Source organism: Microtus oregoni, unplaced genomic scaffold (genome assembly GCF_018167655.1).
Source record: "Microtus oregoni isolate MIOR12 unplaced genomic scaffold, Mior012 000086F_ref0000336, whole genome shotgun sequence".
Lineage (NCBI taxonomy): Eukaryota > Metazoa > Chordata > Mammalia > Rodentia > Cricetidae > Microtus > Microtus oregoni.
The window spans coordinates 3,532,844-3,604,932 of NW_024544552.1; the positions used below are offsets into that span (position 1 = coordinate 3,532,844).

At 40.3% G+C, this 72,089-nt stretch overlaps 3 protein-coding genes across 3 annotated transcripts in view; all 3 read left to right on the forward strand.

The window, feature by feature from the left end:
• Positions 1-15,883: 15,883 nt before the first annotated feature.
• Positions 15,884-24,360, forward strand: LOC121442015 (intelectin-1a-like). The gene is made up of 7 exons (XM_041643451.1): positions 15,884-15,941; positions 17,276-17,368; positions 18,500-18,747; positions 19,076-19,234; positions 19,592-19,712; positions 20,518-20,621; positions 24,208-24,360. Exons 1-7 carry the CDS (start codon positions 15,884-15,886, stop codon positions 24,358-24,360), a joined length of 936 nt encoding a protein of 311 aa, XP_041499385.1.
• A 12,944-nt stretch (positions 24,361-37,304) lies between these two features.
• On the forward strand, positions 37,305-48,597 carry LOC121442071 (intelectin-1a-like). Its single transcript, XM_041643536.1, has 7 exons — positions 37,305-37,362; positions 38,691-38,783; positions 40,315-40,562; positions 40,855-41,013; positions 41,569-41,689; positions 42,426-42,529; positions 48,445-48,597. Exons 1-7 carry the CDS (start codon positions 37,305-37,307, stop codon positions 48,595-48,597), a joined length of 936 nt encoding a protein of 311 aa, XP_041499470.1.
• A 17,975-nt stretch (positions 48,598-66,572) lies between these two features.
• LOC121442072 (intelectin-1a-like) overlaps positions 66,573-72,089 on the forward strand; it is a 9,277-nt gene continuing 3,760 nt past the window's right edge. Inside the window, exons 1-7 of the mRNA XM_041643537.1 lie at positions 66,573-66,619; positions 67,245-67,255; positions 68,016-68,114; positions 69,243-69,490; positions 69,820-69,978; positions 70,319-70,439; positions 71,252-71,355. Of these exons, the coding sequence (XP_041499471.1) occupies positions 66,573-66,619; positions 67,245-67,255; positions 68,016-68,114; positions 69,243-69,490; positions 69,820-69,978; positions 70,319-70,439; positions 71,252-71,355 (789 nt within the window). The remainder of the gene's footprint in view (positions 66,620-67,244; positions 67,256-68,015; positions 68,115-69,242; positions 69,491-69,819; positions 69,979-70,318; positions 70,440-71,251; positions 71,356-72,089) is intronic.

The window sequence follows — 72,089 nt, forward strand, 5'->3', positions numbered from 1 at the left end:
TGAACATTCTGAGTCTTATAGGTTATGTTTACTTCATGAGTCTTATCAGCCTTACTCCTCCCTCCAGAAAAAAAATGGTTTCAATTTAGAGAAAATGTCTACAGAACAATGAAAAACACAGATACAATTTAAGATATGGGATGGGGACTGGAGGAATGAATACAGATTGTCTACTACAGGCTTGTGTGTTGAATGCTTGGTCCCCAGATGGTGCAACAGAGGCTAAAGGCATTGGATTCCCTGGAACTAGAGCTATAGGCAGCAGTCAGTCACTTGACAAGAGTGTTAGGAATAAAACTTGAGTCCCCCTGGAAGGGCAATACATGCTTTTAAACACCGATCTTAGACCCTGAAGTAGTTCTGTTTTCTTTTGTTAGAACTTATGGAGCTGTGTAAATTTATAAAGAAAATATTGACTTAACAAATATAGTCTCATAACAGTTTTGAAGGAACTGCCAAAGGAGGCAGGTAAACAATGTAATGGCCTTATTATTACACTAAGATAATACTGTGTACAAAGATGAAGTAACACCTAGGGGGAAGGACTCCATTCCACTGAAGGAAAGTGCAAACAGCAGTGATAGAGAACAGAGAAAGGACACTGGAACAGAAGAGATGGAGCACCAGAGGAAGAGTGTACTGATCATGCATTGAATATGGGTACCACTGTAACAGGCTCTCGGAACATAAGCAAAACAACTATGTTAGATGTACCAAGGCACCATCCTAACTTAAGAGTCCACTATATAGATCCATACACCTGCCAAAATGAGAGCAAAGACCTAAATCAATATAGTTCATAGCTCTGGGAAAGTCTCTAAATGTACTAACCTTGCCTCTTTGCTTTTGTAGTTCTGTTTATTGGTAACTGTTTTTGATAATTGAAGAATATGTCAACCAGGGTATGGTTTTTATACATAAAAAGGCAAGAACAATAAGGTTTGTAGCTATACATTTTGGGATACATGATTCCCTGCGTAGTCTGCCAGGCAGTAAAGAAAGACTGTGTATCGGCTTTAAGAGGCGTGTGTTCTCTGAAGGAGTTACCTCGTAACACCATTGTCATTTGAGGATAAACCACCCCGAACTTTTTGTTTACTTGTGCTGAGACTTCTCTTTCCAAACAATGGCCACACACACACACACACACACACACACACACACACACCTTCCAGGGCTCCACTGAGCTCACTGTCTTTCTCTGATAGAAAGAAAAACAGGCACCATATTTCTTTGGGAGCATTGCTTGTCTCCTCTGCGTGGCGAAGAAGGAGGGGAGGGGCACTATCCACAAACAAGCAGGGTTCTATGATGTTTGCTGGTGCGGATGGGGGGTGGTAGACACTGAGAGGATTGCTCAGCCTCTGCAGTCAGAAGCCTAAGAATCAGGTCCTGTGCAGCACCATAGAAGTAACTCTGAGCAAGGGCTCAGGGTTGATGACACAGCTTGGAGGAGGGGAAGCTGTGGGGCTGAGACTGCAGTAGGAGTGTAGGCTGAGTGGATTGACATGATCCACTTGGACAGAAATTGCTGGTGCAAGGGTTCTTTGGCATCCAAGCCTAAAGGTGATGTTTTATGTGTAACCTGGGGATTCTTACTGTGGGTTTTTGCTGCAGGGGCTGCTATAGGATCACTGGGGTTTGAGGTCTGGGCATAAAAAGGTGGAATTTAAAATAAACTTATGGTAAAATGCAGATAAACACAATATCATCATTTTGATAGATTTAGAAAGTGTGATGTGTACAATCTGATATTCATTTATTGTGGTTATATTTTGTTTGTGATTTAACAAATGAAGCTGGCCTGAAGAACAGAGTGTGGAGCTATCCACACTAGTTAGCCATAGAGGCCAGGCAGTGGCGGCATACACCTTTAATCCCAGTGCTCAGGAGGCGAAAGCAGGAAGATCTCTGTGAGTTCAAGGCCACCCTGGGCTACACAAGATTGATCCAGTTTAAAAGAGAAATAAATAGATCCAGGGAATGGTGGCTCACATCTTAAATCCCAGCACTTGAAAGTCACACATGATTAATCCCAGCACTAGGGAAGTGAAGAAAGAAAGGGATATGACTGGGCAAAGAGAGGAATATAAGGCAAGAGGAGACGGGAGCTCAGCCCATTCAGTCTGAGGATTCATGGAGACAGGACCTACCTACTTTAGTCTGAGAATTTGGAAGAGGTAAAAGTCTCACTAGTGACTGGTTCCTTTACTTCTCTGATCTTTCAACATTTAACCCTGCATCTGACTCTGGGTTTTATTATTAAGACCAATTAGAATTTGTGCTACAACTCACAACAAAGCATTCATTCACAGGGTAAAAGGTAAAGAGTTTTTGGGTATATTAATCAGGGATCTCTAAAGGAACAGAACTGATTGTGTGTGTGTGTGAGAGAGAGAGGGGGGTGTAGATTCATTAGAATAGCTTACAGTCTATAGTTCTAGTAGTCCAACAATGGATGTCTCCCGAGTCTCCAAAGGAAAGGCCAAGGACACAGTGGTTGTTGAGTGCATGAGCCTGGATGTCTCAGCAGTCCCAGTCTGATGCTGGAGTCCCAGAGAAAGCCTGGAGAGCTGCCATTCTTCAGTCTATGTAGGAATCTCAAAGAAGCATGTTATAACACCAGCAGAGAAATGTCTCAGCAACAGAATCTACAAACTCACCAGCAAGAGTGAAGACAAGCAGGCAAAAAGCAAAAGCTTTCTTCTTCCATAACACTTTATTGGGCTGCAAGCAGAGGTGTGGTCTAGGTAATAGAGTGTGTCTTCTCGCCTCAAATGATCCAGTCAAGAAAATCTATCACTAGCATGCCCAGTTGCTTCAATTTTAGCTGATTTCAGATGTAGTCAAGTTGACAGCCAAGATTAGTTGTTACACTTCTCAAGCATCAGTTTGGATCCCCACCACATACATAAAAACATAAAAATTGGGTAGAGCAACATGTACCTGACTCACAGCTCTGAGAAAACAGAGATGGGGAATCTCTGGGCCCTGCCAGACATCTAGTCTAGCTATATGGGCAAGCTCCAGGCTTAGGAAGATTCCCTGTCTCAATTACAAAGATGGACAGAGCCAATGAGATGACTCACTCACAACCAGGCCTAAAAACTTGAGTTTAATTCCCAGAACCCACATGGAGGAAAGATAAAACTAATTCCTCAAAATGTCCTCTGACTTCCATATACCCTTACACACACACACACACACACACACACACACACACACACACACACCATGAAAACAATGAATAAAAGTTGTAGCACAAATAATAAAACCCCAGAGACAGCTATTGGGGTTCAAGCTGAAGACAGAAAAGCAAAGCAGACAGCCATTAGAGAGCTCTTACCTCTACAAAATCTTCAGACTAAAAAGAGAGTGAATTCTTGTCTCATTCCAACTTATATTCCTCCCTAGTGCTGGAATTAAAGTTGTACATCTCCTCCGTCTCTATGACTAACTAGTGTGGCTGCTGGGATTAAAAGGTGTGTGCCATCACTTTTGGCTTGTATGGCTGACTAGTGCAACTAGCTTTGCACTCTGATCTTCAGGCAAGCTTTAGTTATTAAAACACAAATAAAATATCATGATATTTCTCTTTCTATATAAAATAAAAAATAAGGCTATAACTAATATAAGAAAAACTATAATCAATAAGTACAATAACTATATACATATATAATATATACATATATAAATATATCAGCAATGTCTAGTCCATGTGTATTTGACAAATTCAAAGAAAATACTTCATTATCTGCCTTATCTTAGTGAGTCCAAATTCTTGTTCCTAATTTACTTTCTCTTATAACTTTCATTACCATCCAAAACTATCTTTTACTCTCTCAACCTTATACACATTACACTTCTCTAGTAAATTTCTTTTCTAAGTCTCGTAAACAAGAAAAAACAGTAACTATAACTATCCAGTCTTCAACTACCTCAGAGACGTGAGGGAAATAATATTAACTGAGTAAGTAGGAAGTGCAAACAAGAGACTTACAAAAAATGTAAGAGATGACAGAAAGAGCTGGCTGCCTGGACAGTCACACAGGGTTCCTCTGCAATGTTGTGGCATCCATCTTTGGCCTAAAGGTCTAGGATATTTAACAGACTTTTCTGTGAAGCAGTATTTTTTAAGGACTGTTCCACCTTGTCTTGACAAATTTTGGCAATCACTCTTTTTTGTCTCCTTCTTGTCCAATTATGACAGCATACTACCAGCAGTTGAGGCAAAGGCATTTCTTTTCCAGTGGTTTACATTTGCCACAAAGAAAGTAAACTTCATGTGTAGTTACTTCAATGTGCACCATCTTTTCTAAAATAGATGGGTACTGCCAGGAACAGACATGTCTCATTGTCATAAAAAAAAGAACCTATGCTATTAAAACATCTTAAATGTCATATTCTGCAGATCTCTGAAGTGAATGGAAATGACATGTCAATCTAAAATATATCCCTGTTTGACATTGAAAACATACCTAATATGACTACAAGTTTAATTGTAATAGGTGACAAATTACTAACCTGCATTTCATTATTATTCTAAAAAGTTGGTAATAGTAACTTCCTTTTTAATTTATTTTTTAAAAAGTACCTTTTCTCATTTTATATGTCAATTCTAGTTCCCACTCACTCCCTTCTTCATGCTCCCTCCATCGTCTATTCAATACCACTCCCATCCTCTCCTCAGAGAGGTTAAGGCTTCCCATGGGCATCAACAATATCTAACACATTGCTTTGAAGCAGGACCAAGACCCTACCCACTATATCTAGACTGAGCAAGATATCCCTTCAAAGAGAATGGGTTCCAAAAAGCCAGTACAAACAGTAGGGATAGATCCTGTTTTCACTGCCAGTTAGCCACACAGTCTGCCCAAGTCATATAACTGTCAACCAAATTTAGAGAACCTACTTGATCCTATGTTGGTTCCACTGCTGTCAGGCCAGAGTTAGTGGGCTCCCATTAGCTCAGGCAAGCTGTTTCATGGGTATTCGCATCATGGTCTTGACCCCTTTGCTCATTTTCTTACTCTTCCCACTCTTCGACTGAACTTTGAGAGCTCAGTCCAGTGTTCCCCTGTGGATCTGTGCCTCTGCTTCCATAAATTGCTGTATAAAGGTTCTATGATGACATGTAAGATAGTCATCAATCTGATACATGGCAAGGCCAGTTCTGGCACCTTCTCCACTAGTGCTTAGGGTCTTAGCTGGGGTCATCCTTGTGAATTCCTGGGAATTTCCTTACTGACAAATTTCTTGGTAGACCCATGTTGGCTCCCTCAACCAAGATATCTCTTTCCTTGGTCTCCCTCTCTGTTCTTTCCCCATCTTGATGACCCTGTTTCCTCAACTACCCCTCCCTTCTCCCCTTCTCCTCTCCTCCTCCCCCTTTGCTCTCTCAGCAATGGAGGCATGTTCCTCTGACTCCACATCCTCTCCAGCAAAAGTTATCATTGCTGTGTTTGATCTTAGCCATTCTGATTGGTATAAGATGAAATCTCAGAGTCGTTTTGATTTGCATTTTCCTGATGGCTAAGAATGTTGAACATTTCCTTAAGTATCTTTCAGCCATTTGAGATTCTTCCGTTGAGAATTTTCTGTTTAGTTCCGTACCCAACTTTTTAACTGGATTATTTAGAATTTTGATGTCTAATTTCTTGAGGTCTTTATATATTTCGGAGATCAGTCCTCTGTCTGATGTGGGATTGCTAAAGATTTTTTCCCATTCAGTCGGCTTCTTTTTGTCTTATTTACTGTGTCCTTTGCTTTACAGAAGCCTCTCAGTTTCAGAACGTCCCATTTTTTATTGTTACTCTCAGTGTCTGTGCTACTGGTCTTACATTTAGGAAGTTGTCTCCTGTTCCCATGCATTGAAGACTACTTCCCACTTTCTCATCTATCACATTCAAAGTGGTCGGTGTTATCCTGAGGGCATTAGTCCATTTGGAATTGAGTTTTGTGCATAGGGGTAGATATGGATCTATTTGCATTTTTCTACATGCTGATATTCAGTTACACCAGCACCATTTGTTGAAGATATTTTCTTTTTTCTATTGTATAATTTTAGCTTCTTTACCAAAATTCAGGTGTTCACAGGTGAGGGAATTAATATTGAGGTCTTCGATTCAATTCCATTGATCAACCTGTCTATTTTTATGCCAATACCAAGCTGTTTTCCATTACTGTACACTGAATAGACATGGAGAGAGTGAACAGCCTTGTCTGATTTTAGTGGAATAACTTTGAATTTCTCTCCATTTAATTTGATGTTGGCTATTGGCTTGCTGTATATTGCTTTTATTAAGTTAAGATAAATTCCTGGTATCCCTGATCTCTTCAAGACATTTATCATGAAGAGGTATAGAACTTTGTTGAATGCTTCCTCAGAATCTAATGGGATGATTGTACCATTTTTTCTCTCAGTTTATATGGTGGATTACATGGACAGATTTTCATATGTTGAACCATCCCTGCATCACTGGGATAAAGCCAACTTGATCATGATGGATGATTTTTTAATGTGTCCTTGGATTCAGCTTGCCTGTATTTTATTGAGTATTTTTGCATCAATGTTCATGATGGAGACTGATTTGTAATTCTCTTTCTTGGTTGAGTTTTTGCATGGCTTTGATATCAGGGTAACTGTATCCTCATAAAACAAGTTTGGCAATGTTCCTTCTGTTTTATTATGTAGAGCAATTTGAGGAGTATAGGTATTAACATTTCTTTAAGTTCTGGTAGAATTCTGCACTGAAACAATCTGACTCTAGGCTTTTTTTGGGTGGGTAGGCTTTTGATAACTACTTCTATTTCCTTGTAGGTTATGGATCTATTTAAATTTTTCACCTGGTCTTGATTTAATTTTACTATGTAGCAACTATCCAGAAAATTGTCTATTTCTTTTACATTTTCCAATTTCATGGAGTATGGTTTTTGTAGTATGACCTAATGATTCTCTGGATTTCCTTGGTGTCTGTAGTTATGTCCCCTTTTTCATTTCTGAATTTGTTAATTTGGATGTTCTCTCTATGCCTTTTGGTTAGTTTGGATAAGGGTTTGTTTATCTTGTTGATTTTCTCAAAGATCCAACTCTTTGTTTCACTGACTCTCTGTATTGTTTCCTTGTTTCTATTTTGTTGATTTCAGCCCTCAATTTGTTTATTTTCTGTCATCTACTCCTTCTGGGTCAGTCTGCTTCTTTTTGTTCTAGAGCTTTTAGCTGTGTTGCTAAGTCACTGATGTGAATTTTCTCCACTTTCTTTATGTAGACAGCTAGTGTTATGAGCTTTCCTCTTAGCACTACTTTCATAGTGTACCACAGGTTTGGGTACCTTGTGTTTTCATTTTCACTAGATTCCAGGAAGTCTTATATTTCTTTCTTTATTTCTTCCTTGACCCAGGGTGATTCAGTTGAGCACTGCTCAATTTCCATGAGGTTGAAGACTTTCTGCAATTAATTTTGTTGTTGAATTCTAGCTTTAAACCATCGTGATCTAATAAGATACATGGGGTTATTCCAATTTTTTGTATCTTTTGAGGTTTGTTTTGTTATTGAGTATGTGGTCAATTTTAGAGAAGGTTCCATGAGGTGCTAAGAAGAAGGTATATTCTTTTGTGTTTGGGTGAATTGTTCTATAGATGTCTGTTAAGTTCATATGAGTCATAACATCTGTTAGTTCCCTTATTTCTCTGTTAAGTTTTTGTCTGGTTTACCTGTCCATGGTGAGAGTGGGGTGTTGAAGTCTCCTACTACTGGTGTGTAGAATTTGATGTAGGATTTTAAGTTTTAGTAATATTTCTTTTACATGTGTGGTTGCTCTTGTATTTGGGGCATAGATGTTCAGGATTGAGACTTAATCTTGATGGATTGTCCCTATTATGAATATATAGTGTCCTTCTCAATCTCTTCTGATAGATTTTAGTTTGAAGTCTATTTTCTTAGATATTAGCATAGCTGTACCCACTTGTTTCTAAGGTCCATTTGATTGGAAAATCTTTTCCCAACCGAGGTAATGTCTGTCTTTGAAGTTAAGGTGCATTTCTTGTAAAAAGCAGAAGCACGGATCCTATTTTTATACCCATTCTGCTAGCCTCTGTCTTTTTATAGGTGAATTGAATTCATTGATATTAAGAGGTATTAATGACCAGTGATGGTTAATTCCTCTTATGTTTTGGTGGTAGTGTTTGTGTGTTTCCCTTGTTTGGAGTTTTGCTGGGGGGAGGTTTACTGTTGCCTGTGTTTTTGTGGTTGTAGTTAGCTGCCTTGGATTGGAGTACTTTCTGCGGGGCTGGATTTGTAAATAGGTATTGTTTAAATCTGGTTTTGTCATGGAATATCTTGTTTCCTTCATCGATGGTAACTGAAAGCTTTGCTGGGTATATTAGTCTGGGCTTGCATCTGTGGTTTCTTACTATCTGCAGCACATCTGTCCAGGACCTTCTGACTTTCAGGATTTCCATTGGTAAGTCGTGTATAATTCTGTTTTCTTTCCTTCTTTCTTTTTTCTTTTTTTTATTAGATTTTAAAAAATACCAATCCAAATTCCAACTCTCTCCCTCCTCCCATTCCCTTGACACACCTTCCCATCCAACCCCCCTCTAATCCTAAGAGAGGGTAAGGCAATTGCTTTGTGGAAGGTCCAAGGCCCTCCCTACTACATCTAGGCTAAGCAAGGTAAACATCCGAAGAGAATAGGATCCCAAAAAAAACAGTACATGCAGTAGAGATAAATCCCAGTGCCACTGCTAGTGGTCCCTCAGTCTGCCCCAGCCATACAACAGTCATCCACATTCAAGGGGACTAGTTTGGTCCTATGCTTGTTCCTTCCCAGTCCAGCTGGAGGTGGTGAGCTCCCATTAGCTCAGGCAAACTGCTTCAGTGGATAAACCCCTCATGGTCTTGACCTCTTTGCTCATATTTTCATTCCTTCTACTCTTCAACTGGACCTTGGGAGCTCAGTCCAGTGCTCTGATGTGGGACTCTGCCTCAGTTTCCATCTGTTGTTGGATGAAGGTTCTATAGTGATATTTAAGACAATCATCAGTCTGAATACAGGGCAAAGTTCGAGCACCCTCTCCTCAATTGCTTAGGGTCTTAGCTGGGGTCATCCTTGTGGATTCCTGGGAATTTTTCTAGAGCCAGGTTTCTTGCTAACCCCATAATGGCTCCCTCAATAAAGATATCTCTTTCCTTGCTCTCATATTTGTCCTTTCTCCATCTCAACTATCTCATTCCCTCAAGTTCTTCTTAATCCTCCCTTTCTCCCTTCCTCTTCCCCTTCTTGCCTTCTTTCTATCCCCCGCCCCCATGCTCCCAATTTTGTCAGGCGATTGTGTCTGTTTCCAATTTTCAGGTGGATCTATACATGTTTTTCTTTGGGTTCACCATATTACTTAGCTTCTCTAGGATCATGAACTATAGGCTCAATGTCCTTTGTTTATGGCTAGTATCCACTTATGAGTGGTTCATCCACTGAGACAGTTTGCTTGAGCTAATGGTAGCTCACCAACTCCAACTGGACTGGGAGTGAACAAGCATGGAAACAAACAAGTCCCTCTGAAGGGGGTTGACAATTGGGGCAGACTGAGGGGCCACTGATAATGACCCTGAGATTTGTCTCTACTCCATGTTCTGGCTTCCTTGAGATCCTAGTCTCTTTGAATATATACCTTGCTCAACCTAGATGGAGTAGGGAGGGCCTTGAACTTTCCAAAGGGCAGGATGCATTGCCCTCTCTTAGGATTGGAAAGGGGTGGGGTGGGAGGGTCTGTGGACGGAATGGGAGGAGAGGATGAAATGGGAGGAGGACAAGAAGTGGGAATTTGGATTGATTTTTTTTTAAGTAATAAAAAAGAAAACAATCAAAGAAAACACAATAATATACATAATCCACACTGTGTATATTCCATCTTTATGTGGCTTATTTTTCTTTATTCCTATTACTTTTTCTACAAGTTTGCTCTGTCTCTTTAAAGACTTTGTTTTATTTTTTAAAAAAAACTATTTACTTCTTTTTATAATTCTCTATACTCTTTTTCTTCTCTCTCCCAAGCCTATGTACATTTATCCAATACGTGACCCATTTAGAGGTCTTTTTTTTTTATCTGAATCTGTCTTTATTGTGATCTGTAGTTATTTTCTGGCCAGAAGGTGTCTTTTCCTTTTTTTTTTTTTTTTTTTGCTAAGTGACTTCATTAGGGCCAATAAGGCCCTGTTTCCTCCACCCAGTCCAACATGGAGGAAGCATGTTTACTGTCTCTGAGACTTCCTGGTGGGAGCCATCCTCATTACCTAAACTCTGGAAAGCACCATGCATCATATGAACCCTTTTTATCTGAGTAAAAGCTAAATCTGCCATGCAGCACACTGTATGGCCTGGAAATATCTTTGTATATGGTGCTCAGAATCTGCCATGCTCTCCTGCCTATGCAAGCCTAGCAGACTCAATCCTGCTGCCTGCCCAGGCTGGAAGTGCTAAGCCCTGGTCATGGTCTTAGCTACTTTCCTTCCATCCCCAAGTGGGCACATAAGCATCCGAACCCGAAGTGGATGGTGACATCAACCCAAAAAGGGATCCAACGCTGTTCCTGTAACTAACGTGAATCAGGAAGCCTTCCCTTAAAAAAACTGTGCAGTTCCTGCCACTAAAGCTGAGTCAGGAAACCGCTTAAAAGAGCCATGTCTCTGCTTGTCGCCAGCAAACAGAGCAAGAAACTGCCTTATACTCTGTTTTTTTATATCTAGAATTCCTTCCCAAACTCTCTCAGGTTTTAAGTGGATTTAGTTGGCCAGGTGGGGTGCCAATTTGTAATCCATTTCTTAAGTAAATGGTAAAAAGCAGAATCATCTTAAAAACTCACATGAAATAAATCTCAACTCTTACTTGCAACTATATAGAAAGTACCAGTTGTTTTGTTATCTAGGGAGATAAAAAGGGAAACGTCATCAAATCAGAAAACTGGCTGTTATGTCCTTGTGAGCTGGACTGCTTTTCCTGGGAATAGTTTATCTTAAAAACCATTAGCAAGGCACTTGGTCTATTCTAACGCTACTCTGAAGCTTTATATCACCTAATAGTGTACAACTATCTTGTCAGCTGGGGAAATTAAATAATTTTCCTATGTTAACCTGAGCTGTGATATAAAACAGTTCTCAGGTATTTATAATTACTAACTTGTATAGCATTTCTTTGGATTTATTTTTATTCCTCAGAACTCTGTAGAAGCTAACATTATTGATATCAAATGGACAAGACAGCTTAAGGAGGAGTGATCCTCTAGACAATCCATAGATAGACATCCCCAGTAGATAGGGATGCATTCATGACAAAAAACAGCCTACAAGACAGGCAATGGAGGGACTCCCCATATATAAGTACATCATAGCAGATACCAGAGAAGAACATGTAGCATCAACAGTGTGAAGGCACAGCATAAGTAAAAGATATTCTGAAGTCTGTATTCGCATAAGCCTTGCTTGAACAAGAAATTCCCATGATGGAGTTTTTCTTTTGATAAGTTGATACCTGAACTTCAATTGACACCTGCTATGGCTCTAACAGGGCACTGCCACCGGCAGTGAAGAACCTATGGCCCTGAAGACAAACGAACTAATATGTCAACTAAGCCTGGAGGCTTGTCTCTCTCTAGAGTTCTTACTTCATAGAGTGATATATTTACTTTTTATTTCATTTTTAACTATGTGTGGGTAGTTGTGTGTGCACATGAGGATGGGCATCCATGGAGGTCACTGGTATTGGATACAGGTGACATGGGTGCTGAGAATTTAACTTAGGCTCTTTGGAAAAGTGACATGCTCTCTTAACTGCTGAGCCATCTCTCTAGTCCTGAAAGATATACAATTTTAAATTTTATTGAAAAATCAGTTCTTGTTAGAGGAGGGGAGGCTGCTAGTTAGTTCCTGGCCACTTAGCCCTGAAGTAATCACATAAAAACTGTATTAATTAAATCACTGCTTGCTCCATTAGCTTCTTATTGGCTAACTCTTACATATTTATTTAACCTATTTATATTAATCTGTATATTGCCACATGGCTTGGCTTACTGGCTAAATTTCCAGTGTCTGTCTCCAGCAGGACTACATTGCTTCTCCTTGATTCCACCTCCTTTCTCCCAGCATTCAGTTTAGTTTTCCCTGCCTAACTCTGTTCCCCTGTAGCTCTGCTATAGGCCCAAAGCAGTTCCTTTACTAACCAATGATATTCACAGCATAAGAGGGGAATCCCACATCAAATTCTCTCATTAAAAAAAAAACAGCTTAACCACAGTTTTCCCTACCTCCACTCCTCCCAGATCCCCCCACCTTTCTTCTCCCCCAAATTCACTTCTTCTCCATTTCCTCTTGAAAAAAGAATTGGTCTCCAAGAGAAGAGAGCTAAACATGACAAAACAAGATACAATAAGACAAGTCAAAAGCCTTAATATCTAGGCTGGCCAGGGAAACTCAATAGGAGGGAAAAGGTCCCTATGACCTATGTACCAGTAAGGAAGAGATATATTATGACGTCAAAGATGTCAAAAATAATAATACAAGAGCAAGTCTCCCAGGGGTAACAAACTAAACACAACATAACAAGAAGGGAATGGAGAAGCAGGATCTGGGAGAGGGTGTGGGGAGTGGGACTGAGAGGAGTGGAGGAGGGCAGGCTGCAGTTGGGCTGTATTGTGTGGGAGAAAAATAAATACAAAGAAAAGATACATCTAGTGGTGGCGATGTCAGAGGAGCAGCCGGTGGCAATTGAGTTTCAGGAGTTAGCTCACCACAATGCAAGGCCCTGATGGGTAAATTTCAGAGGAAAAAAGGCCTGGAGGGCTTCAGTTCCAGAATGTTTCCTGCTACAGCTGTGCCTTTACATGTTTTCTGCTCCCATTTTTCACTGGTATTTGGCCTGGTGTGAATGAGTGTGAGGAGATCCCCACTGCCTTTAATGTAGTGTGGCTATTTCATGGAAGTATCCCATTCTACTGGGCATTTTTACCTGTGGATTTTTATGAAGATGTTTCCTCTTAAGCTGTACTGCTTAATTGAAGTAATGATTTTATACAAGAAGAGTGTTAGTTTAAATAGAATTTTTATGATTAAGGGTTTTTAACAAATATAGAAAGGGATTATAATGGAGGCTAGTTTTGTGGAAAAATTAATATGGGTAAATGTAGGATATGATGTTGCCCCTGCCCATCATAATACAAGGCCGGGAAAGGATAGAAAATATGAACAAGGAAGTGTCACCAGGCTAGGACTTAAAAGTTTTACTTTAGGAGACAAATAGATTGTGGTTTAAGTTAATGATTAGGAAAACAACTGAGTCCCAAGAATTAGCTCAAGTGGTTTTTGATACTGGGAAGTGTGTTCACAGGTTGTGGGGTCATCATAGCTAAGACAAAGCTTTAAACCATTGACTTTATGTAAGTAGAACTTTAAAAATTGAATGCTTAGTTAAGATAACTGGGCAGGGTTCTAAATATGAAAAGTGAAGCAAGTAACCTGTTTTCCTGGCAATTATAAGAGTTACTGCCTATTTACACAGTTATGGATGACGGGCTCCTGATCTGTGAGAAGTCTAAAAGGTAAGTGTTTGACTAAGTGTGGATTTCTCAGGAAATGCATAAAGATGTGCTTAAGAAATGTATTGGGGTTGACTTGTTTCAGAAAAATGTTTTGACAGTGATTATGTAGGAACTGTGTGACTTTGGGTAATGCAGAAAATTCTCTCTGTAACAAACATGTTATGGGGATTCTAAAAAGGGTATTAAAAAAGAAAGAGCAGAGAGACAGATGATAGAGAAACCCTGAAGGGGTGATGTGTGTGTGTGTGTGTGTGTGTGTGTGTGTGTGTGCGCACGCATGCGTGCATGCATGTGTATTGTCCCTTTTGGTTGTCCCCAGAATTAAGTTTTACTCACTCAGATAGAAAGGTCAATTGAGTGATTAGTCAGAGACTCCATGCCCCCATTCAATTCCTGAGCTGCTAAAGTCTGATCCTCACAGCAGCAATCTAGGAATCACTAAGATAAAGTCACAGAGAGGGTGACTTCCAACTCACTATGTAAGCAAAAAATGATCTTGAATTTGTTCGCTAGAAGATGTACAGATTTTCTTTGTTTTTTGTTTTTTTTTTTTTTTTTTTTTTTTTGGTTTTTTCGAGACAGGGTTTCTCTGTAGCTTTGGAGCCTGTCCTGGAACCAGATTTTCTTTGGGTGTGAACAGTTTTATTTTTTTGTTTTGCTTTGTTTTTTATGTTTGAGACAGGAATCCTCTGTACCATAGGCTGTCCTCCATTCTGGCTATGTAGTAAGGGATAACCCCAAATTTCTGATCCTCCTACTCCCACTTCCTAAGGGCAGCAATTTCAGGCATGTCCATCCATACCTTGTTTGCATGATCCTAGTGACTGAACCTAGTGCTCACGTACACAAGGTAAATGTTCTACCAGCTGAGCTACATGCCTCTGTTTAACTCTATTCTGTGAATCTATCTGAGTTACAGTGTATAAACCAGTCCTGTGAACACACAAAGATATAAAATATAAGCTTCACCAAAAGGTGACTCCCAGAGGATTGCGATATTCTCAGTATTATAGCAAAGCTTTGTACTGAGGATGTTTTTTGCTGAGGAAAAGGAAATTTATTCCATTATAGACCAAAGTGGTATCTGAGACCTGGAGAAACAAAAGGCGGGGATAGAGGAAGCACGAAGCATCTTCAGGGGCGATTTCTAGTGACTTCATCCCAAGTTCAGTCTATTGTAAAATTTCACAAGTTTGTAGTGATTATGAGAAAATCAAGTACAAATAATGACGGTTATATGGAACTCAATTTATGCAGCCTGAAGTTTTATATTTATTCTTAAATGATTATTTCCTATTTTGTTGTTAAACTTTCCTTTTTTTTTTTTTTTTTTTTTTGGTTTTTCGAGACAGGGTTTCTCTGTGGTTTTGGAGACTGTCCTGGAACTAGCTCTTGTAGACCAGGCTGGTCTCGAACTCACAGAGATCCGCCTGCCTCTGCCTCCCAAGTGCTGGGATTAAAGGCGTGCGCCACCACTGCCCGGCTAAACTTTCCTTTTTTATGGTGAAGATTTGATGGTGTGTCCCTGTCATCGCAACACTTAGGAGGTGGGATGAAGAGAATCAGGAGTTCAAGGACATCTTCACCTACACAGTGAGTTTGAGATCAACCTGGGCTACAGGAAATGTACTCTTTTATATATTGTAAGTGCCTCCAAAAAAATGTTTTCTTCTCTTATGAAATGAGTATAATTATAAACATTTGCCTTTTTTTTTAGTATCGCAAGAAAGACACAAACAAAAAAGCCCAAATGGATATCAAATGTTGCAAGTTTCCTTATCTATTACCTTTTTGGAAAATGCACGATTCATTGAAATTCCCAAACCTGGTAATAGCACTAGAATATGATATTTTAATTGTATCTTTTAGAGACTTGAATCCCATGAGTCATCACGGTACAAAGAACTTTCCTGAAGTAAATAAAAGTTTCCCTTCTAGTGGCATCCTGCCAGAAAAGGGGGAGCCTGGCAAAGTCTGGGCTATTCCCACCAAGTTCATCCCATAAAAGGACAAGAGCCTCACCTGGACCACACTAGAGACTCTGCAGAGAGAGAGGAACTCATCTCCACTCAGCGGGCAACTCTGAGTGTCTGGCCAGGTATGGAGGGGAAGGTAATTGCTGTCAGAGGAAGAAGAAAAGTGGACTCCGGCTCAGGTCTTCTTTAGGACCCAGTGATACGAGGAGTTTAAAGGAAAGAAATGAATCTTTAAGTGGGACTAGATAAGAGCTGAGACAGGGATGGGGGAAAAGATGGTCTGGATAGAGAGTGACCTTCTTACTTTTCTCTAGATGACCATGATGAAACTCGGCTTCCTGCTGTTTATCATCAAGGCCACCAGACTTTGCAGTTCAGGTGAGTATTGATGCAGGACCCCAGTTTCCTCAGGTCACCCCCTAGCTTTAAAGACAGTCGTCATTAGACTGGGTTACTTCCAGGACCTGGGACTCTGCGCCCAGAGATCATAATCTTGTTGTTGTTGTTGTTGTTTTTGAGATTGTGTTTTTCTGTGTAGCCCTGACTGTCCTGGAACTCCATCTGTAGACCAGACTGGCCTCAGACTCAGAGATCTGCCTGGCTCTGCTACCTGGGAGCTGAAATTAAAGATGTGCGTCAACATAGCTTGGCTGATTATGCCTTTTTAAAAAACGGAAATTAAATATAATTGTATTGTTGTACCATTCCTTTTCCTCCTTCCAACCTTCCTAACTTATCTCCCACCGCCACATTCTACAAAATAAAGGCCTCCATTTGTTTAACTGTGGAATATATAAGCATTTCCAATATACATATGTATGTATTATATGTGTGTGTATATATAAATATTCCTGGATATGTAAATACAACCTAGTCTATCCCCATAAAGATGATGCCTTTGAGATTAGTCTGGATGCTGATTGGTTCTTGAAGGAAATGGCCAGTGTCAATGACATCGCTGAGATAGGTCCTGGTCCCAATCCTGTACTCTGCAAGAGATGAGTCCCATCCTAGTGACTCCTTAAGATTAGGACCTTTGCTTTAGGGTTTCAATACCAAGTGAATGGTCTAGTTTGTTCCCAGAGAATATATTTTTTCAGTTCCACTCTCTGCACGAACACAGTGGTATTTTAAAATGCGAAATTCCCCTTCACTGGGTTTATAGATCTTTAAGGAAAGAAACGAGTCCCTAAATGCCATCTTACATGATCTCTACATGATAATCTTTGGCAGAGGGATATGAGGCACTAGGGATCTGAGGCACAGACATGCTGAATACAATCCAAAAATACTTGACTGGTAAACATGGAGCTACATCGACCTGGGTAGCTTTGACCCCAAAGTTTCCATTTGTTTGCACCCCTTCTATGTTCTCAGAGGACTTTACAGAATTGAGGCCAATTTTCAAGGCTTTTACTTCCATGGTCTCTTGGTCATTCTCTGCACTGTCGACCTCACAACCCATGCTCCAGGCACATTAGGCTCCCTGCATTTCCTCTACCTGCAAAGCTGGACTTCACTTTATTCTTCTCTTTCAAGACTTTAGACAAAAAGTTCTCCACACCTTCAAATCTCTTGTCTTTCTTCCTACTTAGAAATCTTGTTGATTCTCAGAGGGAGACTTTGAGAAGTCATGGAATGAGTTTAGGATGAATGACAGGGGAGGCTGGGTGCCCCATGAGTGTGAAACGCTGCATCTTCTCTTGTTAAAGGGAACCTGGACACCAACAGCCGGGCCAATTCTGTGTCTTCCCCTTTGTTCAGAAGCTGCAAGGAAATCAAGCAGGAGGTCACTGGAGCACGAGGTGAGTGATGAACATTTAAGGAGCACACTGTGATCCTAACACTTGGGAACCTATGGCAGAGGACTAAAAGCTCAAAGTCAACCTGGGGAGACCCTGTCTCAGAAATGCAAACACAAATCAGACTTGTCCTCTGCAATCATTTTTCTTTTTTTATATAGAAAATGTGATCAAATGTACGTGGTGGATAAAATTTTTACTTAACCAATTTTAAGGGTTTTCAGAATCAAGAATGACTTTTACAATGGGAGGGATCACCACTATCCATCTCCAGAAGGTTTTCATTCCTTAAATAAAAATTCTGTAGTCACCAAGTAACAAATTCCTGTATTCCCTGTGAGCTGCTGTTTTGTTTCCTACATCTATGAATATATCAATTCTTGTTATCTCATATAAGGTATCCGCCTCATTACATTAGCAAGCTTCAAGGTACTTAAGTGTTGTAGAAGAGTTACCTTACTTTAAAAAGATTAATTATTACTATATTAATGATAATATTCTTGCACAGATGTACGTCTGTGTTTGGGAACGTGTACATATATGTGCAGGTAGGCAGGTACCTGCAGAGTCCAGAAGAGGCCATCTAGTCCTCTGGAGCTGGAGTGATAAGGACTTGTACACTGTCAAATGTGAGTGCTGGGAAGCTATCCCAAATCCTCTGCTAGAGCAGTACTTGCTCTTAACCACTGAGGCATTTCTCCAGTTCACTTCATTCTCTTTGATCTATGGGATATATAGGAATATACACAACATATGATTCTGCTTACTAGACAGCATATATTTTGCTTATTCCTTTTTATGTGGAGAAATACTTGACTTGTTTCTGCCATTCAGGTCTTGTGTCCAGAGCTGTAACAAACATGAATGTCCATATCTGAGTCCCTGTTCTCAGTTCTTTGGTTATCAATCAAGTGGAGTTGCAAAGTCCTTTGATAATACTATGGTTAACTTTAGGAGAAACATCCCTGTCAGTTTGGGTAATTCCGTGTTTTGCCTCAGTCACAGAATCATGGCTTTCTGAACTCAGGCACAATCCCAGGGACACCTGTTTGTGGTCCTTAGAGCCATTCTGTTTCTGAAAAGAGATGGACAATGTAGCCTGCACACAGGACTGTGGACTGCTTCTCTCTACAGATGGCCTCTACTTCCTCTACACGGAGAACGGTGCCATCTACCAGACCTTCTGTGACATGACCACTGATGGTGGTGGATGGACCCTGGTGGCCAGTGTGCACGAGAACAACATGCGTGGGAAGTGCACAGTGGGCGATCGCTGGTCCAGTCAGCAAGGCAACAGAGTAGACTACCCAGAGGGGGATGGCAACTGGGCCAACTACAACACCTTTGGGACTGCAGAGGGGGCCACAAGTGATGACTACAAGGTTGGTACACTCTGTAGTCACTTGGGAAAGCATGAGGATGTGAGTGTAGCTCAAGGATGCCCTGGAGAGGGTAGGAAGGTTGTCCTTCAACACAGGGCTGAAGAAGTGAAAAGTGCTTACCTTGAATCTCAGCATCCTTCCAAGTAGGGTTTTCAGTAAGTAGGTGGTGGTGGTGGGACCATTGTCCTTGGAAATAATGACATCTGAACATGGCTGACCCTCTGTCCACCTGGAGCCCAGAGATACGAGCTGTGCTGGACACTGTGCATGAGGGTCTTCTGCTTAGCGAAATCTTGTCTGGTCAGGCTCAGTGTTGGTTGCTTTCCAGAACCCTGGCTACTTTGACATCCAGGCTGAGAACCTGGGCATCTGGCATGTTCCCAACAATAGCCCCCTGGAAGAATGGAGGAACAGCTCCCTGCTGAGATACCACACCTACAGTGGCTTCCTGAAGCATATGGGCCATAATCTATTTGGTCTGTACCAGGTACTCGAAACTGTTGTCTGAAGCTGTTTTTCATCTGTGTGAAGAGGCAGGTGTTTGAGGTTTGGCAAATTGTGTTCCATGTTTCCCTTATTCTAAAGTGTAATGGGCCAAGGAAGCCAAAGAGTAGGGGTATGTGTAAAAGAGAAGAGAGGAGAAAAGTATGGAGGGGAAAGAAAAGAAAAGGGGGAGGGGTCTATGGTATCAGAGAGACACAGACAAAGGGAAGAATTCTTTCTTATCTGACTGGTTGGGAAACATCTGTTACTGAACACATGCTGTGCTTCTCTGTATAGCTTAGTGTGCCTAAGATTGCCAATGCTGCCATCCTTACCCAGTGACTTCTTTTGTTTCTTGTAGATTTACCCGGTGAAATATGGAATAGGGAAGTGTTGGACTGACAATGGCCCAGCAACACCAGTGCTCTATGACTTTGGTGATGTTCAGAAGTCAGCCTCTTATTATTCCCCCTATGGCCAGAGTGAGTCTCTAATGTGACTGAACCCTCTGCAGGACACGTGATAAACTCAGTTATGATAAGTAGCAGCCATTTATCATCCACCACAGCCTGCTTCTCTCTGTAAGAGTTTGTGTTTTGATTCACTCCATTTAGTTGATTGCCCTTGGGCTCTCAACTCTTACTAACCCACTCTGCAGATTAGGAGACTGGAGCACTGAGTCCAGGAACTTGCCCGAGAGCACAGGGTATAAGCTGGAGAGTTGGCATTTGCATTGAGGAAACATGATTCTGAAATCTACTCTTGGCAACCTCATTATCAGTCAGAGGTTTCTTAGGAACAAACCAGGTCCATGTGCACAGGACAAAACAACAGAAAAAAATGAAGATTTATTTCAGTTGTTAGGATGACAGCCATGTTGCTTAATATGACTAATATGTAGCATGTGCCCTTTGTAAATGCTAATCCTGACCTGTATAATTCAAAGCTCTTCTTATTTATTCTTATTTATTCTTGGGATGTAAGAAAAGTTAGCAAGATAAATGTGAACAGGACCACAATGGATGCACTTGCTAACTGCTGTGACAAGTCCTTGGAGATATTCAGTAGAGACCTTGCCATATCAGAAATTTCTCCACTCAAGCTCTGGCAGATGGGGACCTTTTTTCAAAGACTGGCTCTTGGGGTCTGTGGATGGGAATAGATGAGGCTCCTCTGATGGGGCTGATATTTTAGACTGTTTATCCTGAACCTGGCACCACTAAACTCTGGACTGACAAATATTTCTAGCATTTTCCTTGAATGCTGTTTTCTGTCTCTTGTTTTCAGCTGAATTCACTGCAGGATACGTCCAATTCAGAGTGTTTAATAATGAGGGAGCAGCCAATGCTTTGTGTGCTGGGATGAAGGTCACTGGATGTAACACTGAGTTTGTAAGTCTGTAGTGACCAAAGAGACTCTTGAATAAGACTGTGTTTCTGTGCATATTGAGTATGGGAGACTGTCATATTAGTGTACATGCATATACAGGTGTGTGGCCTTTCTCTATACCTTGCTTTGTCTCAGGGATCAGAACTTCTGTCTAGACACAGATAATACTGTCTTGTTGAAATCTAGTCAACATTACAAACTTCTAATGCACTGTTGCTTTTTGTTTAGATTTTAAGACAAAACACTCAGTTACCTGGAATGAGGGTGACACTTTTATTCAGGAAGTATGTGCAAACCTTTGAAGGCTGAAATTGTTAGAGAGTTAATCTCCACCCAGAATTAAGCTTTCAGAGTGAAACATATCCTTTCCATTCTTTTTTATTGGGGGGGGGAGAGTTGTACAGATTTGTATTGTGTAAAGGGGTGACTAGGAGAGTCTTGGACATCTGGTAAACCTCACCCAGGCCATTCTCCTCCCTATCACAGGGAATTTCTCTTGTTGGATATTGGCATATCAACTAAGTGTCAAGGCAGGTGAACTCAGTTCCACTACAGCAACCTGATGATCCCTGAGCCTGTGATCATTAGACTCATAACATTTTGTTCTGTTTTGTTTTGTTTTTTAAAAATTTGTTCCCAAAAGCACATTGAGGATGGGGCCCTTTTATTGCCACAGTGAAAGCTGTAACAAGTTAGCATGTTCTGGCCAAGCAGGGTGATGTACATCTTTAATCCCAGAACTCTGGTGGTAGAAACATGCAGGTCTCTGTGAATTTGAGGCCATCCTGGTCTACACAGTGAGTTCCAAGTTAAAAAAAAAACAACATATTAAGACCTTATCTTTAAAAAATAAATTAGCATGTTCTTTTAGGGTCCAGCCATCCCTAAAGTAACAGTCTGAGAATGGTGTTGTCAGTTCCTGGCAGGTGGTCCTATAGATTTGTGTCCATTCATTCCTCATTAGCTTGTTCCTTATCTGGTCAAGATGGAGCAGTTTTATTATCAAAGAGGGCATTAGCATTGTGATATGGAATGATAGAATGGGGGAGAGCATATGGTATTGGGGGAGCAGCAAGCTGTTTTCATTTTTGGTATGTAGGATGGATGTGGGATACAGGAAGAGGTCCTTTAGAAATGTTAACATAAAGTAAATCACACAGCACTTTTACATCACAGCAGTGGTTGGGGGCTGTATAAGTCATGAGCAACAATATAAAGTTTTAGTGTGCACATAAGATTGATATGATCATTCTTTTTTTTTCAAAGATGACACAGGTAGACTAGAGGTCACAGATTGTAATGGAAGAAAGACTAAGCATAAGGAAATAAATATTGAAGTGGTCCAATAGTCCATGGTCCAAATAAAAGCCTTATATAATGTGATGAACATTTTGGGGAACAGTGGGCACTAATGAGCTTCAAAGATTTTAAATGTATTAATATTAGAACACAGAGAGTGTAAAGAGAAGTAATTTTTAATAACTTCATGGTTTTTGTTTGAGTAGATGAATATTAAATAGTAAGCCAAGAGGTCTGGGTGATTAATATGTTTGGGATCAATGAGGGATATACAGACATATGATGTTGGATTTTTAAAACCTTTTTTTTACTTTGCTTGTATGTGTGCACATGTATATTCAAGTGATCACAGAGGTCAAAAGGACACATTTGATCCCTGGGAGTTGGAGTTAAAGTCTTATGATTTGGTGCTGGCATCTGATATGGATGGTGGGATCTGAACATTGGTTCTATGGTAGAGTAGTAAGATGTCTTAACCTTTGGGCCATCTTCCAGCCCCCAAGCTACTAGCCTGTTTGGGTGGTATTTTGTTTTGTCTTTTTTCAGATGTATTTATTTTATGAGTATGAGTGTTTTGCCTGCATATATGTATGTGTATTGCTTGAGATCCCGGTGCACTTGAGCTAGAAGAGGACATTCTATATCCAGGAACTGGAGTTACAACAGTTATGAGCCCATATGGGTTCTGGGACCCAAACCTGGTCCTCTGCAAGAGCAGCAAGTGCTCTAAAACACAGAACTATCTCTTCAGCCCCAGTGTTACATGCTTTGGTCATTGATGGCCTTTGAATATGAAGGGGGTCCCAGAGATTATTGCATACAAACAGCGTAGTCGTTCTAGCTTGTGTAAGTACAGCCTATGACATTCACGATGGCAAACTTGCCGATGAACTTCCCCCAAATAAATCCCCATTTTTAAGTTATGCACAGCTGTAAGTAACTGTGTTTTTAATATTTGTTTGTTTTTTGTCATGTGGAGTATGAAGACCCTGAGTAGTGATTATAAATAGCAGTCCAATCTCTAAGCATTAAACTTAAGAAATATCTGGATTGGAGATAGGGATTTTTAAGCAACCAGTGAATTGTTCATAACTAAAGCTAAAGGGGTAACACAAATCATAAGTGAGTTGTAAATGTGTGCCCCCTGAGAAGTAACAATTAAGGAATTCATGAAGGAAAAGACTAACCAAAGAAGCTGAGCACAAAGGCTCAGAGAAGTTGAAGGAAAGGTAGGAAGAAACAGTGATGCCACTAGAGTCTATGGAAGTGGGATTTATGGATCAAATAGAGTGATACTTCCAATGCAGAATCTGATGAAGGACAAAGAATCACACTGAACTTGGCTTTTGAGATGTCTCTGAGCTCATTAGCTATATTAGTGGGTTTTGCCTCTGTGATAAATACCTGAGAGAAACAATACATGGAAAGAAGTGTGCTGGCTAGTTTTATGACAACTTGATACAAACTATAGTCATCTGAGATGAGAAAACCTCCCTTGAGAAAATGCCTCCGTAAGAGCAGGCTGTAGGCAAGCCTGCAGAACATTTTCTTAATTGCTGTTTGATAAATGGTGGCACCACCCTTGGTCTGGTGGCCCTGAGTTTCTAAGCAAACAGACTGAGCAAGCCATGAGAAGCAAGCCATAAAGCTTCACTTCTTCATGACCTCAACATGAGTTCCTGCCTCCAGGTTTTTGTCCTGTTTGAATTCCTGTCCTGAGTTCCTTCAGTGATGAACAATGATGTGAAACTATGAGCCAAATACACTTTTTTCTCCCCCAAGTTGCTGTGTTGATGATGTTTCATCACAGCAAATGTCACCCTAAGATTAAGAACTTTGTTAGCTTGATGGTTTCCAAGATTTTAACCCATAGTCATTTGACTCTATTGCTTTTAAATCTATAGTGGGGCAGAAATATCATGCAAGAAGACATATCAGAGTAATATGACCCATGTCACAGTTTTCAAGGACTCAAGAAAGACCAGGAAAGGCCAGGGAAAGACAACCTTCAAAACATGCCACTCACACCTTCAGTGATCTATTTCCTCTAACCAGATGCCCCCTTCCATATCACCACCACCTCCCAATAATCAGTTCAAAATGGTGACTCTGTTAGTGATTGACTAACTGATGAAAGCAGGGTCCTCATATTTAGTCCCTTCCCCAAAGTGCTGCCTCTGAATATTACTTATCTTGTGGATCAGGTCTTCAATATAACATCTTTCGATAAGGAACTTTATATCCAAAACATAACACCTCTCATTGCTACTTCCTTCCCCTGTTTTTCAGCACTGCATTGGTGGAGGAGGATACTTCCCAGAAGGTAACCCCGTGCAGTGTGGTGACTTCTCTGCATTTGATTGGAATGGATACGGAACTCACAGTGGGTACAGCAGTAGCCGGGAGATAACTGAAGCAGCCGTGTTTCTGTTCTACCGTTGAGAACTTTGGGGTGTGGGACCCAGACTTCTCCAGTCTGTGGACTCACATGCACAGAAAAAATAATACCTAGTAACTAAAATGCTAATGACATAGGAAAGGAGAATAAATCATGTTCATTGCATGTTTGGGTGTCTTCATGACTTCCTTATGTTCAGGGGTGGGAGATTTCAATAGAGTTTCTGCATCCCTATTTGATTCTCCTGGGATATCGTGGATGCAGATTCTGATATAGAAATACTTCTTTTTTATTTATTCATCTCTCACATATTACATCCTGACAGCAGCCTCCCCTCCCTCCTCTCCCAGTTCTTCCCTTACCCACCTCTCCCTTACAGGACAGTTTACTGGGAGTGTGCAGACCATCTGCAGAACATGTCTGTCTTTCACGTGCTCCCCAGCACTGAGTCCAGGAACTAGTTCAGTAAGGACTGCTGCACTGTGAAAAGCCAAACAAACAAGCCATGTTCTAAAACTGCAGGCTTTGCCCGTGCAAAAGGGACAAGTTCTAGGAAAGACTATCTCATGGAGCTGGGGAAGCACAGAGGGGACCCTCTAATCCAGAGAAGGCTGCCAGGAGGACCTCACTGAGAAGGTGATTTGGCTTAACTCCTGGCCTACCCTAGAGAGGCATCTGGCATATGCCATTATTTTCATGGTGTCCTGCTAGAGAAATGACTTAGTGTTTAAGGAAATGAGCGGCTTGTCCAGAGGACTCAAGTTTGATCCCTAGCAATCTTGTCAGGTGACTCATGGCTGCCTAGAACTCTAGTTCCAGGGAATCCACTGCCTCTAGCTTCTGTGGCACCAAACTGGGACCAAGCAATCAATGCACAAGTCTGTAGTAGACATTCCATATTAAATGCATAATCTTTTCTTTCTCCACCTCAAGAATCAGAATTCCACTCTACAGCATTCAATTGGCTGTATCCAAAGCATCTGCCAGTATTATGGGTTGCCAGAAGGGTAAAAGTAAGGATCGTCCCTTTAGTTTTCCAGCACCTAGGTCTCTGCTTTCCTCCCTCTGAGACTCAGAAGTACAGGAGAGATTCTTTCAAAGGAGGAAAGGCATAATACTTCCTTTGTGTCTGCATTCAGTCTCTTTTGGAGCTTTTCCTTTCACTCCTCAGACCACCCCTTGGGGTAGAGTTTGTTATAAATGTTTGGTGGAAATATTGAGGTTCAGAGAGATGAAACAGAAGAAGAAATAAGTTGTTTTCTCCGGGTTAGATAGAAATCTAAACTATAGCTGCTAGACAGAATGGTTAGATAGGAAATCTAAAATCTACACTATAGTGGCAGATCAATTATTATAATGAAAGAAATATTTTTATTGGATATAAAGCTAACATGGAAATCAGTTGTATCTAAGTAGTATCAGACCCTGAATTTCAGCTAAGTCTCAGGCTTCCAGGAAGTTTTTTCCCACTGTAGCAACTTGCTGCTGATGTCAGAATGAGCATTTCTCATGGAATCAAAGACATGTTGATGAACAACTGTACTGTGTAGGATGAATCCGAAACAAAAATATGGCACTGTATGAACACGAACTGTTACCATCATTAGAGACAGAAAGTGCTACGTCTAGTGCTACAGAAAGTATACACTTAATTTAAACACTTGTCTTAGGCCCAGATGTAGTCCTATTCTCTTTTGTTAGAGCTTGTGGAGCTATGTAAATTCACAAAGAAAATATTGGCTTAACAAATACAGTCTGATGAAAGTTTCATAGTAACTGCCGAAGGAGCCATGTAAACAATGCAACAGCCTTGTTATCATACTGAGATAACACTATGTACACCTAGGAGGAAGGACTCCATTCCACTGGGGGAAAGTGCAAACAGCAGTGATACTCGGAGAACAGAGAAATGACGATGGGACAGAAGAGATGGAGCACCAGAGGAAGAGTGTACTGATCATGCATCGAATGTGTGGTCTGGGGACCATTGTAGCACTCTCAGAACTTAGCAGAACTGGTGCCACGTTAGAAGTACCAAGGCACCATTGGAACCTAAGAGCCCATCACATAGACTCCTACACCTGCCAAAATGAGAACAAAGTCGTAATCATTCTAATTCCTAGTTCTGGAATAGTCCCTAAGTGTACTAACCTTGCTCTTTTACATTTTTAGCTTTGCTTACTGCTAACTGTTTTTAATAATTGATGTGCGCCAACCAGGATATGGTTTTGTGTTTAAAAAGCCAAGAACAGTAAGGCTTGTGGCTACACAATTTGGACCACATGATTTCCTGTATAGTCTGCAGTCAGTGAATAAAGACTTTCTGTTGGCTTTAAGAGTCTGTGTGTCCCCTGAAGGTCTTACTTCACAACACCATTGTCATTTGAGGATAAATTAGTCAAACCACCCTAAACTTTTTATTGACTTGTGCTGGGACTTCTCTTTCCAAACAGTGTCCCTCCCTCTCTCAGGGCTCCACTGAGCTCATTGGCCTTCTCTGTTTGAAGAACAAACAGGCACCAAATTCCTTTTTGGGCATTGCTTGTCTTTTCTGCTTGGTTAAGAAGGTGGGAAAGGGCACTGCCCAGAAGCACTTTGGATTCTATGATGTCTCCTGCAGTGGTACTGTAGTAGAGGCTGAGAAGATGACCCAGCCTGTGCAGTAAGCAGCCTAGGAATCAGGTGTCCCATGAAGCACCAGAGAAGTAACTCTGAGCAAGACTCATGAGTGTAGACGGAGCTGGGAGGTGGGGGAATCCGTGGAACTGAGGCTGCAGTAGGCATGACCATTGTAGGCTGAGTGGACAGATAGGATCTGCTTGGACAGAAATTGCTTGTGCAAGGGCTCTTGGGCATCCAAGCCCAAAGTTGGTGGTCTGTGAGCCACCTGGGGCTCCTCAGTGGTGTTTCCTCCAGGGGCTCCTACAAGATCACTGGGGTTTGAGGTCTGTGCATGAAAAGGTGGTATTTAAGATAAGCTTATGGCAAAATGAAGATAAACATAGATGTAGAAAGGGTGGTGTGTACAATATGACATTCATTCACAAAAAAACATCCATTCACAGGGCTAGGGAAGTAACTCATTTGGTAAAGGGCTTATTGGGTGTATTCAGGGTTCTCTAAAGGAACAGTACAGAGCAGGGGAGTTCCCAAAGACATAGACAGCTACTGCAAGGATTGAACCAACAGGCAAAGACACTGTCGGCAACAAATGAAGGAAGAGACAGATAGGATGCAAGCATTCATCGAACAACCTAAAGAGCAGCACAGTAACACCAAAACTCAGTGGTCATACAACAGGAAGACTTGATCATCCTAACTCAGAAGAATCAAAAAAAAATGATTTTAAACATAGCTTATGAGGATGATGGAAATCTTTAAAGAGGAAATGAGAAATTCCCTTTAAAAAACAGAGAAAAAGAAAAACAAAAATTGGAAGAAATCAATAAATCTCTGAAAGAATCCCAAGAAAAAAATCAAGCAGGTGAAGCAAACAGTTCAAGACTTGATGACTGAAACAGAGGCAATAAAGAAAACACAAACCAAGGGAATTCTTGATATGGAAAGTCTGGTTAAAGGAATGGGAACTGCAGAGGCAAGCATCACCAACAGAACAAAAAAGATGGACGAGAGAATCTTGGGTGTTGAAGATACTATAGAAGAAGTAGTATCGGTTAAAGAAAACATTAAATCCAAAAAATTCTTAACACAAAGCGTCCAAGAAATCTGGGACACCATGAAAAGACCAAACCTAAGAAGAATAGGGATAGAAGAAAGAGAAGTACTCCAGCTTAAAGGCACAGAAAATATATTCAATAAAATCATAGAAGAAAACATTCCCAATCTAAAGAAGGATATCCCTACGAAGGTGCAAGAAGCTTACAGAACACTAAATAGATAGACCAAAAAAAGATCCCATCACCACATAATCATCAAAACACTAAACATACAGAATAAAGAGAGACTATTAAGAGCTGAAAAGGAAAAAGACCAAGTAACATATAAGACAGAACTATCAGAATTACACCCAACTTCTCCATGGAAACCATGAAAGCCAGAAGGTCCTGGACAGATGTGCTTCAGACACTAAGAGACCACAGATGCAAGCTCAGACTACTATACCCAGAAAAGCATTAAATTACCATTGATGGAGAAAATAAGATATTCCATGACAAAAAAAACAGATTTTAAAAATACCTATCCATAAATACAACCATATAGAAAGTACTAGAAGGAAAACTTCAACCCAAGGAAGCTAACTGCACCCACAAAAACACAGGCAAATGATAACCTTACACCAACAAACCCCAAAGAAAAGAACACACCAACACTACCACCAAAAAATAACAGGAACTAACAATCACTGTTAATTAATATCTCTTAATATCAGTGCTCTCGATTCACCTATAAAAGGACACAGGCTAAGAGAATGGATACAAAACCAGTATCCATTCTTCCATTGTATACAAGAAACACACCTCAACCACAAAGACAGACATTACCTCAGAGTAGATTTTCTAATCAAATGGACCTAAGAAAAAGTGGGTGTAGCTATCCTAATATGTAACAAAATAGACTTCAAACTAAAAATCAATCAGAAGAGATGAAGAAGGACACTTTATACTCATAATAGGAACAGTTCATCAAGATGAAGACTCAATCCTGAACATCTATGCCTCAAATACAAGAGCACCCGCACATGTAAAAGAAACATTACTAAAGCTTAAATCACACACCAAACCCCACACACTAATTGTAGGAGATTTCAATACCCCACTCTCCACAATGGACAGGCCAACCAGATAGAAACTTAACAGAGAAATAAGACAACTAACATATGTCATGACTCAAATGGACTTAACAGACATCTACAGAACATTCTGCCCAAACATAAAGAACATAACTTCTTCTCATGGAACCCTCTCTAAAATAGACCACATACTCAGTAACAAGCAAAACTCAACAGATACAAAAAAACTGGAGTAACCCTCTCTATTTTATTGGATTACCATAGTTTAAAGTTAGAATTTAACAACAATGCTACTTGAAGAAAGCCTACAAACTCAAGGAAATTGAACGGTGCTCTATTTAACAACCACTGGGTCAAGGAAGAAAGAAAGAAGGAAATTAAAGATTTCTTGGAATTTAAAAAAAATGAAGGCACAACATACCCAAACCTATGGGACACTATGAAAGCAGTGTTAAGAGAAAAGTTCACAGTGTTAAGTGCCTACATAAAGAATCTAGAGAAAGCTCACACTAGGACTTAACAGCACATCTGAAAGCTCTAGAACAATAAAAGCAGACTGACCCAGGAGGAGTAAATGACAGTAAATAATCAAATGGAGGGCTGAAATGAATAGAATAGAAACAAAGAATCAATTAAAGAGCTGTTCTTTAAAAAAAAAAAAAAACAGCAAGACAGACAAACTCTTATCAAAACTGATCAAAAGGCAGAGAGAGAGAACATCCAAATTAACAAAATCAGAAATGAAAAGGTGAATATAACAACAGGCACAGAGGAAATCCACAGAATCATTAGGTCATTTAACCAAAACTCTATTGGAGGGAGGGAGGCTGCTTCTTTGTCCCAGCTGCCCAGAACCAAAATAATCACACAGAAACTGTATTAATTAAATCACTTCTTGACCCATTAGCTCTAGCTTCTTATTGGCTAACTCTTATATATTAATTTAACCCATTTCTATTAATCTGTGTATGGCTAGATGGCTGTGGCTTACTGGCTAAGGTTCTGGAGTCTGTCTCCAGTGGGGCTACATGATGTCTCTCTGACTCTGCCCTTCTTTCTTCCAGTATTCAGTTTAGTTTTCTCTGCCCAGCTAAATTCTGCTTTGCTATAGGTCCAAAGCAGTTTCCCTATTCATTAATGGTAATCACAGCATATAGAGGGAAATCCCACATCATCTCCCCTTTTCTGTTTAAATTAAAAAGGAAGGTTTTAACTTTAACATAGTAAAATTACATATAAAAAACAGGTATCATGCAATAATTACAGTTATAATATTTACATCTATTTTATCTTTTATCATAACTAAGAAAAACTATAACTATAAATTCTTCAACTCCATCAAAGACTCCAGAAGGATATAATATTACCTAAGTAAATAACAGTTCATTGTAAGTAACTTTCAAAATTCTAGAATTGACAGAGATATCTCACTACCTGGACAGTCATCAAAAGTTCTTTGTACCATTGGGGCATCCATATTCAGCCTACAGGCCCATAGTATCTGGCAGACTTTTCCATGAAGCAGGAAATTTCACAGACAGGTCTACTATATTGGCAGTTTGTCAATCACTTTCTTCTGTATCCTGCAGAATGTCTGGTAGACTTTTTCATGAAGCAGGAACCCTGAAGGGCAGTCTTACCTTTAGGCAAGTTCAGCAGTCATTTCTCTGTGGGTCCTGCATTTCCAGTTCATCAAGCAGTCCAGGCAAGAGCAGTTTCTTGCCCAAATGACTAGCCAACTACATAAGGAGCCTCTTCGAATCCCATCTTCCTCTTGAAGTAGTTTGGTGTTGCTGGGAGCAGATATGTCTCATTGTCATAAAAAGTCCTAATTTCTTAAAACATTTAAATGCCAAATTCTGAAGGTCTCTGAAAGATTTGAAGAAGACCTAGCTAACTGAAATATATCTCTATGCATCTAGAAAGTCTAATTAACATAACTATAAGCTTGACTATTAATAGATGATTTGACTATTAATAGATGATTATTTATTAATAAATTATTATCAATTAACCTATATTTTAATTATGCATGACATTTTTTTTTTCGAGACAGGGTTTCTCCGTAGCTTTTTGGTTCCTGTCCTGGAACTAGCTCTTGTAGACCAGGCTGGCCTCGAACTCACAGAGATCCGCCTGCCTCTGCCTCCCGAGTGCTGGGATTAAAGGCGTGCGCCACCACCGCCCGGCTTATGCATGACATTTTTAAAAGAGCTACACAAACCCAATGCCTTAATCAAGAACAGAAATACACACATAACAAAATTTACCTTAAATTTGTTTCAATAAACCATGATCCATACTAATTAAAAGTGCTAATGAGAAAGAAACAACAGCTGCTGAGATACATTGGATAGTAAAAAAAAAAAACTATGGAATTAAATCAGCTGGTATACTTTAAAGATGTTTTGACCTCAGAATGGAAACCAGGACATACACTGGGGGAAAAGTTTTGCTTTGTTTTCACAAAAAAGTAAAGAAAAAAGGAAAAAAATCAAAATTGATAAAGATACAATTTGAACAAGAGACACCTCTTAATTAGAAGACATGATAATTCATCAAGTAGCATAGCCATTTAATCTTAACTAATTTATAAAATTAACAAATGCTTTTCATTTAATCAAGTATCGCTTGCCAAAAGAGAACCTCCCCAAAATTAAGGTTGGTGAAGGGTTTTGTTTCTATCTTTTCAGAAGTATAAAGGCATTCAGATAAGAAATCCAAATATCACTGGAAAAATGAGACATCTGAAGAAAAAGGACAAATCTTCCAGATAAAATGTTCCAAGAAAAAGAGTAATTAACCTATTAGTATATCACATTTCCAATGGCATAAACTTTCATAAATCTTCCCAAATGCTTGTTTCTGCTATTCTCTATAGACACATAATGCAAAAGATCTTTTTGTAGTACCAGTCAAATTAGAGATTAAAGCTGGCTTTGGAGTTAGAGAGTGACTCTTTCCTTCTTTAAACCTAAGCATGGTTGTTAAAGAAAAATCCAAAATCTCTGTCTTATGAGAGAAGAATTACTTGATATGGAACAGAAAAAAATTAAGGGACTATTATGTTACCACTAATCTCATAATCTTTTGGTTTTATTTTGAATCTTTGACAGCTTTTCTTAAGATAGAAATACTCTCTCAAAATTTATAAGATTAACATATATTTAAGCTTTTGTCATGATATTAATATGAGTTATAGAGAATACTAAAAAAAGACTTCATCTACCTTGCTGTATATGGTTTCAGGTTTGAATCTCTATCAGTTTTATTAAGTAAATCATGACCATGCCTAATAGTAATCTTTGAAGTCTCCAAAAGGAAAATGCGGCCCCACAAAGACAATTTCATCAGGACTGTGATAACAACACTAAGCTGAAAACTCCACCTAAAGATCAGCTTTGGACTACAAACTCTCAGAACAATTTCAAGGTGGCTAGCTGAGATGACTACCCTCACCAGACTATTCTCCCCAGGACCTCAGACAAGCTCTGCACTTTCCCATTATGCAGAGACTGGACAACAAATGATACAGCTCCCTCTTGAAAATTAACATATTGCTTTCTTTTCAGGATCCCTTAAAGATGTCTTTGACCCCCATATGGTCAGAAGTAAATTTATGAACAATGACACCTACATTCCCAAGAGGTGGGGTGAGTGGGTTTTTGTCTTTCATTTGTGTTATAAATACCTGTCATTGTTTGAGGGATTGGTTGCAAGCTGTTGTTGGTACCAGGCAGGAAAAAAGCTAAACAAAAGAGATTAGATTCAAGGTTCTTGTATTGAAAAGAAAAAGGAGGAACACCAATATGATAAGATAAAGGAGTAGATTATTGAATCTACTCTGAAAAGAAAAAGGGATATAGATATGATAAGATAAAATGGTAGATTATTTAATCTACTTTTAAAAACAAACTACTAGTTTTAAATATTTTACTTTGGATTGAACTTTAGTATATTGTATACAAATTATGTATATTATACAAAGTTGAGAATAAATTTGTTAGAACATACCATACACACATTTCTAATCTTGCTCAAGATATTGTACCTATACTATTTATTTAACAATACAAAGCAAATTTCTAGTTCTTGAAGGTTATTATTACCAACTGGTAAAGATAATAAGAAAATACAGGTTAGTAATTAATAACCTATTACAATTAAACTTGTAGTCATACTAGGAATGTTTTCAAAGTTAAGCAAACATCTATTTTAGAGACAGGTTGTTGTAATAAGAGTTGCGGGGCTGCATCCCCAGCACCCCGGCCACCCACATGGCTAGCTTATGCCCCAAAATAATTACACGGAAACTGTATTCTTTTAAACACTGCTTGGCCCATTTCTATCTAGCCTCTTCTAGGCTAATTCTCGCACCTGGACTAGCCCATTTCTAATTATCTGTGTAGCCCACGAGGTGGCTTACCGGGGAGATTCTAGCCTACATCCATCCTGGGTAGGAGCTTCATCGCGTGTGCCTCAGAGAGCAGATCTATCCCCATGTCTGCCCAGGAGAGGGGAGCATGGCATCTCTGCTCCAGAGAGCAGAGCTGTCGAGTCTGAGCTCATTTCCTCTTCCTCCCAGCATTCTGTTCTGTTTACTCCTCCCACCTATGTTTTAACCTATGAGCCCAAGCAGTTTCTTTATTACTTAACCAATGACCTTCCTCCATCAACAGGTCATCTTAAAACACTTAAGAGATCTAGAGGGGCTGGAGAGATGGCTCAGAGGTTAAGAGCATTGCCTGCTCTTCCAAAGGTCCTGAGTTCAATTCCCAGCAACCACATGGTGGCTCACAACCATCTGTAATGGGACCCTCTTCTGGCCTGCAGGCATACACACAGACAGAATATTGTATACATAATAAATAAATAAATATTATAAAAAAGAGATCTAGAGAATAAGGTTTTTAAGGTATTTTAATAACATAGGTTCATTTTTATGTCAATGAGACAAGTTTGCTCCTGGCAGCACCAATCTACTCTGGATAAGATGAGCATTTGTTCAACTATGTTTATAGCAGCACTATTTGTAATAGCCAGAACCTGGAAACAACCTAGGTGCCCCTCAATAGAAGAATGGATAAAGAAAGTGTGGAATATATACACAGTAGAGTACTACGCTTTGGTAAAAAACAATGACATCTTGAATTTTGCATGCAAATGCATGGAAATAGGAAACACTTTACTGAATGAGATAACCCAGACCCAAAAAGATGAATATGGTATCTACTCACTCATAAGTGGATTCTAGCCATAAACAAAGGACATTGAGCCTACAATTCGTGATCCTAGAGAAGCTAAATAAGAAGGTGAACACAAAGAAAAACATATAGTTATCCTCCTGGATATTGGAAGTAGACAAGATTGACGGACAAAAGTGGGGAACATGGAGGTGGGGTGAGGGTAAGGGGAGATGGGGAAAGAGAAGGGAGAAGGGGAGGCTGGGGAGAACTTGGGGGAATGCTATGGTTGGGATGGAGGAAGGGTGGATATGGGAGCAGGGAAGTAGATATCTTAATTAAGGAAGGCATTTTAGGGTTGGCAAGAGACTTGAATCTAGAGGGGTTCCCAGGTGTCCAAGGAGATGTCCCCAGCTTGTTCCTTGGGCAGCTGAGGAGAGGGCGCCTGAACTGGCCTTCTCCTATAGCCACACTGATGAATAACTTGCATATAACCATAGAACCTTCATCTGGCGATGGATGGAGATAGAGACAGAGACCAACACTGGAGCACTGGACTGAGCTCCCAAGGTCCAAATGAGAAGCAGAAAGAGGGAGAACATGAGCAAGGAAGTCAGGACCAAAGGATGCACCCACCCACTGAGATGGTGGGGCTGATCAAACGAGAGCTCACCAAGGCCAGCTGGTCTGGGACTGATGGAACATGTGATCAAAGCAGACTCTCTGAATGTGGCTGACAATGAGGGCTGACTGAGAAGCCAAGGACAATGGCTCTGGGTTTTGATTCTATTGCATGGATGGACTTTGTTGGAGCCTAGCCTGTTTAGATGCTCACCTTCTTGGACCTGGGGGGAGTGGGGAGGACCTTGAACTTCCCACAGGGCAAGGAACCCTGACTGCTCTTAGGACTGGAGTGGGAGGAGGGGGGGGAAATGGGAGGAGGGAAGGAGGTGGAAATTTTTAGAATAAATAAATAAGTAAATGAATAAATATAACATCATAAAAAAAGATGATGGATATTGAAGAAACTCTACATGGAGTTTAATATGTCTGTGGCAAAAGTAAGCCACTGGGCAAGAAAGGGCACTTGCCTTGATTGCTAACAGTGTCCTGTCCTAATTATCCAAGCAGGACATAATAAACAGAGTGACTACAAAACCTAACATTTCTGGGGAAAATATTCAGATTTATTACAAAGAACAGTCACCAACCATTCACATTGTATATAACAGGATGCAATGGCTACTCATCTTTCAAAGGTACCAACAGCCCTACCTTTAAAATGGTTACTGGCAAACCTCTCTGAGTGTAAAAATGGCCTTTGGCATCAGAAAAATTACATGTCTTAGAACAGTTGGTACAGGCACAGCTAAATGATCAACATATTGAAGAATCAATCGGTCCTTGGAATTCTTTTGTATTATTCATTAAAAAGAAATCTGGGAGAGAGAGGGGGAGTGTGACTCCTATCCCAACCCAGAAGTGTCAGAAAGAGAGAGAGTGGGTGAGAAGCTCAACAGTGAGCCCAGGCTGTAAACATCAGAAAGACAGGAAAAGCAGTGGTACCCTGAACTGTTGGTGGAGGTACCTCATTTGTTTCCTGGCTTCCAAAACCCAAAATCATCACACAGAAACTATATTATTTAAATCACTGCTTGGTCAATCACTTAAGCATATTTCTAGCTAGCTCTTACATCTTAAATTAACCTATTTCTGTTATTTTATACCACATTCAGTATTTTAAAATTTTTACTAGTTTGTAGTAATTTTGAGACAATCAAGGACAAAATAGTGTGTGAGAGTTATAAGGAATTCAATTTATGCAGAATAAAGGTTTATATTTATTTTTAAATGTTTATATTACTATTTTGATGTTAAACTTGTCTTTTTATAGTCAGGTTTGATGGTGTGTGCCTGTAATTACAGCACTTAGAAGGTAGGATGAAGAGAATCAGGAGTTCAAGGACATCTTCACATAAACAGTAAGTTTGAGACCAGCCTGGGCTACATAAAATGTACTCTCATGTTCTCCCCAGCCCAAAAATGTCTTCTTCTCCTCTCAAATGAGAATAATTATAAACATTTGGAGATTTTAAGTATTACCTTGCAAGAAAGACACAAACAAAAAAATCCAAATGGATGTGTGTAATCAGAGGTTTTTTTGTCCTGTCTGCCAGTTCCCAAATAACCACTCAGAGTCTTAATATTACTTATAAATGCTTGGCCAATGACTCAGGCTTATTGTTAACTAGCTCTTACATTTAAATTAACCCATTTTTCTCATCTATGCTTTGCCACGTAGTTCTTGACTTGTTAGCTCATGTTTTAAATCTCTTTCTTCCTCAGCAGCCTGTTGGCATCTCCCAGACTCCTTCTTTTCCTGCATCTCTGCTTAGATTTACTGCCTCCCTCTATCCTGCCTTTCCATGCACAAAAGCAGCTATATTTATATTTATCAACCAATGAGAGCAACACATATTTACATTATATACAAAGACATCCCACAGCACACATCAAATGTTGCAAGCCTCCTCATATATTTTCTTTTTGAAAATGTACAGATCGATAAAATTTCCAAACGTGGGGATAGTACCAGGATATGGCATCTAATATTTATCTTCTAGAGACTTTGAATCCCATGAGTCATCTATCTACAAAGAACTTTCCGCAATAAATAAAAGTTGCCCCTCCAGTGGTCTCCTGCCAGAAAAGGAGGAGCCTGGCAAAGTCTGGGCTATTCCCACCAGGCTCTTCCCATAAAAGAACAAGAGCCACACCTGGACCACACTAGAGACTCTTCAGAGAGAGAGGGGCTCATCTCCACTCAGCGGGCAACTCTGAGTGTCTGGCCAGGTATGGAGGGGAAGGTAATTGCTGTCAGAGGAAGAAGGAAAGTGGACTCCGGCTCAGGTCTGCTTAAGGATTCAGTGATACAAGGAGTTTAAAGAGGAGGAAGGAGCCTTTGACGAGAACTAGAAAGGAGCTGAGAAAGGGATGGGGGAAAAAGATGGTCTGGATAGAGAGTGACCTTCATCTTGCTTTTTTCTAGATGACCATGACCCAGTTCAGATTCCTGCTGTTTATCATTTTGGCCACCAGAGGGTGCACTGCAGGTGAGTCTTGATGCAGGACCCCAGACTCCTCAAGTCACTTATAGCGTTAAAGGCAGTCAGCACTAGCCTTAAATACTTTCCAGACCTGGGTCTCTTGAGGGCCAGAGATCACGCTTTTGTTGTTATCATTCCTGTTGATTGTTGTTTTTGGAGACAGGGTTTCTCTGTATAGCCCTGGGCTGTCCTGGACTTGATCTGTAGACCAGGCTGTCCTCAAACTCAGAGATCTTCCTACCTCTGCCTCCCGAATGCTGGGAATAAAGAAGTGGGTCACCACAGTTCATGCCTCTAAAAAAAATAATAATAATAATAAATATTTTCAATTAAATATGATTGCATTATTTCCCACTCCTTTTCCTCCCTCCAGCCTTTCCCAATTATTGCCCACCCTCAGTCTGTACGAAAATAAATTTTGTTTAGTTGTGGGTTTATGTTCTTTTCCTGGAATGTAAATACAACCTATGCCATTCATCATAGAGATGATGCCTTTGAGATGTAGGCTGGGTGATGATTGCCTCTTGAAGGAATTGGACAGTGGCAGAGAGATTGTTGAGAAAGGCCCTGGTCCTAACTCTATACTGTGTGTAACTCTAGAGGAAATTCTGAAGGAACTGTGTCCCATCCTAGTCACTCCTTATGCTTAGGTCCTTGGCCTTTGAGTTTCAGTGCCAAGGGAAGGGAATGGTATGGTTTTTGACCAGATAATGTTTACTTCAATTCTGCTCTCTATAAGAACTCAAAATTATTTAAATGTGTAATTCCTCTTCACTGATATTTTGGTATCTTTAAGAAAGAAGGCAAGTCCCTAAACAATGTCTTATGTGATCTCCACATGATAATCTTTGTCAGCTTGATATTAGACACCAGGGAACTGAGTCTCAGACACAGTGAATACAATCTAAAAATGCTTGACTTGTAAACACGGAGCTACTTACAATGGAGTAGCTCTGACACCAAAGTTCTCATTTGTTTCCAGTCTTCTAGGTTCTCAGAGGACTTTGCAGAGTTGAGGCCAATTTGCAAGGCTTTGGCTTCCATGCTCTCTTGTTCTAGTTTCTGCCCTGTCTACCTCATTATCCATGCTTCAGGCACATTAGGCTCCCTGCGTTTTTTCTATCTGCAAACCTGGACTTCACTTTATTCTTCTTTTTCAGGATTTTGGACACAAACTTCTCCATACCTTCAAATCTCTTGTCTTTATTCCTACTTAGAATTCTTGCTGATTCTCAGAGGGAGGCTTTGAGAAGTCATGGAGTGAGTTTAGGATGAATGACAGGGGAGGCTGGGTGTCCCATGAGATTGAAACTCTGCATCTTCTCCTGTTAAAGAGAACATGGACACCAACAGCCAGGCCAATCCTGTGTCTTCCTCTCTGTTCAAAAGCTGCAAGGAAATCAAGCAGGAGATCACTGGGGCACGAGGTAAGTATGAACATTTAAAGAACACACTGTGATCCTAACACTTGGGAGCCTATGGCAGAGGACTGAAATCTCCAAGTCAACCTGGGGAGACCCTGTCTCAGAAATGCAAACACATAACCCAGCTAGGAAATCAGGCTTTTGTCCCATGGAACAGCTTTATTTATATATATAGAGAGAGAAAATGTTACAAAATGTACATAGTGGATAAAAATTGCACTTAATCAACTTTAAGAAAATTCAGAGTCAAAAATGACTTTCACAAGGGTATGGATCACCACTGTCCATCCCCAGACAGTTTTGTTCCTTTAATAGAAATCCTGTAGCAATGAACTCCCATATTCCCTGTGAGTCGCTGTTCTGTTTCCTACTTCTATGAATCTGTCAATATTTGTTACCTCATATGACTAACCTGCCTCATTTTGTTAGCAATCTTCAAGGCTCATATGTGTTGTAAAATAGTTCATTTATTTTAAAAAGATTTATTATTATTACTGTGTGTAGATAAACATGTCTGTGTGGGATATTGTGTACATGTATGTGTAGGTACATGCAGAGTTCAGAATAGGTCATCTAGTCCTCCGGAACTGGAGTGACGTGGACTTGTACAAATGCCACGTGTGAGAGATGAGAACCTAATTCAATTCCTAGGCTAGAGCAGTACTTGCTCTTAACCACTGAGTCACGTTTCCAGTTTACTTTACTCTTTTTGATCTATTGGATATATAGGAATGTACACAATATATATTTTGCATAGGAGACAGCATAGAATATACTGGGTATTCCTTTTTCTATAGAAAAGTACTTGACTTGTTTCTGCCTTTCAGGTCTTGTGTCCAGAGCTGTAACAAACATGAATGTACATATATGAGTCCCTGCTCCCAGTTCTTTGAGTATATACTGAGTAGAATTACTAAATCCTTTGTAAAAACTCTGTTTAACATTAGTAAAACATCCCTGTCAGTTTGGGTAATTCCATGTTCTCCTTCAGTCACAGAAGCATGACTTTCTGCAGTCAGGCAGAACCCCAGGGACACATATGGTAGGACTCTCAGGGTATGAGGCATTAGCTGTTGGAATAGGCTGCTTGTTTGTTTCCTGGCTGCTTAGCCCTGAAATAATCACACAGAAACTGTATTAATTAAAACGCTGCTTGGCCCATTAGCTCTAGCTTCTTATTGGCTGTTAAATATTAATTTAACCCATCTTCATTAATCTGTGCATCACCACGAGATCATTGCCTACCAGCGAAGTTTTGGTGTGTCTGTCTCCACTGGAGGCTCCATGGCTTCTCCCTGACTCTGCCTCCTTTCTCCCAGCATTCCTTTTAGTTTTTCCCACTTAGCATTGTTCCCCTATAGCTCTGCTATAGGTCCAAAGAAGTTCTTTTATTAACCAATGATATTCACAGCAAACAGAGGGAAATCCCACATCAATTAACCATGTTTGTAGTTCCTAGAGCCATTCTGTTTCTAGAGCAGAGATGGACAATGAGCCTGAAAACAGGTGGACTGTGGATTGGTTCTCTCTACAGATGGCCTCTATTTCCTTCGCACGGAAAATGGTGCCATCTACCAGACCTTCTGTGACATGACCACTGCTGGTGGTGGATGGACCCTGGTGGCCAGTGTGCACGAGAACAACATGTATGGGAAGTGCACAGTGGGCGATCGCTGGTCCAGTCAGCAAGGCAACAGAAGAGAAAACCCAAAGGGGGATGGCAACTGGGCCAACTACAACACCTTTGGGACTGCAGAGGGGGCCACAAGTGATGACTACAAGGTAGGTACACTCTGTAGCCACTTGGGAAAGTGTGAGGTTGTGAGTGTAGCTCAAGGATGCCATGGAAAGGGTGGGGAAATTGTCCTTCAACATGGGAGAAGAAGTGAAAAGCTTACCTTGAATCCTTCCAAGTAAGTTTTCTGTAAGTAGGAGGTGGTGGAAGCTTGGAAATGGGTCATCTGAGCATGCTGGCCCTCTGTCCACCTGGAGCCTAAGGATATCAGTTCTGCTGGGGACTTTTGCTCAGTGAAATCTCCTGCTCTTGTCAGACTCAGTATTTGTTGCTTTCCAGAACCCTGGCTACTTTGACATCCAGGCTGAGAACCTAGGGATCTGGCATGTACCCAACGATATCCCATTGAAATATTGGAGGAACAGATCCCTGTTGCGGTACCGCACTTTTACTGGTTTCTTTCAGCGCATGGGCCATAATCTGTTTGGCCTGTACAAGGTATTTACGATTGCTAACCAAGGCTGCTTTTCATGGGTATGGAGATAGGCAAGGGTTTGAGGTTGGGCATGTGGTATTCTGTGTTCCTCTCATTCTAAAGTGTAATGAGCCAAGGAAGGAAAAGGGTAGGAATATGTGGAAAAGAGGAGAAAGAGAGGAGAAAGATAGAGGAGAGAAGAGCAAAGAAAAGGAGAGGAGGGGAAGGGAGAGAGAAGGGAGGGAGAGGGGAAGGAGAGGAGGGGAGAGGAGGGGAGAGGAGGGGAGAGGAGGGGAGAAGAGGGGAGAGGAGGGGAGAAGAGGGGAGAGGAGGGGAGAAGAGGGGAGAGGAGGGGAGAGGAGAGGAGAGGAGAGGAGAGGAGAGAAGAGAAGAGAAGAGAAGAGGAGCGGTGAAGGATGTCAGAGAGACAAAGACAATGGAAAGGAGTCTTTCTTATCTAACTGGTTTAGAAACAATCTCACTTACTGGACACATGCAGTGCTTCTCTGTGCAGGGCAGTGCTACTGGGAGTGCCAGTGCTGCAGTCCTTACCCAGGGACTTCTTCTGTTCCTTGTAGAAGTACCCAGTGAAATATGGAGGAGGGAAGTGTTGGACTGACAATGGTCCAGCATTACCTGTGACCTATGACTTTGGTGATGCACAGAAGACAGCTTCGTATTACTCCCCCGATAGCCAGAGTGAGTATCTAATGCCCATCTGGACCCTCTGAATGTTTGTGTTTTATTACACTTCAGTCAATTGATTGTCCTTGGTCTCTCAACTATCACTAACCCATTTAACAAAATAAAAGAAGCACTGAAGGTCCTGGAACTTGTCTGAAAGTACAGGGCATGAGCAGGAGAGGTAGCATTTGCACTAGAGATACATGGTTCTGGAATCTACTCTTACCAATCTCATCATCAATCAGAAGTTTATTTAGGAACAGAACAGGTCCTTGTACACAGGGCTGAACAAGAGAAAACAATGTATTTATTTCAGTTGTGAGAGATGACTGCTCTGTTGTTTAATATAAATCCAAATGGGTCATGTACCCTTATAAATGTTAAACTTCTGCTGTATAATTCAAAGAACTTCTTATTTATTCTTGGGATGTAAGACTTTGAAGAAAAGTTAGCAAAGTAAAATATAAACAGGGCCAAAATGAATGCACTTGACTGCTGTGACAAGTCCTTGGAGACATTCGGTAGAGACCTTGCTGTATCAGAAATTTCTCCATTCAAGCTGTGACAGATGAGGACCTTTTCTCAAGGACTGCCTCTGGGGTCTATAGATGAGAATAGATGAAGCTTCCCCAATGGGTCTGATATTTTAGATATTTCAGACTGTATATCCTGAACCTGACACCATAAAATCTGGGCTGGCAGTGATTTCTAGCACTTTCCTTGAAGGCTGTTTCCTGTCTTTTGTTTTCAGGGGAAGTCACTGCAGGATACGTCCAATTCAGAGTGTTTAATAATGAGGGAGCATCCAATGCCTTGTGTGCCGGGATAAAGGTCACTGGATGTAACACTGAACATGTGAGTCTGTGTAGTGACCAAGAGGCTCATGAATAAGACTGGGGTTGCCTGTGTGTTTTCTGTGTATATTGAGCATGGGAGACTGTTGAATTCGTGTGTGTACATGTATGAGAGTGTGACCTTTCTACCTTGCTACGTCTCAGGGATCAGAATTTCTGTCTAGATACAGAAATCCTGTGTTGTTGAAAACCATGGTCAACATTACAAACTTCTAATACTGTTTGCTTAGCTTTTAGGATAAAGCACTTAGTCACCAGGAATGAGGGTGACACTTGTATTCAGGAAGTTGTGTGCAAGTCATTGGGGCTGAGATTGTTAGAGAGTTGCTCTCCACCCAGGATTTAGCTTTAAGAGTGAAACAGATATATAGTGAATTCTAGGTCAACCAGAGCTACATAGTAAGACTCTGTCTCAAAAAAGTAGATGCTCTTTTGTGATCCAGCCCTCAGCAATGTAACACTATGAGAAAAGGAGCATGAGCTCCTGGCAGGTGATCCTGAAGATCTCAGTGTCCATTTATTCCTTAATCACTAACTTGTACTTCACCTGGTCAAGATGAGGCAGCTTCTTGTCAAGGTGGACTTGGGTCTGTGATGTGGAATGATGATATGGAAGAGAGCATGTTGTATTGAAGGAGTAGTGAACAGTTTTTAATTTGTGGATGTAAGATGTGGTAAAATACAGGAAGATGTCGTTTTTAAAATGTTAATATGGACTAGATCAGGAAATAACTTTTGCATCACAACAGTGGTTTTTGGACTGTATGTCATGAGGACCACTGCAATGTTTTAACAGGCACATGAGATTAATGTAAGCATTCTTTTTTATCAAAGATGACAGTGGTGTGACACCTAGAGGTTACAGATTTTAATGAAGAAAAGACTAAGCATAAGGAAATAAGTATTTAAATGGTTTCCATGGTCCAAATGAAGCCTGATGAACTGTGATAAGAATCTGGGGGAAGAGGAAACACTAGTGGGTTCCAAAGATTTTAAATTTATTAATAGTTGAATACAGAGAATGGAAATAGAAGACATTTTGAATAGTTTCACTGTTTTCATTTGAGTAGGTGAATATCAAATAGTGCGCCAAGATGTCTGCATGCTGAATATATTTGGGATCAAGGAAAGATTTATAGACATGATTCTGAAATTTTTAAACATTTGTTTGACTTTATTTGTATGTGAGCACATGTGTATTCAAGTTATTGCAGAAATCAAAAGGAGGTATTGACTCCCCAGGAATTGGAGCTAAAGTCTTTTGATTGGGCACTGGGATCTGATGTCGAAGATGGGATCTGAAGTTTGCTTCTTTGATAGAGGCACAAGATGTCTTTACCTTGGGGCCATCACTCCAGCTCCCATGTTACTAGCTTCTTTGGGTGGTATTTTATTTCGTCTTATTTCAGGTGTGTTTATTTTATTTGATATGTATGAGTGGTTTGCCTATACATAAGTGAAGTATGAACTCAAAAAGGTATAAAAACTGACTTATTAAGGAGTACAATGAGAAGGACAAACTCACAGATAGAGTAAGGCTGAAGGCACCTCTGATCCAATGTACCTCTCTACTGCTTGGGTCTCTGACTATGCCAAGTTCAAGCCAAAGCAAGAGAGTGAGGATGTTTTCCTCTCAAGCTTATTGGTCATCATCTAGCACACAAGGCCATGCCCTAAGGCAGGCACCCCAAAGCGATTGACAGAATGAATTCTCACAACAGTTCCCCATTTTATCTAAATAAGAAGCTTCTAAGCCTAATACAAAGGGTAGGACAATTGGTACCTTTGAGAGTTTGACAGCTGTTTGCCTAGTTTTTGTACAGCCTCGATGGTCAGAAACTGTTTTTTTTAATAATGCCTTATAATATTCTTCCCACAAACATGAGTTGGTTTATGGTCTGTTTCAGAGATGTAAAGGATAATAATCTGGGTATTCCATTGCCGCAGTATATCATGACCCCATAGAACCACTACTACATTAGCCACAGATGGCCTCAGCCTTCCTCTCTGTCCTTCTGGCCCTGTATATTCAACCCATCTCATGTTTTGTTTTACCTGAGATAGGGTTCCAATCCCAACAAATTGAACATCTACCTGAGGAGGTCAATTCAGATGCCAAGATTATGGAGTATTATAGACATATCCTCACCTGTGTCTAATAATCCCTCAATTACAATGTTATTTGTTTGTACTTTTAGCTTTGGTCTTTGGTCATTTATAGAAGTCTGCCAAAGTATACATGTTCTAATTACTCCTGAAATTTTTGATTCATCCTCCAAAACTATTCTATCATCCAGCAAGCATTATGGTTTTTTTTACAATAGACCCTGAATTTTCTAATTATTCTGGGGAAGATTGTTCTCCACACTGACTGGGAATGACTAGACCACATTTGACTTGGGGGCCTGTAAGAGGTCCCCCAAGAAGCTTCCTGATGGTGAAGAGTTACCTTGTTTGTCTCTTGTTGATCTACATTTGTTGGCCCAATGGTGACCTTTACCACATTTTCTGCATAATCAAGAAGGTTGGGGCCTTCTACTTGGGTCATTCCTAGAAGAAACATTATTTCTAGGAATTCCCTGTCTTCAGTTTCTTCTCAAATGGCCTATTTTACCACAATTTTAAAAATTGCCATTTATGTGTCTTCAGGCCTTTGGAAAATGCCTCTCTTGCCCAGGTCTCATTATTATAGTGAAGAAACTCACCATTGGCTGTGTGTTAAATTCACTCATCTATTGATACTGATCTGATCTTTAAAGGCCCATGTATCTTTTTGCATTCTCATTTAGCATTTTCAAAAGCCAGAGATTCTATTAGTACTTATCTAGCTTCTTGATCTGATACCCCTATATGAACAGTTTTAGTCCATCTCTGTAAAATGTCACTGAAGAGTTCTTGTGGGCCTGGTATAACTTTAGTATAGAACTCAATTCTTTTCCTACTTCTTGAATCCTGTCCCAAGCATTTGACGCTGCTGTATGGCAAAGAGACACAACATGTTAGTAGCTTGACTATTTATATCAGCATAATGGCCCTCACCAAGAATTTGATCTTGGGAAACCTCATATTCTCTGATTTTACCTTGATGTTCAGGGGCCTTAGCTTCCTTTCTTTAATAGCTCCTCCATGGTAACTGAGGACCATATTATAAAACTGCTAAGGCTAGTTGAAGCCAATCACATAATGTAATCCTATTTCTTGAAGACCGTGTATTTAATAACTGCCTCGCTGAATGCGTATCATAAGAAACTATTGCCTCCTTAAAATCTTTTAAATCTTTCGTATGTATATGCTCCCATTTACACTCTGTATATCCTGGATAGTTAATGTTTGCTGCCTTTTCAGAATTGTAACAGGATAGATTATATCAGGTGAAGTTACAAGTCTTGGCAAGTCTTCCCTGACTCTGTGAGATATTGGTAATGTTAAGTCCATCTAATCTCTTTGTCTGAGCATCAATGCTCTTTTGATCAGTTTTAACAAGTTCTTCTAAACATCAAAATCTATTTTTCACTGCTTTCTGTAAGGTTTGAACTTCCTGAACAGAGAATGATTCCAGTGATTTCATTAGATCACTCAGCTTCTTGTTTTCATCATTCACATATGATTCTAAGGATTAAATTTTAGCCATCAATCATAACTTTTATCCTTAGAGATTATCTGGAAGTCTTGAAAATTGCCGTCCGAAAGCAATGTTCTATCTGCTAACATTCCATAGCCATTTGACATAAATGAATCTTTTCTGCCACTGAACATTTCCATGTGTTATGGAATAAATTTTGCCTGCTAATTTATCATTCATGGAATGAATCCTTTTGGTAATTTCTCAGTGTCAGTTTGTAAATTCTATAACATTTCAGTAAGTCTTTCATTTCTGGAAATTTTATCAAACCATATCTTAAGGATGTAACGTGAATTTCCAGACTATAGCAACTATGGTTAAGAATGTATACATCCCAGATACATCCTAAATCTTTTATAAAATTCCATCTATAGTAGAAATGAAAAGGTTTTTAAATTTTTGGATGGTGATATCATCCACAATTGGTGTAGAAAATTTATTTATTTATCAATCTAATATTTAGTTATCAAATAATTTACCTCCATTAAAATCCTCAGAAAACTGTGGTAGGTGTAATAATCTTGATTGATCAGCAGGTGGAGCCAGTTCAGGTGGCAGGTTCAGGTGGCTACTGAGATTTTTATGGTGTAATAAGGATGTTGGCCAGCAGGTGTTGCCATTGTAACACTAAAGTTCTGGAGCACAACCTGAAAAACCTGTGAGACCTAGCATAGCTGAAAGGAATTATATCTAACAAAATTGGTTAGATTTGGTTAGAACCTGATTAGGAGGTGGGGTACATGCCAAGGGAAGATGGCAGGCATGAGGAGCAACCAGAGATCACTCCTAACAACCAGATCAATCACTGGCGGGAAGTGCCTATCCTGTAGTTTTAGAGGGATTGATTGATTGCACACAGGAAACCCAGAGCACGTAATTTAAAACCCAGTCTTCGCCAAGCATGGTGGTTCACGCCTTTAATTCCAGCACTAGGGAGGCAATGGCAGGTCAATCTCTGTGAGTGCAAGGTCAGCATGGTCTACAAGGCGAGTTCCAGGACAGCCAAAGATACACACAGAAACCCTGTCCCAAAAGACAAAAACAAATACAAATAAAACCCGGTGTTCAATGCGAAACTCATGGAGGGGCATAACCACACTGCAGAGCAGGCCTGCTTGGCTGAGAGATTGGCTGGACGCAGGCCCTGCTCCTACAGGGCGGGATGGTCTGAGGCTGTGGAAAAAGCGCTTGGGCTTGGGCATGGGACAGGCCAGACTGTGACTGCCATGATGATTCCCTGACCAGACCTGCTGTCTTTGGGATTGGGTTGGAGACAGCCTCAGTCCACAAAACAGCAAGATCATGTGCAGAGCAGGTCAGGTCAGACAGAAGCGCAAGGCAGATCAGAAATAGTGAGCTGTTGCAACAGCCACAGGGTTCAGCGTGGGGGAGAGGGGAGACTGGGGCAGCTAATGTGACTAATACACGTGCCTATGGCACTGTGCATGGTGAGATCAGCTTCAGATGTGAAAGGGCATGCAGCCTAACTGATGGCTTTCTGTAGGACCCTGTGCTTAATCAGAGAAGACCTCCACCATATCCAGGTGGCAGCTAATAGATGTCTGCAGACTCTGGGTCCCATGGAACAAGGATATCATGCAGGCTAGCCATAGGCCATGGGTTTCAATTCACCTTTGTGAAGCATGAAATCATAAAGGCTTAAAAACTAATTTATTAGGGAATGCAATGAGAAGGACAAACACACAGATACAGAGTAAGGCTGAAGTCGCCTCTGATCCCGTGCCATCTCTCTGCCACTTGGGTCTCCAAACACACTAAGTACCATGCAACACACCAGCCAGAGCAAGAGAGCAAGCTTGCTTTGGTCATGATGTTTCCTCACAGCAATAGTAACGCTTGATGATTTCTGAGATTTTAACCCATGGTCATTTGGCGCTGTTGCTTTTAAATTCATAGTGGAGCAGGGAAGACATATCAGAGCAATATGACTCACTTCTTAGTTACAAGAAGTCAAGAACGACCAGGAAAGGTCAGAGAAAAATTTACCCTTCAAAGCATGCCACTCACACCTTCAGTGATTTATTTCCTCTAACCAGATGCCCCCTTCCATACCACCACCACCTCCCAATTGTCAGTTCAAAATGATAGCTCCATTAGTGATTAACTAACTGATGAAGGCAGGGTCCTCATATTTAGTCCCTTTCCAAAGTTCTGCCTCTGAATATTACTTATGTGGGGATCGGGTGTTCAGTATCAAACACCTTTTTTTGATAGGGAACTTTATATCCGAACCATAACACCTCTCATTGCTACTTCCTCCCCCTGTTTTTCAGCACTGCATTGGTGGAGGAGGATACTTCCCAGAAAGGGACCCCATGCAGTGTGGTGACTTTTCTTCATTTGATTGGAGTGGATATGGAACTCACATTGGGAGCAGCAGTAGTCGGACGATAACTGAAGCAGCCGTGCTTCTATTCTACCGTTGAGAACTTTGTGGTGTGGGACCCAGAATTCTTCTCTAATCCGTGGACTCACATGCATGGAGAAAAAGCTATCGAGTTACTAGAATGCTAATGACACAGGAAGGAGAATAAATCATGTTCATTGCAAGCATGGGTGTCTTTGTGAATTCTTTTTGTGTAGGGATCGGAGATTTCAAAAGGGTTTCTGCTGTCCTGTTTGATTCTCTTGGTATTTTATTCAGGGTGGGAATTCTGATATAGCAATACTCTTTATCATTCTCTCATATATTACATCCTGACAGCAGCCTTCCCTTCCTCCTCTCCTCCCAGCCCCTCCCTTACTCTGCAGTCCCCCAGACCCACTCCTACATTTCCCTTCTGAAAAGCATAGGCTTCCCAAGGCCATTGACCAAACATGGCATAACAAGTTACAATAAGACCAGGCACATTTCCCCATATTAAGATTGGATGAGGCAACCCAGGAGCAGGAAAATGCTATGCAATATCCCTTTACACAGTGTAAAGATATGTTACTGTGATTGGTTTAATAAAAATCTAAATGGCCAAGTGAAGAAACATATATAGTGCAATAAAAACAATTAAAAAACTAAAGTAATATATATATACATATACATATACATATACATACATACACACACACAATAGCTAAGCAGGTGGTATAGTACAGAAAGAGCTCTGAGAAGAAGAAAGGTTGAGTAACAGCTGGACGTAAAGGAAGTCAGTCATGAAGGAGGAGAAACAAAAGTCATGAGACATGCAACAGTGTGAAGATTAATAGAAATGGGTGATGGGGAAACTCTATCATCCAATCACATCTAGTTAGGGTGTGGCTACCTGGGGCCCAGAAAGAAAAACTGGGAGGACCCAGATGTGCTCCCTCTCTGCACAGTGCCCGCCAGACAGATAGGATGTCGGACCTTTCACTCTTGTAACGTGAGTTTCCCCTTTTTAACATTAAAATATAACTGTTATTCTTGAGCTGGCCTGGTTATTTATTGTACTGACCTAATTCGCAACAAGTGGGTTAACTTAAGTTATAAAACTTAGAGAGTAACAAGCCTAAGCTAAGGTCAAACTTTTATCATCAATAAGAAGTCTTTGTGTCATTTTTTAAAGTTAACAGCACAAAGAAAAATCTGTTTAAATAATGGCATCCAACATGGGGAAACATATCCATGTAGGACCTGAAAAAGTTTTTTCATTAAAAAAAATGTCTCCAAACACACACACACACACACACACACACACACACACACACACAAAAAAAAAAAAAAAAAAAAAAAAAAAAAAAAAAAAAAAAAAAAACAGAGCAAGCACAGCTTCCTAGTGGCACAGACTCTCATTATTTGGGCTGCCTTGTGTCTCCCAGCAGCTACCTGTGGGCTTTAACCATCAGCACACCATGAGCGAAGCTGTATGGTGGTTTTAAGATTTAACTCATGAGGCCACAGAATGATGCAGGTGCCTAGTAAAGCAAAGTCCAGACAGAAAAATAAAATATAGACACCCGTAGAAAAAAATAAATTGTGAAAAGAAACAAGCCTTTAAAGAGAGAAGTAAAATAAATAAATAAGCCATGTAAGAAGGGGAAATATTATAAGGACTTTGAACCTTATGTGGTGCATTGCTAATTTTGAATTTTTTCAATGTCAATGAACAGACAACAGCTGCTGAGAGACATTGGATCGTCGAAAGTACTGCTGAATTAAACCAACCTATATAGTTTAGAAATGCCTTAACTTTAAGATAGAAGTTAAAATATGTCTTACATTGGAGAAGAGGTTATGCTTTTGTTTTCATAGGACACAAAAGATTGTGAATTCCTTCCAGGTTAATAGAAACCATATTTGACCAGGGAAAGACTACCGAGTATCGTGGCTACAGACGTGAGAGAGGAAGCCAAGAAAGACTACAGGACAGGTGATGTGTAAGCTGATCACTCTGCATGGGAACTTCTCAGAGACGAGATGAGACATGATAAATCTTGTTAGCTACAGAGACCTCATGACTTATTATTACATGCTATCCTTTCGTATACCATGGATAGAGACTTGTATTACACTTTGGTTATACAGTCCAGGTGGTCTTATAAAGTTGACAGATCCCTTTTACCTTCTCAAATATAGAATAAAGAAAATCATTTTTAACTGATTTGTGCACACCACACATTCCAGACTTGTGTTAATGCAGATATGCATGTTACCTTTAAAAGTTTGTGTGTTTTCAGAACGAGGACACCAGACACCAATGAAAATGGGTGGCTCAGGTGATCCAGCCTCTCAGGGTGCCTCTGTTGTGGTTTCCTCAGAGTTCTACATCTAGAACAGCTTCAAGGCTGCTGGCTAAGAAAGTCCAGCCTCACAGACTACTTCAACCAGACTTCAGATAAGTCCTACATTTTTCCATCATACCGAAACTAAACAACAGCTAGCTCTCCCAGTTTTTGTCCATTATCCCAATTTTCAAAAGGTCCCCTAGAGATGCCATTAACCCCAAACAACATAAAGAAGTCTAGAGAACATGACATCCACACACCTAAGAGGTGGAGTGGGTGGGTTTTGGTCACTCAGTGGGTTATAGATATTTGTTATCATTTAGGGAGTTGGCAACAAGTTGTTATTGGTAATGATCAGGAAAAAACTGAACAAAGGAGATTAGATTCAGGAATTACATTCTGAAAAGAAAAAAAGAAGGATATAGAAATAATAGGATAAAAGAATAGAATTATTGAATTATTCATTCTACTTTTCAGCTGAAAAAAACAGCTATTAGTCTCAAATATTTCACAGTGGTATGGATTTTTGTATACTGATACAACTCCATGGTTATTTTTGGTATACTGTACATAAGTTTCTACTCTTGCTTAATGTATTGTACCTATGCAGCTCATTATAAATGTAATGTAAAGTTTTTGTCCTTGAAAACTATTTAGGAAAATAAAGAAATACAGTTTAAATCTTATACAATAAAGGAACTTCTAGAGGCATTACCATCCCTGACTTCAAACTCTATTACAGAGCTACACTACTGAAAATCGTTTGGTATTGGCATAAAAACAGAGAAGTCGACCAACGGAATCGAATAGAAGACCCTGACTTTAACCCACAAACCTATGAACACCTGATTTTCAATAAAGGAGCTAAAAATATACAATGGAAAAAAGAGAGCTCTTCAACAAATTGTGCTGGCAAAACTGGATGTTAATCTGTAAAAGAATGAAAATAGATCCATATCTATCACCATGCACAAAACTCAAGTCCAAATGGATCAAAGACCTCAATATCAATCTGAACACACTGAACCTGATAGAAGAGAAAGTGGGAAGTACTCTACAACATATGGGCACAGGAGATCACTTCCTACGTATAACCCCAGCAGCACAGACATTAAGGGCAACATCGAATAAATGGGACCTCCTGAAACTGAGAAGCTTCTGTAAAGCAAAGGACACTGTCACTAAGACAAAAAGGCAACCCACTGACTGGGAGAAGATCTTCACCAACCCTGCAACAGACAAAAGTTTGATCTCCAAAATATATAAAGAACTCAAGAAACTAGACTGTAAAATACTAATCAACCCAATTAAAAAATGGGGCACTGAGCTGAACAGAGAATCCTCAACAGAAGAAGTTCAGATGACCAAAAGACACTTAAGGTCATGCTCAATCTCCTTAGCAATCAGGGAAATGCAAATCAAAACAACTTTGAGATACCATCTTACACCTGTCAGACTGGAGAGGGAGGGGGAAAGGAGTGGGGGGGGAGTGGGGAGGAGGAGGGAAGTGGGAGGCAGGGAGGAGGCAGAAATTTTTTTCAGTAAAAAAATAAATAAATGAGCCGGGCGGTGGTGGCGCACGCCTTTAATACCAGCACTCGGGAGGCAGAGGCAGGCAGATCTCTGTGAGTTCGAGACCAGCCTGGTCTACAGAGCTAGTTCCAGGACAGGCTCCAAAGCCACAGAGAAACCCTGTCTCGAAAAACCAAATAAATAAATAAATAAATATTTTAAAAAAGAAATTCCAAAAAAAAGAAATGTTAATAATAAAAGGAAAAAACACAAAAAAAGAAATACAGTTTAATACTTAGTCATCTATAACAATCAAGCTGATTGAACCAAGGGTGTGAGATGTTTCCAAGGGCAGGTGGGCCTCTTACCTGTTCTTGTTCTGGCTTGGCCACCAGCAATATTTCTTCAAATATAACCTTTCAAACATCCTGAGGGACACAGGGCAAGGAGGAGGCTCTTTACCCCCACTATTTCCTTTTTTTGTTTTTAAAGATTAAAATTAAAAATTGTGTGTAAAAGAATTATGTATGTATGAGTTTCTGTGTGGTAATATGTACCACATTGTGTGCAGGTGCCTGCTGAGTCCAGATGAGGATCATTGGATTTCCTAGAACTGGAGCTATAGGAGGTTGTGAGCTGCCTAAAGTGAATGCTGGTCACTGCCCTTGGGTCCTCTGCAAAAAGCAATGTCCTTGTAACTGCTGAGCCACCTCTCTATTCCCTTTCCATCCTCATTCTCCTCTTACTCCTCTTTCTCCTCACCCCTCCTTCTTTTTTTTTTCTGACAGAGTCTATGTGTCCTAAATTTACCTTATACTCTTTGTGCAGAATACAGAACACCCTCATAGCTTACAACTGTCTATAACTCCAGTTCCAGGGGATTTGATGCCCTCTACTGGCCTCGTTGGCACTGCACATATGTGTTGAAAGTATACATGCAAGCAAAACAGTCACACATAGTATAAAGAATGTATGGGCAGAGAAGAGTTTTTATCTTGTTTAAACTGGATCTCTTAGGTAGGTCCTGAATGAGAAATTGTTGGTAGGCTCTCTGCTCTTCTTTATTTTTTCTTGTTTCCTTTTCTATACTTCATAATGTGGGTTTGTTAGCTGTTCTTTCCTGACTTTTCTCTTCTATCTTGGCCTCATTCTTCGTACTAAACATGTGGGCCTCATCTGCTAGGGGTGCTTGCCAGTGAGCACAGTGACTTGAGTTTGATTCTTAGGATTCTCATGGTAGAAAGAGAAAACTGAGTTTCAAAATTGTCCTCTGGCCTCCATGGTATAACAGCTTACACATCACACAAACACACATACACAGTCACACACAGTCACACACACAAGCATGTATAAATACGTGTAAAAATTATTCAAACTATATGGATTTTCTTGGTTCCTCGTTATTCTCACATGCCTTTCTCCCAGTTAGAGAAAGCAAAAGGAAATCTGAATGAGTTTTATCTGTTGACAGTCCCCTGTTGGGGAATATTCAATGACTCTGTGAACCTCAGGTTAGCATTTGTGTTAATTAAATAAATTAACCTTGGGTCAGGAGGCTAAGATAACAGCTAACACTTGACAGAAAGTAATCATAGGGCATCGGAGGGCACCTGGGAGAGACAAAGAGATGCACTGGAAGAAGTAGGAAGGATTCTGAATGGCAACTTTTTTTTTGTTTTGGCAGACGAGAAAGACATGCTTTTTGGGGAGACACCAGCAAGGAGAGAAGTTTTGCTAGTTGCTACTCAACCTCTCTGAGCTAGCAAGTTTCACCCCAGCCTTTGATTCTCTAGTATTATTTATAAATTTTATAAGATTTAGTTAAAGCTACCTTTAGTAGCAGCAACAGAGCCAGTGCCTGTGGGAACAGTGGGTGGACAGCCACCAGAAGAAAATCAGGCCAGGAACTGCAGAGTCACAATTGCTGGCTGAAATAGCAGTAGATTAAGGCACAACCACCGTGCGAAAGATAAACCAACAGTCCCCTGTGTGTGACCCTGTTCCCTTGTGCCAGACACTGTTGATTGGGACACTTTTGTCTTTCACGTGCTCCCCAGCACTGAGTCCAGGAATAGTTCAGTAAGGACTGTTGCACTATGAAAAGCCAAACAGACGAGCCACGTTCTAAAACTGCAGGCTTTTCCAATGCAAAAGGGACAAGTTCTGGGAAAGCCTATGTCATGGAGCTAGGGAACCACAGAGGGGACCCTCTAATCCAGAGAAGGCTGCCAGGAGGACCTCATTGAGAAGGTGATTTGGCTTGACTCCTTGCTTACCCTAGACAGACAACTGGCATATGCCATTATTCTCATGGCGTCCTGCTGGAGAAATAACTTAGTGTTTAAGGGCATGTACTGTTCTTCCAGAGGACTCAAGTTTGAGTCCCAACAACCTTGTCAGGTAACTCATGGCCTATAACTCTAGTTCCCGGGAATCCAATGCCTCTTACCTCTGTGGCATCAACTGGGTGCCAAGTATTCAACACACAAGCGGGGACTAGACATTCCATATTCAAAGCATAATGTTTTGTTTCTCCACATCAAGAGTCAGAATTAAGTGCTACAGCATCTAATGGGCCATATCCAGGCTATCTGCTAGTATTATGGATTGCCAGAAGGGTATGAGGAAGAATCATCCCTTTAGTGTGCCAGCATCTGTGTCTCTGCCTACCTCGAGACTAGGAAGCACGGGAAATATTTCTACAAAGGAGGAAAGGTGTAATACTTCCCCCGTGTCTGCATCCATTCTGTGTTTGGCCTTTTCCTTTCACTTCTCACAGCAACCCCTTCAGGTGGGTGTTGCAAGGACAGAGCCACTTGTTTGTCCTGGCTGCCCAGCTAGCTTAGCCCAGAAGTAACAACACAGAAATTGTATTAATTAAATTACTGCTTGGCCCATTAGCTTTAACCTCTTACTGCCTAACTCTCACATCTTGATTTAACCCATTTCTATTAAGCTGTGTATCACCATGAGGTCATGGCCTCCCAGCAAAGTCTCAGCACAATTATCTCCGGCATTGTCCATGGCGTCTCTCTCCCACTCAGCCCTTCTTTCCAGCATTCAGTTTTGTCTTCCCTGCCTACCTAAGCTCTGTCCTACTAACAGGCACAAAGAAGTTTCCTTATTTATTAATCAATACAAGTAACACATAAAAAGAAGGACCTTCTACATCATTTCCCCTTTTCTGTTTAAACAAACAGGAAAGCTTTAACATTAACATAGCCAAAATAATATAACAAAACATTTATCAAGCAAGAATTACAGTTACAATATTTATATCTACTTTATATTTTATCATAACTAAGAAAAACTATAACTACAAATTCTGCAACTCCATCAAAGACTCCAGAAGGATATAATATTACCTATGTAAACAGGAAGTGCATTGTAAGCAACTTCCAAAACTCTCGAAATGACAGAGACATCTCACTGCCTAGACAGTTAACCAAAATTCCTCTGTACCATTGGGGCATTCATCTTCAGCCTACAGGCTCATAGTATCCAGCAGACATTTCCATGAAGCAGGAAATTTCAAAGACAGTTTAATCACTTTCTTCTGTGTCCTGCAGAATATCTCCCAGACTCTTTCAATAAGCAGGAACCCTGAAGGACCTTCTCAACTTTAAGCAAGTTCAGCAGTCATCTCTCTGTGAGTACTGCATGTCCAGGCAAGAGCAGTTTCTTTCCCAAATGGCTAACCAACTCCATAAGGAGACTCTTCAATGCCTGTCTTCCTCTTGAAGTATATTGGTGCTGCCAGGAGCAGATGTGTCTCATTGTCATGAAAAGACCTAAATTTGTAAAATATTTAAATGCCATATTCTTAAGGTCTCTGAAAGATTTGAAGAATACCTAACTGAAATATATCTCTATACATCTAGAAAATCTAACTAACATGACTACAATCTTGACTATTACAGATGATTATCTATTAACCTATTTTCTTAATTATACATTACATTTTTAATGAACTACACAATCACAATACCTTAATCAAGATCAGAAATACATATACATATAACAATATTGACCTTAAATTGGTATCAATAAACCAAGATCCATACCAATGCAAATTATTCATATCTATATCATATCCCCCTTTAAATGTAAAAGAACATTTATAAACAATATTTGGAAATATGGGTATAGTTTTGTCTATACTGCTTCCTACTGTTGGGGGCGCTGTTAATCAGGTCTTTCATGGTGTATCCTGTGTGCTAGGTTCACCTCAGTCAGCAGTTGGACGAAGTAATTCTTTGAGAGTGTTCACAACAACCTTTCAGGAGGCTTTGGTCCATGAAACCATATTCACCCAGAAGCAATCCACAGGTTCTCATCTTCTGTGAAAACAAAAGAAGAACTTCTTTTCCCAAGCAGCATATCCTTAGACCCAAATTCTGAAGTCAAGATGCTTTTACAATATATATGCTGGTTTAGCTTAGCAGCCCATATAATGAAATGTCTCTCTACATTTGTCTTCACAAAAAAAAAAATCGAAGAAAGCACACTAATATGTAGAATCCAGACTCTCTATGAATTTTTCATTTTATGTGGCTTATTTTATTTACTCTCTTTATCTATGACTATCTGTACTCTATCTCTTTAAATACTTTACCCTTTGTAAACTTTATTTTATGACTCTCTATACTCTTTTTCTTCTCTCTCCCAAGCCTATGTACATTTATCCAACACTGTGACCCATGGTGTAGGAGGTCCACCATGTGTTGCTTGTATTGGTTAATGAATAAAGAAACTACTTTGGGCCTGTTAATAGGGCAGAACTTAGGTAGGCAGGGAAGACAGAACTGAATGCTAGGAAGAAGGGCAGAGTGGAAGAGAGACGCCATGAACCCACCACCAGAGTTAGATGTACTGAGAATTTGCTGATAGGTGTACTAAGAATTTACTTAGCGCTGACAGTAACCACTACGTCTAGTGCTACAGGAAGTATACACTTAATTTGAACACTTGTCTTAGACCCAAATGTAGTCCTACTCTCTTTTGTTAGAACTTATGGAGCTATGTAAATTCACAAAATATTGGCTTAACAGATACAGTCTGATGAAAGTTTCATAGTAACTGCCGAAGGAGCCATGTAAACAATGCAACAGCCTTGTTATCACACTGAGATAAAACTATGTACAAGGATGAAACCACACCTAGGAGGAAGGACTCCATTCCACTGCGGGAAGGTGCAAACAGCAGTGATACTCAGAGATCAGAGAAATGACGCTGGGACAGAAGATGGAGCACCAGAGGAAGAGTGTACTGATCATGCATCGAATGTGTGGTCTGGGGACCATTGTAGCACTCTCCGAACTTAGCACAACTGGTGCCATGTTAGAAGTACCAAGGCACCATTGTAACCTAAGAGCCCATCACATAGACTCCTACACCTGCCAAAATGAAAACAAAGTCATAATCATTGTAGTTCCTAATTCTGGGATAGTCCCTAAATATATTAACCTTGCCTTTTTACTTTTGTAGCTTTGCTTATTACTAACTGTTTTTAATAACTGACCTGTATCAATCAGGGTATGATTTTTGTGCGTAGAATGTCAGAACAGTAAGGCTTGTGGCTACACAATTTGGGCTACATGATTCCCTGGATAGTCTGCAGTCAGTGAATAGAGACTTTCTGTTGGCTTTTTCTTCTTTTCTTTATCTAGGGTACAAGTCCATTACAGAGAACTGTACCCACATCACTCAGTTATGGAGACATGATTCACATCATTTTAACCCAATCTGCATAGTCCTGTGGTCTTCCTGAAAAGCATGTATCAAAAACTATGAAGTTAGGAAGACAAAGTTTGACATGATGTCATTATGCAGGTCAAATGGAGAAGGTTATGTTGAGCCTCTGTTCTAACAGAGAAGCAACCCGTCCTTTGTTTACACATTGGTTTTATTGTAACAAAGCAATTTGTAGGGCTGGAGAGATGGCTCAGAGGTTGAGAGCACGGACTGCTCTTCCAGAGGTCCTGATTTCAATTCCCAGCAACCACATGGTGGCTCACAACCATCTGTAATGGGGTCTGGTGCCCTCTTCTGGCCTGCAGGGATACACAGAGACAGAATATTGTATACATAATAAATAAATAAATCTTTAAAAAAAACCAAAGCAATTTGTACACTTCAACATTTACAATGAGCATCTTTTTCCTTCCAGTAAAAACCAAAAAACTAAAAATAAAAACACTCAAAATAAAGTTGCAACAGAGAATGTCAACTCCAAATAAAACCCTGCAAGGTCTTCTGATTCTCCCATTGAGTGGCAGGACTCAGGTCATCATTAGGAGAGAATTTTATGTCGAAAGTATCATCTTAAACTGCAAGGATGTCCTTACCATCACAATTAAACATGCCAAAGAATGCCCACTTACTCTCACAGACACCCCAAACCTATTCTTGGTGACCTTATATACTCTCCTTTTTTTCTTTCTTTTTCTTTTTATTAAACAAGAAAAAGTAGACAGATACATGTTGGTAAATGCTAACTGTCTGTATTCACATAGAGACACAATGTAATCTCTGAGCCCAATATACAGAGAAAGAAAATAAAAGCTAGAATTCTATGCACTACACAGGGACTCAACACCCCACAGCCTCCAGCAGAGCCAAGGGGGCCAGTGGGCTTTTCTTTTTTCTCACAGAGCATGGTGGTGATGGTGATGAATCCATAGTTTGAGACAAGAAAGGGTAAAAATGAATTTAGAACAGAATAGTGTAGATTCTTTTCCTGTTATATTTTGCTCAGGTATTTTTCCCCAAATAAGTTGAGAGCCATGGTGTTGAGAAGAGAAAACTCAAAAGCAGACAACTGAGCAGAGAAGGTTTGTGGAGGAGAGGGAAATAACTACAATTTGCTCCCAGGGACTGGAGAAAATTAAAACAGAAAAAGAAAATAAAAAGGCGGGTTATAACTCATCGGTCTTCTGTGCTAGTCATCTTTACCTTAACCGTCCTCTCCTTCTTCCCCTTCTTCATCATCATTTTTATCTTCTTCCCTTCATCCCCATCCCCTTCTTCATCAACATCTTCCAAGCCTTCCTCTTCATCATCGTTGTCTTCTTCATCATTCACATCAGGAACCAAATAGTACTGCAGTGGGTTTATACAAATATCGTCTCTGACGACCTCTCCTAACCTACCTGCCCCTGCATCAGAATGGTCAGGAAACCAAGTAAAGCAGCTCTTTAACTTCATGTTGCCTCTTTCTTCTGGTTTTATTCTTTTTTATATTTATTGAGCTCTACATTTTTCTCTGCTCCCCACCCTGCCTCTCCCTTCCCTCTTTAGCCTTCCCCCAAGGTCCCCATGCTCCCAAATTACTCAGGAGATCTTGTTTTTTTCTACTTTCTACTTCCCATGTAGATTATATCTATGTAAGTCTCTCTTAATGTTTCTAAGTTTTCTGGGATTGTAGTTTGTAGGCTGGCTTTCTTTGTTTTATGTATAAAAACCACCTATGAGTGAGTACATGTGATAATTGTCTTTCTGTTTCTGAGTTACTTCACTCAAAATAATGTTTTCTAGCTCCATCCTTTTTCCTGAAAAATTTAAGCTGTCGTTTTTGTTTTGTTTTGTTTTGTTTTCTGCTGTGTAGCACTGCAATGTGTAAATGTACCACATTTTCCTTATCCATTCTTTGGTCGAGGAACATTTAGGTTGTTTCCAGGTTCTGACTATGACAAACAAAGCTGCTATGAACATAGTTGAGCACATGTCCTTGTGGCATGATTGAGCATCCTTTGGATATATACCCAAAAGTGGTATTACTGGGTCTTGAGGAAGGTTGTTTCCTAATTTTCTGAGAAATTGCCACATTGACAGCCAAAGGGGTTGTACCAGCTTGCATTCCCACCAGCAATGCAGAAGTGTTCCCCTTTCCCCACAACCTCTCGAGCATAAGTTGTCATCAGTGTGTTTGATCTTGGCCATTCTTATAGGTGTAAGATGAAAACTCAGATTTGTTTTGATTTGCATTTCTCTGATGACTAAGGATGTTGAATATTTCCTTAAGTGTCTTTCAGCCATTTTAGATTCCTCTGTTGAGAGTTCTCTGTTTATGTCTTTATTCCATTTTTTTATTGGATTATGTGTTGTTTTGGTGTCCAATTTCTTGAGTCCTTTGTATATTTTGGAGATCAGATCTCTGTCTGATGTGGGGTTAGTGAAGATATTTTCCCATTCTGTACACTGTCATTTTGTCTTGTTGACCATGTCCTTTGCTTTACAGAAGCTTTTCAATTTCAGGAGGTCCCACTTATTAATTGTTTCTTTCAGTGTCTGTGCTGCTGGGATTCTATTTAGGAAGTGGTTCCCTGTGCCAATATGTTCAAGTGTACTTCCCACTTTCTCTTCTATAAGGTTCAGTGTGGCTTGCTTTATGTTGAGGTCTTTGATCCATTTGGACTTGAGTTTTGTGCATGGTGATAGATATGGGTATGTTTTCATTTTTCTACATGTTGATATCCAGTTATGCCAGCACTACTTGTTAAATATGCTTTCTTTTTCCATTTTATATTTTTTGCTTCTTTATCAAAGATCAGGTGTTCAAAGATGTGTGGCTTGATATCTGGGTCTTCAATTTGGTTCCATTAGTCCTCCTGTCTGTTCTTATGCCAACACTAGGCTGTTTTCAGTACTGTAGCTCTGTAGTAGAGTTTGAAGTCAGGGATTGTGATGCCTCCAGAAGTTTTGACTATCCTGGGTTTTTGCTTTTCCATATGAAGTTGAGAACCATTCTTTCGAGGACTTTGAAGAATTTTGCTAGGATTTTGATGGGCATTGCGTTGAATCTGTAGATTGCTTTTGGTAAGATTGCCATTTTTGCTATGTTAATTATGCCTATCCAAGAGCATGGGAGATCTTTCTACTTTCTGTTGTCTTCTTCAATTTATTTCTTCAAAGATTTAAAGTTTTGTCATACAAGTCTTCTACTTGTTTGGTTAAAGTTACTCCAAGATATTTTATGCTATTTGTGGCTATTGTGAAGGGTGTTGATTCTCTGATTTCTTCGCCAGATCTTTTATCATCTGTGTACAGGAGGGCTACTGATTTTTTTTTTGAGTTAATCTTGTACCCTGCTACGTTGCTGAAAGTGTTTATGAGTTGTAGCAGTTTCTTGGTAGAATTTTTGGGATCACTTATGTAAAGTATCATATCATCAGCAAGCAATGAGATTTTGACTTCTTTTCCAATTTGTATCCCCTTGATCTCCTTTTGGTGTCTTATTGCCCTATCTAGGACCTCAAGAACTATATTGAATAGATATTGAGAGTGTAGACAACCTTCTCTTGTTCCTTATTTCAGTGGAATCACTTGAAGTTTCTCTCCATTTAGTTTGATGTTGGCTGTTGGCTTGCTGTATATTGCCTTAATTATGTTTAGGTATGTTCCTTGTATCCCTGCTCTCTCCAAGACCTTTATCATGAAGAGATGTTGTATTTTGTCAAAAGCTTTTTCAACATCTAATAAGATGATCATGTGGTTTTTATTTTTCAGTTTGTTTATATGGTGGATTATATTGACAGATTTTTGTATGTTGAACCATACCTGTATCTGTGGGATGAAGCCGACTTGTTCATGGTGGATAATGGTACTTATGTGTTCTTGGATCCAATTTGCAGTATTTTATTTAGTATTTCTGCTTCAATGTTCATAAGTGAGATTGGTCTGTAATTCTCTTAGTAATGTCTTTCTGTGGTTTGGGTATCAGGGTAATTGTAGCCTCATAAAGAGTTTGGCAATGTTCCTTCTGTTTCTATTGTGTAGAACAATTTGAGGAGTATTGGTACTAGTTCTTTGAAAATCTTGTAGAATTCTGAGCTGAAACCATCTGGTCCTGAGCTTTTTAGATTTATATTTTTTTAATTTTTATTGAGAATAATAGATTATTCTCTTATATAATACAATCACAACCATGGTTTTCCCTACCTCAACTCCTCCCACCTCTCCCCACTTCCATACTCCCCCAAATCCACACACACACCCCATTTCTTCTTCAGAAAAGAGCAGACTTCCAAAAGATGGCAGACAAACAAGAGGAGATACAATAAGACAAGGCAAAGCCCTTCTATTGAGCCTGGACAAGAGAACACAATAAGAATCCCAAGAATAGGCAAAAAAAAAATGTCAGAGACACCAGTGATATCAACTGAATACAGCATAATAAAAAGGGAATGGAAGAGGATGATCTGGGAGAGAAGGGGAGGGGGTGTGGAGAGTGTAGGTTGAGAGCAGTGGAGGAGTGGAGACTACTGTTGGAATGTATGGTGTGAGAGAAGAATAAAAAAGAAAAAAGATACATCTAGAGGTGACGATGTCAGAGGAACAGAAGGTGGCAATTGAGCTTCGGGAGTTTGGTTCACCACCATGCAAGAACATGATGGGTAAATCTTGGATAGGAAAGACCCCAAGGGCTTCAGCTTCAGAATGTCTGTTGCCACTGCTGTGCCTGTACATGTTTGCTGCTGCCATTTTCTTTTTTTTTATTTATTTATTTATTTTTAAATTTATTTATTTATTAAAGATTTCTGTCTCTTCCCAGCCACCGCCTCCCATTTCCCTCCCCCTCCCCTAATTAAGTCCCCCCCCCCGAAGCCCGAAAAGCAATCCTGTGGGAAGTCCAAGGAACCCCCCACCTCCATCCAGGTCTAGTGAGTTGAGCATCCAAACTGCCTAGGCTCCCACAAAGCCAGTACGTGCAGTAGGATCAGAAACCCATTGCCATTGTTCTTGATTGAGTTCTCAGTAGTCCTCATTGTCCATTATGTTCAGAGAGTCCGGTTTTAACCCAGGCTTTCCCAGACCCAGGCCAGCTGGTCTTGGTGAGTTCCCAGTAGAACATCCCCATTGTCTAAGTGTGTGGGTGCACCCCTCATGGTCCTGAGTTCCTTGCTCGTGCTCTCTCTCCTTCTGCTCCTGATTTGGACCTTGAGAATTCAGTCCTGTGCTCCAATGTGGGTCTCTGTCTCTGTCTCCTTTCATCGCTTGCTGAAGGTTAATATTCAGGAGGATGCCTATATGTTTTTCTTTGGGTTCTCCTTATTTAGCTTCTCTAGGATCACTAATTATAGGCTCAATGTCCTTGGTTTATGGCTAGAAACCAAATATGAGTGAGTACATCCCATGTTCCTCTTTTTGGGTCTGGCTTACCTCACTCAGGATAGTGTTTTCTATTTCCATCCATTTGTATGCAAAATTCAAGAAGTCCTTGTTTCTTACTGCTGAGTAATACTCTAATATGTATATATTCCATACTTTCTTCATCCATTCTTCCATTGAAGGGCATCTAGGTTGTTTCCAGGTTCTGGCTATGACAAACAATGCTGCTATGAACATAGTAGAGCATATACTTTTGTTGTATGATAAGGCCTCTCTTGGGTATATTCCCAAGAGTGGTATTGCGGGGTCCAGGGGTAAGTTGATCCCGAATTTCCTGAGAAACCGCCACACTGCTTTCCAAAGTGGTTGCACAAGTTTGCATTCCCACCTGCTGCTGCCATTTTCCTGCAAGGTATCTGGCCTGGTGTGAATGGGTTTGGGGGGAGGATTCCCACTGCCTTTAAGGTAGTGTGATTATTTCATGGAAATATCCCATTCTACTGGACATTTTTACCTGTGGATTATTATAAAGATGATTTCTTCTTCCGCTGTACCATTTAATTGGAATAATGATTCTATACAACATTAGTGTTAGTTTAAATAGAAATTTGATGATTGAGGGTTTTTAGCAAATATATTATGATTATGATAGAGGTTAGTTTGGTGAGAAAATTAGTATAAGTAAAAGTAGGATATAGTGTTATCCCCACCCCTGGTAAAGTGGGGGCTGCAAAGGATAGAAAACAGGAACACAGAAGTGTAGCCATATAGACTACGGTTTAGGTTAATTATTAGGAAAACAATGGAATCCCATGAGTTAGTTCAAGAGCTTTTTGATATTAGGAAATGTGTTCACAGGTTTCAGTATGAATCAGAGCTAAAACAAAGCTTTAAACAATTGATTTCTTGTGACTAGAAAACAAAGAAATGGATGATAAATTATGATAATTGTACAGTACTCTAAAATACAAAAAGTGAAACAAATAACCTGTTTTTTGGGCAATTATAAAAACTACTGCCTTTGTAAATGGTTATAAATGAAAAGCTCCTAATAAGTGAAAAGTCTAAATGTAAATGTTTAAGTGTGAGTTTCTCAGAAAATTCATAAAGATATGGTTTTTAAAAATGTATTGGGATCGACTTATCCCAGAAAAATATTTTTTATGATGAAAATGAAGTAACTCTGTAACTTTAGATTATGCAGAAAATTCTCTTTGTGATGAACTTGGTGTGGGGAATATTTTAAAAAGTGTTTAAAAAAATAAAGAAAGAGAAGATAAAAAGAAGATAGAGAGACCCTGGAGGGTGTGTGTGTGTGTGTGTGTGTACATATTTCCCTTTTTCGCCAGCCCCAGAATATTATTATTAATAATATAATATTATTCCCTCAGATAGAGGGGTCAATTGAGTGATTGGTCAGAGACTCTGGTTACCCTTCAAATCCTGAGCTGTAGAAGGCTGGTCCTCAGAGCAGCCATCTAGGAACCAATGAAATAAAGTACAGACAGCGCGGCTTCCAAGTCATTATGTAGACAAAGATGGCCTTGTATTTATTCATTAAAAGACATATAGAGTTTCTTTGTGCATGAACAGTTCTTTTGCTTTGTTTTGTTTTGTTTGACAGCATCTTATATACCACAGTCTATCCTCCGACCTGGCTATGTAGCAGAGGAAAATCCCAACTCCTGATCCTCCTACTCCCACTTCCCAAGGGTAGCAATTTCAGCATGCCCCACCATACCTAGTTTACGTGATGCTAGGGATTGAACCTGTAGCTCATGTATACAAGGCAAACATTCTATCAGCTGAGCTACATGCCTCTGTTTTATTCTATTCTTTCAATAATTCTGAATTATATTGTATAAATCAGTCCTTCAAACACAAAAAGATGCAAAATAAAAGCTTAACCAAAGGCTGACTCCCAAAGGATTGCAATATTATCAGTATTATAATAAAGCTTTGTACATAAGACTGAGGATGCTTCGTTGCTGAGGAAAAGGTAATTCACTCCATTATAGCCCAAAGTGGAATCTGAGAACTGGAGAAAGACAAAAGGTAGGGATAGAGGAAGCTTATACATCTTCAGAGGGGATTTCTATGACTTAATCCCAAATTCAATTTATTAGATAATTTCACTAGTATGTGGTAACTATGAGAAAATCAAGGACAAAATAGCAAGAGCTATATGGAAAGTCAATTCATGCAGAGTAAAAGTTTACATTTACTTTTAAATGATCATTTAATATTTTGTTGTTAAACTTTCCTTTTTATAGTCGGGTTTGATGGTGTGTGTCTCTAATCCCAGCACTTGGGAGGTAGGATGAAGAAAATCAGGAGTTCAAGGACATCTTCGCCTAAACAGTGAGTTTGAGGTCAGCCTGGGCTACATGGAATTTACTCTGGTATACATTGAAACTCGCCCCCCCAAAAAAAGAGTTTTCTTCTCCTATGAAATGAGGATAAATATAAATATTTGGAGTTTTTAAGTATCATGTTGCAAGAAAGACTCAAACAAGAAAATCCAAATGGATGTCTAATGTTGCAAGTCTCATCTATTTCCTTTTTGAAAATACACAGATCGATGAAATTATCAAACCTAGTAATAGTACTAGGGTATGACAGTTAATGTTTGTCTTTTTTTTTTTTTGAGCCTTTTAATCCCATGAGTCAACACTGTACAAAGAACTTTCCTGCAATAAAAAAAAAAAGTTGATCGTGCAGCGGCATCCTGACAGAAAAGGGGGAGCCTGGCAAAGTCTGGGCTATTCCCACCAGGCTCTTCCCATAAAAGGACAAGAGCCTCACCTGGACCACACTAGAGACTCTGCAGAGAGAGGGGGGCTCATCTCCGCTCAGTGGGCAACTCTGAGTGTCTGGCCAGGTACAGAGGGGTAGGGAGTTGCTGTCACTGAAAGAAGAAAAGTGGACTCCGGCTCAGGTCTGCGTTAGGGCCCAGAGATACAGGGAGTTTAAAGGAAAGGAAGGAGCATTTAAGTGGAACTAGATAGGAACTGAGACAGGGATGGGGGAAAAGATGGTCTGGATAGAGAGTGACCTTCTTCTTGCTTTTCTCTAGATGACCATGATGAAACTCGGCTTCCTGCTGTTTATCGTCGTTGTCACCAGAGGGTACCCTGGTGAGTCTTGATACAGGACCCCAGATTCCTCTGGTCACCTCTAGCTTTAAAGAGAGTCATCTCTAGAGTGGGTTACTTCCAGGAACCTGGTCTCTGAGGGCCAAAGATCATGCTTTTCTTGATGTTGTCTGTTTATTGCTTTTGGAGAAAGGGTTTCTCTGTGTAGCCTGGCTGTCCTGGAACTTGATCTGTAGACCATGCTGGCTTCAACTCAGAGATCTCCCTGCCTCTGCCTCTGGAGTGCTGGGATTAAACGCATGGGTCACCACAGCTCGGCAGATGATGCCTTTTTAAGAAATAATAATAATAATTTTGACTCTGGAGTTCTGAGATTAAAGGCATGGGTCACCACAGCTCAGTTAATCATGCCTTTTTAAAAAATAACAATAATCTTGAAATTAAATAAGATGGCATTATTTTTCCCATTCCTTTTTCTTCTTCCAACATTTCACAATTATAACGCCCACCTCAGTACAAAAAAAAAAAGCCTCTTTATGTTTAATTGTGGATATATGCTCTTTTCCGAACATGTAAATACAATCTAGTCAATCGCCCATATTGATGATGCCTTTAAAATGCAAGCTGGGAGCTGATTGCCTCGTGAAAGAATTGGGCAGTGGCAGTGAGAGTTGGGATATGCGCTGGTCCAGATCCTGTACTTGTGTGTAGCTCTAGGGGAACTTCTGCAAGAACTGGGTCCCATCCTAGCCACTCATATGCTTAGGGCCTTGGCCTTGGGATTTCATTGCCAAGTGAATGATCTGCGTTGTGCCCAGAGAATGTTTACTTCAATTCCGCTCTCTACAAGAACCCAAAATTATTTTAAATGTGTAATTCCTCTTCTCTGTGTTTTCAGTAATTTTAAGGAAAAGGCAAGTCCCTAAATGCCATTTTATTTGATCTTTGCAAGATAATCTTTTTTCAGCTTGAATTGCACCATAGGGAACTGAGGCACACACAGTAAGTATAACCCAAAAATACTTGACTTGTACCCATGGAGCTACTTACACATAGGTAGAACTGACCCCAAAGTTCTCTTTTGTTTCTACCCTTCTAGGTTCTCAGGTTTGCAGAGTTGATGCTAATTTGCAAGGGTTTTTATTCCATGCTCTCTTGGTCACCCTCTGCACAGCTGCCCTCACTATCCATGCTCCAGGCACATTAGGCTCCCTGCATTTCTCCTACCTGCAAAGCTGGGCTTCATTTTATTCTTCTTTTTCAGGACATTGGGCACAAAGTTCTCCATGTCTTCATATCTTATCTTTATTCCTAGTTATAAATAATGTTGATTGTCAGAGGGAGGCTTTGAGAAGTTGTGGAATGAGTTTAGGATGAATGACAGGGGAGGCTGGGTGTCCCATGAGAGTGAAACTCTGCATCTTCTCTAGTTAAAGAGAACCTGGAAACCAACAGCCAGGCCAATCCTGTGTCTTCCTCTCTGTTCAGAAGCTGCAAGGAAATCAAGCAGAAAGTCAATAGGGCACGAGGTGAGTGATGAACATTTAAAGAGCACACTGTGATCCTAACACTTGGGAGACTACGGCAGAGGATTGAAAGCTCCAAGCCAGCCAGGGGAGACCCTGTCTCAGAAATGCAGACACATAACTCAGCTAGGAAATCAGGTTTTGTCCCACGGAACAGCTTTTCTTTTTTGATATAGAAAATGTGATAGAGCTGGGCGGTGATGTCACAGAGAGACCCCGATCTCAAGGGGAAAAAAGAAAAGAAAATTTCATAGAATGTACATAATGGATAAAAATTGCACTTAACTAATATTAAGGAGTTTTAGTCAAGAGCAACTTTCAAAATGGTAGGGATCACCACTATCCATATCCAGAAAGTTTTCATTCCTTAAAAAAAATCTGTAAGCCACAAAATAATAAATTTCTGTATTCTCTGTGAGCTGCTGTCTGTTTCCTACATCTATGAATCTGACAATTCTTGTTACATCGTCTGAGTAATCTGCCTTATTTCTTTAACATGCTTCACAGCTCATATGTGCTGTAGGAGAGTTCATTTATTTTTAAAAGATTGATTATTATTTGTGTGTATAGATACACATGTCTGTATGGGAAAATGTGTACATGTGTGTGCAGGTACATGCAGAGTCCAGAACAGGCCATCCATCCACTCTGGACCTGGAGTGACAGGCACTTGTACACTGCCAGGTGTTAGTGCTGGGAGCCTGACTCAAATCCTCTGCTAGAGCAGTACTTGCTCTTAACCATGGAGCTGTTTCTCCAGCCCACTTCACTCTTTTTGATGAATTCTTTCAGTTCTTGTGGCCAGAGCTGTAACAAACATGAATGTCCATTTCTGAGTCCCTGTTCCCAGTTCTGTGGAAATCTACCGAGGGGAGTTGCTAAGTCCTTGATAATACTGTGTTTAATTTTAGAAAAGAAACATCACTAACAGTTTGGGTAATTCCATCTTAAACCTCAGTCACAGAAGCATGGCGTTCTGAACTCAGGCCCAATCTCAGGGACACCTGTGGTGGGACACTCAGGGTATGAGGCATTAACCATGTTTGTGGTCCCTAGAGGCATTGTGTTTCCGGAGCAGAGATGGACAATGAGCCTGCACACAGGAGAAATGTGGACTGCTTCTTTTTACAGATGGCCTCTACTTCCTCCGCACGAAGAATGGTGTCATCTACCAGACCTTCTGTGACATGACCACTGATGGTGGTGGATGGACACTGGTGGCCAGTGTGCACGAGAACAATATGTATGGGAAGTGCACAGTGGGCGATCGCTGGTCCAGTCAGCAAGGCAATAGAGCAGACTACCCAGAGGGGGATGGCAACTGGGCCAACTACAACACCTTTGGGACTGCAGAGGGGGCCACAAGTGATGACTACAAGGTAGGTACACTCTGTGACACTTGGGAAAGCATGAGGATGTGAGTGTAGCTCAAGCAGGCTATGGAGAGGGTGGGAAGGTTGTTCTTCAACACAGGGCTGAAGAAGTGAAAAGTGTTTATCTTGAATCTCAGCATCCTCCCAAGTAGGGTTTTCGGTAAGTAGGTGGTGGTGATGTGACCATTGTCCTTGGAAATAATGACATCTGAACATGGCTGACCCTCTGTCCACCTGGAGCCCAGAGATACCAGCTGTGCTGGACACTGTGCATGAGGGTCTTCTGCTTAGTGAAATCTTCTGTCTGCTCAGGCTCAGTGTTGGTTGCTTTCCAGAACCCTGGCTACTTCGACATCCAGGCTGAGAACCTGGGCATCTGGCATGTGCCCAACAATAGCCCCCTGGAATATTGGAGGAACAGATCCCTATTGCGGTACCGCACTTTTACTGGTTCCCTTCAGCTCCTGGGCCATAACCTGTTTGGCCTATACCAGGTACTGGAGACTACTGGGTGTGGAAAGAGAGGCAGGTGTTTAAGGTTGGATGGGTTGTATTACGTCTTTCCCTAATTCTAAGTGTATTGAGCCAAGGAAGACAAGGGATAGATGTATGTAGAAAAAAGGAGAGAGAAGGGAGGGGAGGGGAGAGAATGGGAGAGGAGGTGTCTGAGATGTCAGAGAGACACAGACAAAGGAAAGGATTCCTTCTTATCTGACTGGTTTGGAAACAATCTCACTTACTGGACACATGCAGGGCTTCTCTGTCCAGGGCAGTGTTTCTGGGATTGCCAGTGCTGCCATCCTTATGCAGTGACTCCTTTTTTATTCCTTGTAGATGTACCCGGTGAAATATGGAATAGGGAAGTGTTGGACTGACAATGGCCCAGCATTACCTGTGCGCTATGACTTTGGTGATGCACAGAAGACAGCATCTTATTACTCCCCCAGTGGCCAGAGTGAGTCTCCAATGCACCTTTGAACCCTCTGCAGAAGAAGTGATAAACTCAGTTATGAGAAGCAGCAGCCATTTACCATCCACCACAGCCTGCTTCTCTTCTATGAATGCTTCCGTTTTGTGTTACTTCACTCAATTGATTTCCCTTGGCTTCTCAACTATCACTAACTCGTTTTTCAGCTTAGGAGACTGCAGCACTAAAGTCCAAGAACTTGTCAGCGAGCACAGGGCATAAACAGGAGAGTTGGCATTTGCACCAGGGATGAATGGTTCCAAAATCTACTCTTTGCAACATCGTTATCAGTCAAAAGTTTTTTTTAGGAACAAACCAGTTTCCGTGTGCCCAAAGCTGAACAACAGGAAAATATGGTTTTCTTTCAGTTGTGAGGGATATGTGCCATGTTGTTTGATAGAACAGCAAATGCGGCATATACTCTTTATAAATGCTAAGCTTGTGCTGTATAATCCAATGCTCTTCTTATTTATGCTTGGGATGTAACGATTAAAGAAAAGTTAGCAAGGTAAATACGAACAGAACCAGAATGAATGCACTTGCTAACTGCTGTGACAAGCCCTGGGAGATATTCAGTAGACACTTTGCTGTATCAGAAATCTCTCCATCCAAACTCTGACAGATGGGGACCTTTTAACAAGGACCAACTCCTGGGGTCTGTGGATGAGAACAGATATAATTCCCCCAAAGGTCTGATATATATTTCAGACTGTATATCCTGAACCTTTAACACCAAATTTCAGGCTGACATCTATTTCTAGCATGTTCCTTGAATGTTGTTTCCTGTCTCTTGTTTTCAGAGGAATTCACTGCAGGATACATCCAATTCAGAGTGTTTAATAATGAGAGAGCAGCCAACGCCTTGTGTGCAGGGGTGAAGGTCACTGGATGTAACACTGAACATGTGAGTCTGTGTATTGACCAAAGAGGCTCACGAGTAAGACTGAGGTAGCAAGTGTGTATCTGTGTTTATTGAATATAGGAGACTGCCATGCTAGTGTGTGTGCATGTATGAGAGTGTGACCTTTCCCTGTGCCTGCTTGGTCTCAGGAATCAGAAGTTCTATCTAAATACAGAAATCCTGTCTTGTTGAAAAAAAAAAGGTCAACATTACAAACTTCTAATGCACTGTTGCTTATTGCTTAGCTTTTAGGATAAAACATTCAGTCAGCAGGAATGAGGGTAACACTTGTATTCAGGAAGCTGTGTGCAAACCTTTGGGGCTGAGATTGTTAGAGAGACACCGGTATTTTCACTCACTACCTGGGATTTAGCTTTCAGAGTGAAAAAATAATTCTTTCTATCCATTTCCAAGACTTGTACAGGTGTTCCTTTCATCAAGGGGTTAGTATAAGAGTCCTGAACATCTGGTAGACCTCTCAGGTGATTCTCTGCCATATCACAGGGAATTTCTCTTGTTGGATGTTGGCTTATCAACTAAGTGCCAAGGCAGGTGGACTCTTCTCCAACTGCAAATTGATGTCCCACTGAGCCTGGGATCATTAGACTCAAATTGTTTTGTTTTGCTCTTTTGATACTTTTTCAAAAAGGTTGAGAACAGAGTCATTTTATTGCCAGACTGGAGTCTGTAACAAGTTAGCATGTTCTGGAAAGCATGGTAATGCATATATTCAATCC

Bases quoted from the DNA above. Each gene is read 5' to 3' on its own strand.
- LOC121442015 (XM_041643451.1), top strand. From the start codon at position 15,884: ATGATGAAACTCGGCTTCCTGCTGTTTATCATCAAGGCCACCAGACTT. The intron at 17,369-18,499 runs GTGAGTGATGAA...TTCTCTCTACAG, and splicing joins GGAGGTCACTGGAGCACGAG to ATGGCCTCTACTTCCTCTAC. The intron at 18,748-19,075 runs GTTGGTACACTC...GTTGCTTTCCAG, and splicing joins CCACAAGTGATGACTACAAG to AACCCTGGCTACTTTGACAT.
- LOC121442071 (XM_041643536.1), top strand. From the start codon at position 37,305: ATGACCCAGTTCAGATTCCTGCTGTTTATCATTTTGGCCACCAGAGGG. The intron at 37,363-38,690 runs GTGAGTCTTGAT...CTCCTGTTAAAG, and splicing joins CACCAGAGGGTGCACTGCAG to AGAACATGGACACCAACAGC. The intron at 41,014-41,568 runs GTATTTACGATT...TGTTCCTTGTAG, and splicing joins ATCTGTTTGGCCTGTACAAG to AAGTACCCAGTGAAATATGG.